Below are 56586 nucleotides of genomic sequence, written 5' to 3'. Positions count from 1 at the left end.
GGGATGTCTTTGGAAGGAGGAGCACAGGCATGAGCTGGCCAAGAACTGCAAGTAACATGGCCACATAGAAATCTGCCGGGGGTACCAACCAGCAAGAGTATCGCCATCACCGGGCATGGTGGCACACACCTGTAATCTCAGTATTTGGGAGGCTGAGACAGGAAGATCGCAGGTTTGTGGCCAGCCTCAGCAACTTAGTGAAGCCCACTTAGTGAGACCCTGTTTCATAAAATAGAGCTGGGGGTATAGCTCAGAGGCAGAATTTTCCTTGGTTCAATCCCTAGTACCACAAAAAGGGGTGATAAGCTTGCCATGACACAAGATGCCAGACTTCTCCTGAAAACTGACATCACTAATGTTTTTTTTCCTTTCTTGTAAACAAAAGATAAGTTATTTCTTCTTTTCTTTTTTTTACTGAGGAATGAACTCAGGAGCATTCTACCTCTGAGCTATACTTCTACTCTTTTTCTTTTTTTCTTTTTCTTTTTTTTTTCTTTTTTTGTGGGTCTAGGGATGGAACCCAGGGGCATTCTACTTCCGAGCTACACCTCCTGCCCTATTTTTTATTCTTTATTTTGAAACCAGGTCTCACTGAGTTGCAGAGGACCTCACTAAGTAGCTGAGGCTGTCCGCGAACCACGATCCTCCAGGTCTCAGCCTCCTGAATGCTGGGATTACAAGCGTGCGCCACCATGCCCGGCTTCTTTTTATTTTTGAAACAGGTCCTTGCTAAGTTTCTGAGGCTGGCCTTAAATCTGCTATCCAGTCTCAGCCTTCTAAGTACTGGGATTACTAGTGACTTAATACAGACTATTTTCAAACATTAAAAGGATCTTGTTTTAAGACTTCTAAGTCCTTGAGTATTATACCATATGCTACAACTTAGGTTACAGATAATTTGTATATTAATCAAAAATTTTAACTTGATATATACTCTACAGAAGACTTCTTAGGTCACAAGATTTCTTAAAATATAAAAAAATCAATTCATGTAACTGTCAGTTATATTTTCATTATAGTGATAGAAAATGACACAATGATCGATATTATGATCATTTAATTCTAGAAAAGAACTCATATATAATTACATAATTACAGTAGACCTCAAATTTTCAGTGAAAAAAAAATTGCTTGTCTAGTAATTGTCAAAATGTCTACTGGAAAAATTAAGAAGTAACTTTGGGTAAGTTTAGGCCAGTGGTTGTCAAACACTAGACTCACATGGAGGTTTGAAAACATACTTGGGTTTGGGCTCCAACCCAGACCAACTCAACATGAATGTCTGAGGGTAGGAGCCAGGTAAGAATCTCTCCAGGGGCTTCATGTGCAGCCAAGTCTTGTAAGCCAATGATTTTAGACAAAGATATAACAATCATTAAATTTATCAGTTGATCCAAATTAATCAAGAAAATATTTTTACTTTTAAACGATTTAAGACTGGTTAGCAAAATAATTTTGATTCATCAAAGCAGCAAGATGTGCAATGTGGACAGACTCCCAAGTTGTCACTTAACAACTGAGCTCTAGGACAAGATTTGTTTTGTATACCTGTGCATGGTAGTGCACATTTGTAATCCCAGTTTTTGGAAGGCTGAGAGAGGAGGATTGGAAGTTCATGGCCAGTCTCAGCACCTTAGTGAAACCCAGTTTCCAAATAAAAAATAAAATAGGTCTGGAGGTGTGGCCTAGAGGAAGAAGGCCCCTGGGTTCCATTCCTAATAACAGAGAGAGAGAGAGAGAGAGAGAGAGAGAGAGAGAGAGAGAGAGAGAGAGAGAGAGAGAGAGACAGACAGACAGACAGACAGACAGACAGACAGACAGACTGACTTAGGAAATTGCTGGGATTCCTAAAGGTCCTGAAATTCTGATGTATCACCCCACCCCCCAACTAGGGTGATGGGAAGACCCCAGAAACTAAGAGCCACTAGTGCATATTCTGTACAAAGGAGGAAGAAGAGGGAAATATCCCCAGTGGTTCAAGGGAAACCATGTGGTCAGCAAGACCATGACCCATCCTGCCAGATGGGTCCCTAAGAACAACCCTGACGAGTTTCAACTTACTTTAATAGCAAAATAATTTTATAAAAATTTATATTTGCCCAATATAGGGTTACCTACTTGGCCTTGAATATCCATTAGGAGATTATAATAAAAAAAAACAAGTGGGCTATTCTGGGGTACAAGGAGAGAGCCATACTCATGGGGTCCTTATAAGATGCTATGAAACTAAAAAGGCCTAGGATCACTGGACACCTAAAGGAAAAAATCAAAATGCTTTACAGATAGCCCTGCCAAATATGTGAAGAGACAGATGGCTATGGGAACCCTTATAATAAGCCAATTATTAGTGCCGATGAACATGGTGATAGCAGTAAAGCTAAATTGTATGCTATGCTTGTGCTTTTGGTTTTTGTTTTGTAAATTATATTACAGAGATTTGTCAAGTATACCTGAGATGCCAACAAGGAAATAGCTAAACGACTAGATGCCACCAGTAGGATGCTTTAGGAAAATCATTTAGCTCTAGATATGAATTAGCTGAGGACGCTGCAGCTGATGACACCTTTGAGAGCAAAAGTTACCACAGGCTAACAGAATTTGAAGAAAAGAGCAATGTATTAAATAAAAGAATTGTGAGAATATAATTAGATCTTTTCTACAAAGGAATAGCTTGACTCAGGTGCCATTTTGTAACCTTGTGTGAACTTGTGTTTTTTTGTAAGATAACATTTCCTGAATTGTGGAGCGCCAACCCCTCTTCCAGCATCCCAGAAGTCTCTTAATGAAAATAAAATACCCAGCAACATTCTTTTTTTAATTTTTAATTGGTGCATTTTATTCACACATCTTAATGGATGCAAGATGGTGGAGGCATACATGCACACATCACCCAATTAGCCCTTACCCAGTTCCTGCCCCATTCCCTCCCCCTCCCTCTTTCTCATGTTTGGCTTAGTGATTGACTCTGGTGTATTTGTTAAAGTACATCATATTCATTAGAGAAATCCCCTCTTCCCACTCCCATCCCCTCAGGTCGCCTTATTTGCTCATTCCAGCAATGTCCTGCCACATTGTTCTTGCCTAACTACCTTTACTGGTGGCAGAATCCTTTTGCAAAAAGCAAAATCTGCCTTGCTGAACCACTTTCAAGTGTGTTTATTTATTTATTTTTTACAACGCCATGGAAACATATTTCTCACACTAAGAACCGTAAGTCTTGTTTTTATTAAAGCAATTTTTTGTCCCTGGTAGTTGAACCCAGGGACTTCCTACCTCTGAACTACAACCCCAGCCCTATTTTTAAATTCTTTATTTTGAAACAGGGTCTCACTAAGTAGCTGAGGCTGGCTGAGAACCTGTGATCCTCCTGTCTTTGGGGAATTCTGAATTTTAATGAAAACAAATAGAATTTAAAACATGTATTTTTATTCCTACAGAAAAGAAGAAGCAGCGTACCAAAAGAATCCATTTCCCAGCAGCTACATGCACTAGAAAAACCCCATTAATGAGGAATAAGTAACCAAATTATTGAAGGATACAAATGATATGAATTCAAAGGGCAGAAACAAAACCACAGGAAAAGTAAGTGCACTTACTTTCATATTTTACAACTATTAATATGTGTTCAAAGTTGGAGATTTAACTAACTTTATCCTACCCCGCCAAGTAGCAGAATCAGTGAAAACCTTCTGAACAATTCAAATGGGTAAGTGTTCGATCATTAGGCTAAGTACTAAAAACTTTATTTTGCTTCCATGGCCGAGACCTCAAGTCTCTTTAGAGCCTCAGAGCATAAACATTTCAGCCTACCTTTCAAAAACCAACCACAGGAAAACTGTTTCTATATTCTATATTTAATTAAATCTGAGAAGTTAGTTGTAAGATGCATCCATATTCAGAATGTCACAGTGTGAAAAAAATGAGTCTCAAGATCAATAAAATACAGCACGTGTGTGGTATATGAACAAAGGAGATAGGTATAAGAGGATGGGAGTATGTGAGTATACACAGTCACTTATTTGGTAAAAAATTTTAATACTTAAAGTTATTAATTACTTTCATAGTGTGGCAAAAAACAAATGTTCAAAACATAAGAATTTTTTGTAGTTAAGCTTTTTATTATTGTTTTCTTTACAGGAATAATCTGAACATGTCTTCGACCATATTATCTATAAACAGAAAACCTATTATATAAATTATGCTCTATTTTTGTAATATTATCAAAATACTGTATTGGTGAAAATAAATAGATAACAAAAAACAATACTTTATTTTCATGTTTGTTATCAGACCCAAGCATGTTTGTCTTTGCAATTCATTATAGGCGAAAAACAATTGAAACCTAACAGGCATGCACAATTCTGCTATGGCTAAGGATTTCAGATTATACTTTTTAAAGTTTTTCTTAATAAAAGGGAAGAGCCCATTGCTAGGCACAAAAACATTGTGCTCTAAAGAACAGCTGAATCTCCCTTAGGAGTTTAGTTTGGGTTTCTAGTGTAAGAGATATATTATATGATATAACAGTATTGTGGTGTTTTGTATTTTCCAAGTCTAACCATAAGGTCATTAAACCAAATAACAAAAAACAAACATTAAGATACAATGACAATCTTGTTCCCATGTTATGACAGAATAGTACTAATACACTTTATCAAATGCCTTTACTTTTTTATTAAGAATGTTCCTTAGGATTTTTGGCATTTTACATTCAGTGTCCATTGGCTCCTTCTGAAAGTATCCGTGAAGGTTCTGTAAATTTTGCAGTGAACAAGTAAAAAAGGGCCGGGGTAGGTACCAAAGCCAAAAGGGGTAGATCTTGCTCAAGTTTATCCACTCTGGAGATGGAGATGATTCCGTAGGCATGAAGTAACCAGTGGCTGAAGAGAACAATAAGTCTTTTCTTTCTGACCAGAAGATCATAGCAATTCTATATAATTTTATAAAACAAAGAAAAAAAAATACAGATTATCAGGCTGAGTCACCTAAGTAATTTGTTTCACACAAAGTCATAACCCTGGAATCAAAGAATAGTTGAGCGAAACAGGACTTTGGAATCCCTCAGACTGCCCACCACATTGTATAGATGAGGACACTGGCTTCCTTCAGTCATAGAAGCATTGGACAGGAGCACCAAGACCAGAGCCCAGGTCTCTCAAGTCCTAGTCCCTCCCCAGTCACTCCTGGTAACAGCAGTTTCTTCTAAAAGATATGAACTAGGCCGGGCGTGGTGGCGCACACTTGTAATCCCCACGCTTGGAAGGCTGAGACAGGAGGATCGCACAGGTTCGAAGCCAGCCTCAGCTACTTAGTGAGGCTCTCAGCAACTTAGTGAGACCCTGTTTCCAATAAAATTAGAAATAGGTCTGCAGTATAGCCCGGAGGTAGAAAAGCCCCTGGGTTCCACCCCCAGTACAACCAAAAAAAAAAAAAAAAAAAAAAAGTAAAAGATATGAACTAGGAGAGGAATGCCACTTCACGCACTTTCTTCCTGCCTCATCTACTGTAGCTATGGTCTGTAGGTGGGACAAAAGAAGTACAGAAACCCTACTTCTAATTCTAGCACCCCTGGAGTCTACTGCCGGAACAATCGAAGGGAGCAGAAATGACATGTAAACACTCTAATTTTCTTCTAATCTGTAATGCTCTAAAATACGCAGAAATTGGAAGGACCAGATCCATGTAAAATTAATAACCAGCAGTGCTAATAAATACACTAGTATGCAATTTGCACCAGGTGAGTCACCAGACCCATCAGCTCATCTAGAACTCTTGGAAGGGTCTTTCCTGATGCAGGCCCTTACTTCTGATTCAAGTGTAGAGGGCGAAATGAAGTATGGGAACGTTTACATAAGAGATTTACAGCGACAGAGAACCAAATACATTTCAAGCTAGTTTGGAAGTGGAGAGCTAATTCCTAACTACGAAAGGCAAAGATTCAAAAACCTGAATCAAATAACCAAAATATCCCCTTTCAGATTTTTCCCTGTAGTTAATAAAATTGTCAAAACTAACTTCCCATCCTTTTTAATTAATCATAATACAATGATGATTAAGATTACAAGAGAAATCAGGAAAGTCTATCAATGGAAACTCAATAATCACTGTAAAAATATTTTGTCTACTTCCTCCACTATTATTTCACCTAACAGTGACCTAACAGTAACTCACTATGATATCTAGGTGCCCCCTCTACTTTATCTAATATATTGGCAAAAGTAGCTTCAACAGCAACCACTTAAAAAAAATAAAGTTAAAACCTCATTTTTTTCTAGTTGACTTTTGTAGTGAGCAGTTTAAGACAGATTATAGGCACTTAATTAGCAAGCACAGGATAGAAGAATCTAAGAACTTATACTTTTATCCCTTTAGAGTTTAGCCTCAAAATAGTTCTTAAAATAGCAAAAATTTACATGTGATATATAAAATAGATAAAAGTAGTCATATCATCATTTTGGAAAGAAAATTACAAAAGACTAAAACAAATATGCAAAAATGTTTACTGTAAGAAATATCGTTTTCCTAGTTAAAGAGTCAAATACATGATTGCTTCTTTCACTGTTCAAATTTTGGATGATAACAGCTTAGTTCCTTAAAAACAGAAATTAAAAAAATATGTGATTATGAGCCAGACATGGTGGCACACGCCTATAATCTGAGGGGAGGCTGAGACAGGAGGATCGCACAGGTTTGAAGCCAGCCTCAACAGCTTAGTGAAGCTCTCAGCAACTTAGTGAGACCCTGTTTCCAAATAAAAAATATAAAATAGGTCTGGGGGTGTAGCCTGGAGGTAGAAGGCCCCTGGTTTCTATCCCCAGTACCACAAAACAAAGCAAACAAAAAAACGTGATTACATGCTGTTCTATTCTACACCAGTGCCCTGTAAATGAGCAAAATATACTGCTCTGGCCAAAAGTATTCTGGAAAGAAAAAAAAAGAAAAAAAAATATATATATTATATGACAAAAATAGATCTATGACAAAAATAGGTAGACAGATAGATAGAGACTGTTAGTGTTGTCACTGTAAAATAAAGGCTAAAATCAGTGCTATATTTTTATATTTCTTTTATTTTTTTTGTGTGTATGTGGGTCTGGGGATGGAACCCAGGGGCATTCGACCTCCGAGCTGCACTCCTTGCCCTATTTTTTATTCTTTATTTTGAAACAGGGTCTCACTGAGTTGCAGAGGACCTTCCTAAGTAGCTGAGGCTGTCTGCGAACTGCGATCCTCTGGTCTCAGCCTCCCGAATGCTGGGATTACAAGCGTGTACCACCAGGCCCGGCTATGTTTTTACATTTCTTTCAAAATGGTGTTAAGTTTCAACATTCAATAATTATGTTTAAATATGGATAAATTATGGAATGATTTTTCCTTCACCATATTGAAAGAGTAGTTCCTGACTACTTCACTTTCCACTAATCTCTCAAGGAAATATATAGTGCAATACACACAGCCTTCTATATGCTTAATAAACAACCTAAAAGCTACCAAGTGACATCAGCAACAGTACTAAAACAGTTATACCATATTGTCCCATATATTCTATTCTACTTAATTGACAAATTAAGAAAAAGAACTTTAACAAAGAAAAAAAGATTTCCTACCTCTATTTCAGAAGCCGACATGTACACAGCCAGAGTAACCAAAGATAATACTAATACAATATATGGAAAGGCATAATCTGAAAGACAAGCATTGGTACTTAATGTTAGAAATTAAACAAATTTCTGAATAAACCAAGAATAAATTTAAACAGTATAATTCTCCCCAGGGCTGAATCCCTCCTCAACCAGTTCTGAGACGTGAGTCCAAATGACCAGAGGCAGGGCTGAGCAACTTTTTTCTGGAAAGGGCCAGACAGTAAATATTTTTGGCCTTCCAGGCCATGCGTCTCTGTTTCAATTATCCAACTATACAGGTGTAGTGGGAAAGAGGTCATAGGAAATATATAAATGAACTGACATGCCTGTATTCCAATAAAACTTTATTAACAGTAAAATTTTAAATTAATATAATTTGCAAATATTAGTGAATATAAGTCTTGATTATTTTTCCAACCACTTACCTAAAAATGTAAAATTTATCCTTGGCCTACCTTTGAAGATCCCTGTCTATACCATCCACTGAATAAAAAGAATTAACTTCTCTCTTCTGCAACTGAATTGGCAGTAATTATATATCAAACTTGGGAGAGAACTGAGGAAATAGTTACTCAATGTTCTGTGCTTTGTGGTCTGGGAGTGGCTCCTTGGTTGACAAAGGCTATCTTCAGGTAACTCAGCTTTAATCAATTCTTAGAAAGTTCTTATTAATAAGAAAATGATCAAAAGCCATTCCGTGGGAAAAGGCATTTTCAGTACAGACAGCTATAACCTAGGAAGCAATGCTGCCTGGGAGTATCTTTGTGTTCCAAACTTTTCCCTGCCTTTCAGAGCTCTTCCCTTCCCTCCAATTTATAACCAAGGGCTTTTTAAAAAGAACGCTAATGTTCTAAGGCAGTTCTCACCTCTCTCCAACCTGGACAGCCTCCTAAGCACCAGGACTAATATAAATTACTACCTGTAACCTTTTGGATATTCCATGAATACTGGAAAATATATTCACCTCTCCCAAACTATTTATTTCCTCTAATAGTCAGTGTTTATCTACCAGTTTCTAAGTTAGAAAGATACTTTATCATATTCATGTCACAATCCTTCAAACTCTATATTTAACTTGTTACCTACTTAAATTAACCTGCCATTGAAATAGCTTCCAGCATTTCTCTGCCTTAAGTGGGACAGTCAAAAGCTTGCCTTACTAAAATAATCTCTTAACTGATCTCCCAGGTTCTTTCCCACTGGGCTACTGTTTATCTTTCTAAAATGCAAATCTGATCTTCTTTTCTACCCAAATCTTAAGTTGGTCCCCTATTTGCTACAGCCAAGAATAGCAATCTTAAATGCATTGATGCTAACCAGGCAGGTAAATAATGGAAGCAGGCCAAACTTAAAGGGAATGGCAGGAACTGGGAACAACCACAGCTTTTCAAATACCATACAGCCAAATAAAATAGCTCATCTGTAAGCTGAAATGGGAAGAATAACAATCCCCTGAGTCATGTCAATTTCTTCTTCCCCTGGCCTAACTTTCAGCTCCACCGTGACCTTGAAGCAAATTCCATTCCCTGCCAGTTCCTTTAGGCCAGAAGCCTTACTCTCTAACCAGGCAGGCTCATAGAAGGACATCAAGTACACAACACCCTTGGAACATCTAATGTCACCAATTCTAAAGTACCATACTATGTTTCCTCAGTTATTCATAGCTTCCCTGCTTTATCTTCTAGTACTAAGTGAGTCTTATAACAATGACTTGTTCTTTTGAAGCATAGTTCAATCTAAATAGTTGCTGAAAAATAAATGGTAATCTTAAAGAATAGATTAAGAATGTCTTGGTGTATCTAAAAATATTTCATAAAAGTTTTCATAAAGAACCTTAAAAATCTAATACCTAATAGTAGTAAACAGTATATTATCAAGATTAATTTCTATCTAATATATATATATATATATATATATATATATATAGCAGTTTTTATTTGTGTGTGTGTGTGTGTGTGTGTGTGTGTGTGTGTGTGTGTGTAATTTTTTTTGGTGGTACTGGAGGTGGAACCCAGGGGCTTTTCTACCTCCAGGCTATACTCCCAGACCTATTTTATACTTTATTTGGAAACACGGTCTCATTAAGTTGCTGAGAGCCTCACTCTGTAGCTGAGGCTGGCTTTGAACCTATGTGATCCTCCTGTCTCAGTCTCCCAAGTGCTGGGATTACAAGCATGCACTACCACGCCCGGCCTTTATTTTTGTTTTATACCCTGGTTTTAAAGAGCTTCTCATTTTGTTATGAGCTATACAAATGCAAAGTATTTTAGAAAACAGTTTAGAATTGCTTTTGATTGGCTGCCATCATTTTCTTGAGAATTTGTATTCCATTTTGTTTCTTTAAGTCTGACTTTTAGTAAAAATATGCACCAAGGCTTATTTTTAAAAATTAAAGAATGATCTTAGTCAAATGTGGTGGTATACACTTGTAGTCCAGTAATTAGGAGGCTGACACAGGATTGCAGGTTCATGGCCAGCCTCAGCAACTCAGTGAGACTCTGTTAACAAATAAAATATAAAATAGGGCCAGGGGTCTCATTCAGAGGTAGAAAACCCTTGGGTTCAATTCTTAGTACAGTACCACAAAAATAAATGAATAAATAAATGAGTGAATGATTTTGAAAACCTGCAAAACTAAGTTCAAAGAAAATATAGTTCATTACACATAATAAATATATTTCCTTGACTTTAGTCATTGAACTTACATAAAAGGCCTCCACCGACTGCCTGCAGCACGGTTAGAATTGGGAAGAAGTAAAGTGCAGCATAAATACTTTTAAATCGGTCAGATTTCCCTAACCCGCATGCAATCTTCTTCACCAGAAGAGGCCGGAGCAGCATCATTAATACCAAGCAGAACGCATAATAGATAAACACAATAGTGTACCTGTAAAGTAAAATCAAGAATTTGTAACATCAAATATGCTTAAACGCATTTTGTCCTTGATACTTCTAAATCAAAGATTCTAAAACAGGTTTAAAAAGTGTATTAAGTCTACCCACTGGATATTCAGATTGGTGGAAAGTTGACCAGATAGACTGTTACACACTGCAGCAAGTGTGCCCTGGTGCCTTTACTGGCACTTTGGAAATGTTTCAAAGACCATAAAAATATTTATACCCTTTGACCTAGCAATTTTACTCACAAAAATTTATCAAAGAGAAACAATCAGGGATACACAAAAGACTTTATATACAATAATTTTTATTGAAAAAATTTTAATAAAACAGGAAAAAAAAGAAGCACTCAATAATAGGAAACTGGTTTAATATGTCCCTGCAATAATTATTCACTGCACAATGTACACATGTATAGAAACATCCCAGCGTATCTCAGTAAAATGTATATGTGTTAATTTTAAAATTGATATTAAAGTCCAATGAAAACAAAAACAGACATATTCTTAATCATAATTTAGATAAGTAGTTTGAAGAATATGAATTTAATTTGGCTTGAATTGTACATATTTTTGAAAAGTTATTTATTGCCCTCCCCTTTATTTAGGACTATAAATATGACTAGGAGTAAATGAATCTAATTTTACTTTAAACAAGGTAACTATGTCTTATTTAAACATGATAACAAGTTCAGTTCTTCTAAATAAGTTAAATTCTGCAAGTCCTTAGGGACAGTACTTGACAAGAGAATAACTTGGTTATAGCTTTATGAATCAAAGAGGACATCATCAGTCTGTTATGTATACAGTTACATATTTGTATATGAGATAAACTGAAAGACTCAGAGCTTAGCAGTGGAAAGAGTTTTATATTTTTTCTTCTGTGTCTTGTTTTATAAAAATCACCCTTTACATTATATGCATGTATATGTTTTATACTTTACTATTAAAAACTTGATCAAAAAGACTAGTTTCATTGAGCATATTATGTAATGGAAATTTGCTAAAATTATGAGGATAAAGTTAACAAACATACTTTTCTATTAAACATTTACCAGGCAAAATACATCAAAATGAATACTAACAATTTATATAAATTCTAAAACTGTAATAGTATATCATAGTATATTGAATCTTAAGAATTCGGTGTTTTAAAAATAAAATATTCTGCCAGGCGTGGTGGCGCACGCTTGTATTCCCCAGGCTTGGGAGGTGGAGACAGGAGGATCACGCAGGTTCCAAGCCAGCATTGCTGGCTTAGGAGACCCTGTTTCCAAATAAAAAATATAAAATAGGTCTGGGAGTGTAGCCCGGAGGTAGAAGGGTTTCCAGGAACCCTAGTACCACCAAAAATAAATAAATAAATAAATAAAATATTCTGATAAAAATTACATTGTTTGGAAAAGCACTCTAATAATAATGCCAGCTACTGTTAAGTACATCCTATTTATAAGGCACTGTATCTGGTGTTTAATATGTGTGGACTCATTTTATATAGCAATTTATGAAGTACCATTATTCCCATTTTACCAACAGGAAAATTAAGGTCACTAAAGATGGTTAACATGCTTGTGTTAATCTAAGAGCTGGCAGACACAGAACTCTTTCTGAAAAATCAGGTATTGCATCTCTGTTGCATTTCAAAAACTCTTTAAAAAAAAAAACTTTATGGCTGGGCATAGTGGCATTTGCTTGTAATCCCAGCATTCGGGAGGCTGAGAGAGAAGGATCACGGTTCGCCGACATCCTCAGCTACTTAGTGAGGCCCTTTGCAACTCAGTGAGACCCTGTCTCAAAATAAAGAATAAAAAAATAGGGCTAGGGGTGTACCTTGGAGGTAGAATGCCCCTGGGTTCCATCCCAGTACCACATAAAAAAACTTTATGAAACATATAAAACTTATTTTAGAAGTATTTATATACACCTCACCCCAAACACAAAAATGCTTTCCCTTTTAACTGTAATAAGATATATTTATGCCTTGTGAAAAGAAAACAATTTCCCTGTATTTATATTCAGTGCTTAGAGACTATTTCACAATGCTTAATCTGTTGAAAGGAATGAATCTATAATGATCCTACGTCTAAATAAATACTTACAGTGGGTAGACAGCTTCATGAGTACAGTGCACTGTGGTAACGTAATCTGGACTTGGGTTGTAAAGCATCGTGTACCAATCAGAAAGCATCAACACTCGACATGAACGGATATAAAGAACGCCAACGGGATCACTCACAAGCAAGGTGATAATAGCTGCCATACTGCATTCAAATAAGGCAGTGATATGCTGGAAAAGTGCACTGGAGCTGGAGAAACAGAAACAGGCATGATTACCAGAAAATGCCAATACTTCAGTGACTCTAGAAAAACAGGTGCATTTTTTTCAAGATATGGATTCTAAAAAAAAAAAAATTAACTGAAAAATCCTGAAACTAAAACATATAAATAGATCTGGCCAAACACATATGCATGGTACTTGAGAAGACAGTAACCTTATTCTCTAAGAAGAGATACTCATCACAGAGAACACTGTTCTAGAATTACTTGAAGGTATAATAGAAGAGCAGAAATTATAGCTCTACCATATATCTTATGTACACTTCCAAACTCATTCTAAATTACTTCAAGCTCCCTTGCACCTCCACACATCTGGACCAGCTTCACCCTGCACCTCAAAACACATCTCATCCATCAGGAAAAGTGTGCATCCCTCAAGCGCAGCTCTGAGGTTACCCCCAGGTTTTAGAACAGTTCCTAAGACTCCTCCAGCCCCAACTCTCTGTGCTGGCCTTTCAGTCCCTCTTTCTCATGACATCCTAAGTTCTCATTTCTTGATCACACCACGTTCCTTTCTGCTCCATACTTCAGGCAGTGGAAAGAGTTTGGGGAAGGAAAATGACATGAAGCAAGAAAGATTCTAAGATAAAGGAAAGAAAAGCAATATGGCCAATATACTAAGGAAGGATTGGGCTCCCCATTCCCAGGAGAGCAAGTTCATTTCATCAAGAACCTGCATATTCTACCTCAGCCTGCCTTCCCACTCGCCTTTATGTTACCCATCATTTGCACCCACTTTGAGCTCCTCACATCGCACTTTTCTAACTCAATGCCACTGTTCATGGCTGTCTTTTCTGCCTTAAAAGCTCTTTTAAATCAGATCTCATCAAACATAATTTACTCCTCTATTCTTTGTGACTCTAGAACATTTGTTTATAATCCTTTTATTGCATTCCTAAGAATTTATCAATATTATGGGTACATTTTTCTTCTCTATAAGATTACGATGTATTTCATGTCAAACATGAAATACATTCCAAACATGAAATACAAGGTTCAATAAATGTTTTCACTTAATGTGTCAGTATGAGTTTTCATAATTAGGTTATAACTGTATCATTTTAACTACTTGACATTAATTAGTATTAGATTAAACTATAGATAATTGTTCTAGAATAATAAACAGCTTACATTCATCACCAATTTTCTGTAGAAACTCAGAAATTACCACTGAGAAATCAAAAAATATTCCTTCAAGATCATTAGAATAAAATAAAGGCTGGTTTCCTTAATTAATAAGGTGTACTCTATTAAAGTTTTTCTGCCACAGTAAAAAGTAATCAGAATATAGAGAAAAGCAGATTTACCACTTTTTAAAACAACAAAAAAAGCATAATTACTCTTTTAAATAATAATTGGGGTTGGGGTATAGCTTATTGGAAGAGCAGGTATTTAGCATGTGCAAGGCCCTGGGTTTAATCTCCAGCACAAAAATAAATAAATGGTAATTATTCCAACATCAGTATGTACAGATACATTCATAGATATACTAACCTCTTTTTCCCTGAATACCATTCAATGAAGAACCAATGTAAAACAAGAGGAAGCATAGCCATAAACCCAAGATAGAGCCAATCATAAAGCTCTGGGGACTCCGTGCACGGCTGACAATATTTCTGTGCATTTGTTCTCTGTCCTCTTGGACACACCTACAATATACAAAAGCAGTATTTTATGTAGACATTATTTAGAATATTAATATCCACAAACTCATTCTATAATACATCCCATTTTAGTTTAAATATTTGTTTATATGTGGAGCTATTATAAAATTAAAAAGAAAGCATAAGTACAATAAAAAAATTTACATCGTACAGCCTACATCTTTAAAATGTTCATAAAACATTTGGGAGGTTGAGACAGTAGGATCCAGGTTGGCGGCCAGCCTCAGCTACTTAGGGAGACCCTTTGCAACTCAGTGAGACCCTGTTTCAAAATAAAGAATAAAAAAAAAATAGGGCTGGGGGTGTAGCTCAGAGGAAGAATGCCCCCGGGGTTCCATTCCCAGTACCACCAAAAAAAAAAAAAAAAAAAAAAAGCTCATAAAAGATTTAGTTACTAAAATTGTTAATGAACATGCAATGAAAAACCTAGTTGCTAACATCATATAAAAATAAGCACAGAGAAATGCTCTGGAGTTGTATTAACTTATTGTACAAGTCACTGTACTACATAACTTAAAAGTATTAGAAATGACCATAGAATATTTTATATTTTAAAATGTTTTTAAAATACCTGACGGTTGAGAACTATGTATCATAGATATAAATATAACAATCTGAACAAGGATTTTATTGCTGTCTCTATACTCTTTTATAAGTTGATTTTATATATAAGAAAAAAAGATACAAGATATGAAAGTATTTCAAATGCAAATAGATCTTACAAATGAAATAAAATGCAAGCAGTTAAGACTTACCCCACATTCTCCATAGATTTCAGTTGAACCATTTTTAAATAAAAGGGTCTTCCCACAGTAAAGTCCAAGGCATGCTGGTTGAATATCGACAGCTTTTTAAAAACAAATGCCAGTATAGTAACATCTTTTGTGATTACTTAAAAAGAAGTAATAACAGCTACAACACTTGGCAGATATAGCTCAACAGTTTTGATTTTTAAAACATGCATTAGGCAAAATTCTTGATGAATCTATTTTTAAATTTTACTGTGATACTGCAGAAATTTATACTATTCCAACCTTGCTGTTACTACTGTGTCTTAAGATTAAGAGCCTCAATCGGCAATGTAGGTTTTATTCCCAGAATTCAAAGTCTCCAATGACTCCAGAAAGACACTCCCTTCATTAGAATAGACATCTGAATTTTATTGATTATAAAGTTCATAAAATTTTATTAAAATCACAGTATCAATAGAGTATCTTTTTATTTTGCCCAGTCAAGACACGAAGCACATACAATCTATTGTCACCATTGTTCATAACACATTTTAACAAAAGATAAGCAAAAGTAAGGACATAATTTCAAAATACAGGGTAGGCCTTCTGAGTAAACAAATTCTTCTGTATAAAAAACTTCCTACTTTCTCCTATCTTTTATCATTGTTGTTGAGGCTAGGCGAAAATTTCATCAAGGTTGTTGATAGGCCCTTGACCAACATTTAGGTACCTCAGAATCACAGCCCTGACTTCAGTGATGGGGGAAGGGGGATAGCTCTTCTTTACACACAAAATAAAACAAACAAAAACAAACTCAAGACCTACATATCATCTTGAGATCATCCATAAGGAGAAACTATTGGAGGAATGTTTCTCATCAGTGACATCCAATTCCCTTCATTCATTGATTCCTTTGTTCAATGAACACGGATGGTTCAATGAACTGGATAAGGCCACTAAAGGTCTACAGAGAAACATGACAGGATACCTGCTAAGAACCTGCAGCCTAATGCAGAATCCTAATGCAGCCTAATCCAAAACAACTAGGGTCTAAATTTGAGTTACTTGTAAAAACTGCATTTTATGGCTGTACTTAAGTTAATCATGTCCCAAATCTTCATGAATTCACAATCAAGATGGCCTGTTCTACAAGGCCCTTTCTCCTTTCAAATTCCAGTAGATTTTTTTTTTCTTTTTCCTCCTGCTACTGAAAAAAAAAAAAAAGAAAAAGCACTGACTACAATGTTTTGTTTAATATTTTTCGCTTTTATCAAATATCTAGTTTTGGAAGGCTTGTCTACTTTAACATTTATTTTTTTAAACAACTGTAACCAACTATACGGCAAATGTTTCAGAATTGGAAGCTTTTTCTCTAAGGCTTTGTATCTAGTAGATGCTCAATAAACCCATTTGAACGAACATAATCTGAAGTTTCTCAAAATCCAAGGCCTGAAACCTAATGCAACAGCTCATCATTTACCAAACAAAACCCTCGCTCCAAGCATCTGTTCAGTGTCTCCTTTAACTTCCTTTAGTGAACGATGGGTAAAATTTTAAGCACCTTTCTTTCTTTTTCTTTCTTTCTTTTTTTTTTTTTTTTTTTTTTTTTTTTGCAATTGTCGTCGTGACGGGCCCTACAAACTTAGGTGCTATGATGAAGCAGGAGACTTAACCTAAGCAGCTTCTGCTTCCTGGACTATTTTTCTGTCCTAACATCCGCGCTTTGAATTTGCAGTCAACCATCACGAAGGCGTTTCCTCCTCTTTAAATTAAGGGTCCGCAGTGACACTGACCAGGCCAGCCCGGGCCCGCCGCCCGCCGGGTCCGCAGGGCGGGAGCAGAGGCTCCGCGGAGGAGACCAGGCGGCCGGGGCGGGAGGCAGGAGCGCGGGAAGACGCCGCTCCCGACGGCGGTCCCGGGCCGGGCGGCAGAGCCGGAGCCGGCCGGGGAGGGAAGGAGCCGGGACCGAGACGCACGCTTCCCGGGGCGGGCGACCACTCACCCATCGACCGCTCGCTCGCAGGCTGGCCTCGAGTAGCTCGGCGATCAGCGGACCCGACCGCGGCGCCCGGACATCCGGGCCACAGCGGCCTCCGCGGCTCCGCCCCCGGTAACCCGGGCAACCGCGCGATACCCCGCCCACTTCCCGGTCGCGGCGCCGAGGCCCCGCCCCCGGGGCTGCCGCGCGTCCTCTGCGTCTGGCGTGGGCTTCGCGGTGGATCCCTGCTGGAGCGAGCGCGGCGGGGCAGTGGGGCATCCCGGGGCCTGAGCGGACCATGGAGAGCGCGCTGGCCGTGCCCCGGCTGCCCCCGCACGACCCCGGGACGCCGGCGCTGTCGGTGGTGGACATGCACACGGGCGGCGAGCCCCTGCGCATCGTGCTGGCCGGGTGTCCGGAGGTGGCCGGGCCCACGCTGCTGGCCAAGCGGCGCTACATGCGCCAGCACCTGGACCACGTGCGGCGACGGCTCATGTTCGAGCCCCGGGGCCACCGGGACATGTACGGGGCTGTCCTGGTGCAGAGCGAGCTGCCGGACGCGCACCTGGGCGTCCTGTTCCTGCACAACGAGGGCTACAGCTCCATGTGCGGCCACGCCGTGCTGGCGCTGGGCCGCTTCGCCCTCGACTTCGGGCTGGTGCCGGCTCCGCCAGCCGGCACCCGCGAGGTCCAGGTCAACATCCACTGCCCTTGCGGGCTGGTGGCCGCCTTCGTGGCGTGTGAGGGCGGCCACAGCAGCGGCCCGGTGCGCTTCCACAGCGTCCCCGCCTTCGTGCTGGCCTCAGGTAACGGGCGGGAACGCGACCCCGCACACAGCTAACTACATGAATCCTCTCTTCGGGTTGGAACCCACGCAATGCAACTAACCCACCCGCTTGCCCTCGCAATTAATAAAAAGGTAATTCTAGATCACTGCACATATGTGTTAGCGTTCAAAGCCTTGCAGATTTGATGTGTGGAATTCAGTTATCCGGATCTGCTCGAGGCCTTAGGACCGAGCCTGGAGTGGTAAAGAACTTTTTGTTTCCCTTACTCAGCGCCTCCTGCTGCCCTGGTCAAGCATGGAACACTAGGGTAAAGGACAGAACAAAGAAAAACCAGTGTACCAGATTTCAAGCTGGCTCAGAATATGCTTAGTCAACACATTTTTACACCTAACAAGTTACTAAACATGTTCTTTTCATGTTAAAAGCGCCTTCCTCACTTATGCATTTGCTTTTTCATTTATCTCTGAGTTTTGAGTTTTCAAATATATAAAATATGTTCCTCGTAATGGAAAGACTGCAAGATATATAATTTCGTTAAGAGTTCCCTGGGCATATAGCTTTATTAACAGCTTTTGCTGGGTTCTCTAGTACAGATCCTCCATAAGTAAAGGAAGACATCTATATAACCCTTAAAAAGAGGGAGCTTCCTCCTGGGAACAACCTGGCAGCTTGTATCTAGTCTCTTCTGAGTTCTCCCTCGAGTTTATTCTGTCAGTTAGGATGCTTTCTTTTGGTAATCCATTCAGGAATAGGGCTATCACTCCTTTCTTCAAAGGCTTCAGCCATGCAAACCATTCTGTCAGACAGTTTGATCTTGATCCTTCCTGAGGAACTGGGATCCAGATTAGCATGATTACGAATGCTACCCCACAAAGACAGGCATCTGTCAGCCGTAAAGCAAACTGAGGCGTCTTATTCACACAAATTAATGTAGAATGCCTCTGGGGAAACTGATGCCACTTTTCCCTTTAGAAAGGAAATAATGTCTTATCCAGATTGGCACTTGAGGGAGACAAGAAATTCTATTGAGGATTACACCTAAGACACCTCATGGTTACCCAGTTTTCCCCTAAGCAGCCCAACAGCAGATTAGAAGCTCTAGATTTTGTGGGAATTGACAGCTGGCAGCAGGGTCACCAGCTACATCATAGTTCTGGGTTGGTTAGACTAGAGGTAGCTAACCTCCCCAGAGACCATAGTTCTGAGAGCATTGCTGTGTGACAGCACATAATTGATGGGCATTAATGGTCACTTCAAGTTAAAAAAATGAAATCCTATATTCCCTACTTTGAAAAGTGCATGAAGGGCAGATGACAGTGTTCACTCTCACCCCTGCCCCTGGTCATCTCAGGGACCTTGTGCAAGAAAGTCCATGCCTCTATGTCACAGTCCATAAAATGAGGATGGCACCAGGACCCACCTCCGAGAGTTGCTGAGTTCCTCTCCACTCCGGTGTGGTAAAACACATACTCCTTTGTTTTGTGCACTGTATTAGGGGTGCCTAGAACAGCAGGTAATCAATGAGTATTTGTCAAATCAGGAACCACTTAAAGGAAATTTGGAAGAATATTCTGATTAGCAAATGTAGATATCTGGTCCTCTCGAGAACCCTATTCTCATTTTGGATTTTGGAAATTAAACATTCGGCTGTATAGTAACATTTATTGTGTCCCTAGTCTGTTCCAGGTACTGTCCACACATTATCACATGGATAAGGAAAACAATTCTTGCCGGGCGTGGTGGCGCACACTTGTAATCCCCGCGCTTGGGAGGCAGAGACAGGAGGATCGCGCAGGGTCGAAGCCAGCCATGCGCGCTGGCTTAGGAGACCCTGTTTCCAAATAAAAATGTAAAAATAGGTCTGGGAGTGTAGCCCAGAGGTAGAAGGGCTTCCAGGAACCCCAGTACCACCAAAAAAAGAAAGAAAGAAAGAAAGAAAGAAAGAAAGAAAGAAAGAAAGAAAGAAAGAAAGAAAGAAAGAGGAAACAATTCTTAAGGGAAATAGCAGTTGCCTGTTACACACAAGACACCAAAGCCATAATAAGTGGCAGAATCAGAATCTGAATTCCAGACTATCAAATTGCTTCCCTCTCATCCTTAAAGTTTTGTAGTTTAAAGAGATAGATTTCAATTTTCTGGCAAACTAATATAAGATACATCATTCACACATGACATATTTTTAAATTTGTCTTTTTTGTCCAACTGTACTCCAAGAAAGGCAAATAGGACTTTTTTTTTTATCCTGTACATCTTATATCTTCCACAGTAATTGGCACACACCAAGTATTCACTCTGAGGTAATTCAAATTAAAATCTCATTGATAAATTCGTGTAGAAGAAAAGATAAAACTTTAGATTTTGGAATGAGCACTCAGTAGAAATTGCACATATTCGTGGAAAAGGCTTGAGTCTTTGTATTCACCTGGTCCTGAGTTTGACTTCAGCTCTGCCGCTTATTTGGTGGACAGCTGAGAAAAATATGGGGTAGTAAATAGTACAGTGCCTGTTTCTCATGGCTATAGTAATTTAAGAGCGCATATAATGAATCGAAGGGCTGGTGTAGATAACGTATCTGGCATTTAGGGTGTACTCATATGAGAAGTATTTTTTAATTTCTTTTTTATTTTTTGGTACTGGGGATATTCTATCTCTGAGCTACACTGTCAGTTCTTTTATTTTTTTTTAATTTTGAAACAGAATTTTACTAAGTTGCTGAGGCTTAGGCTGTCCTCAAACCTGAGATCCTCCTGTTTGAGCCTTCCAAGTCCTGGGATTATAGGCACGTACCACCACACCCAGAAAGAAGCAAATATCTTAGTTATTTTTTTTTTACCCATTAAAACATCCTTTATGTTTAATTTCAGTTTTATAATAGAGTACAGGAAGGTGCTTACAAAACAAATAAAACATTTGTTACTATACATGTCATTAAATGATAGACTTATCAGTATGTAAACTATGTAAGAAAAAGTCTTTAAAGGATGCCTGAAACAGATATCTTAATTTATAACACTAGTAATTTAGTGATAAAAATAAAAGTCATAGAATATTAATGAATAGAAGTAACTTCTTAAAAAACAGTTGGTCCATTTTAAAGAGGAAAAAACTGAAACTGAAGTATAACACCCAGATTTTAAAAGGGTGAGCCAGGGAGCAATTATAGGCTGGGTGACCCTCCCTGCCCTGAGAATTGGTGACCAATGCACAGTCGGTCACAGGTGGACCAGACTACAGCCTGTCACTCCATCCTCTGATAGGTGTGAGTCTTCAAGCCACACCCTCAGTTTGGCTGTAGCTTTTCACATGCCAGCAGCCCTTCATTTCCATCTACTTCTCATTCTTCTCACATTAACCTCACTTTTTTTTTTTTTTTTTTTTTTTTTTTTTGGTGGCACTGGTGGTACTGGGATTCCTAGAAGCTCTTCTACCTCCAGGCTACACTCCCAAACCTATTTTTATATTTTTATTTGGAAACAGGGTCTCTTAAAGCCATCACAGCTGGCTTCGAACCTGTGCAATCCTCCTGTCTCCGCCTCCCAAGCATGAGGATTACAAGCGTGTGCCACCACGCCTGACATAACCTTACATTTTATGTTGTGTCCACATCAATCAAGATAGACATTTTTGATTCAGTGCTTCCATTTAAGATCCGTAGCCATGTTTTCCTCTTTTGATCATAAACTTGCTCTATTTCTATATATCATGTGTTAAAGGGGCTTTTGTGGTCTGTAGCATACTAGTATTTTTGTATGACCAGTCTGAAAACTCAGGTATACAAAAAAAATTTTTTTTTACAATTTAATTTCTGAAATTGAGACCCCTCTGTTCTGTTGGGTGACATCCCCTTTCCTAAGAGACATGTGAACAAAGGTTTCTCAACATGCCAAGGCCTCGAAGTGGATAGCCTTCTGGCCTCCCTGTGTCTCCCTCCTGGCTGGCTGACCCTGGCCCACCATGTCACCCTCCTGCACTGTTGTGAGGAGTCAGCACTGGTCTCTCTGGACTCCTTGCCTCCTCTTTCGCTAGTCCAAAGGAAATGTCTCTATCAGCTAGTAGAAAAATCTTTCCCTTTAGGACACTTCTTTGCCAACAAATACCTTTCCCCTAAGAACTTCAGTTTCCATAAAAACAAAAGCAGAAAAAGCATGCTTTCTCCCTTATATCAGCTTCCCCTAAGGCAGGGATCACCAAGCCAGCTTGAATTGGGAAGAAAGAAGAGAGAAAAATTATAAGAAAGGGTAAAAACAGTTTTAATATCCCAAAATATCTTCCAACTCTATTCTTGGGAAATACAGATAAACAAACAACTAGCGTGAAACTTCACATGTGCCAGGAACTTAAAATGCTTAAATTAAAAACCCTGATGCAAAATGATTCTGTAAGAGGTCAGCTAATGAGTATTTTGTCTATAGGATAATTTCACTGGGATGAAAACATGTTGATGATAGTTTATATAGAAAAATTTCTAAAAGTTTTTTGACATTATACCTGAAGAAAATCAACTTATGGATAAGATTCAAATGCTCACAACTTAAAACCATCTCTAGTAGTAAAGTCAAGCACCTACATTTCCTCCATAGTGTCCAATTTGATGTTTTACCTCTCTTAGCCTCTATGATGTTTCCCAGAAAAGAACCTTAGATGGCTAAGAAATACATACATATGACTGGGGGAAACAGCATTAGATGTTTTATAACTTATCTCAACACCATTAAAAATAGAAAGATGCTGTCTCAGGCAGCATTTTCACTGCTGTGATCCTAAACAACTAACCACACAGCTTCGAGGAAGAAAGATTTGCTCAGTGTTTGGAGAAGTCAGAGTTTCAGTCCATGTCAGGCCGGGGTTGCAGAGCTTAGGACATGGCAACAGGAAGCAGAGAGAGGGAGAGAGTAAAGCTCTTCTCTCACATCCCAGAGACCAGAAGAAAGAGAAAGGGAAAGGAAGGACCTTATATAATCTCCAAGGCCACACCCCAGGAACCCCTCCTTAACAACCAAGCCCCACTTCCCATATTACTGCCTTGTTTCTGTGAGAGCTAGGGAGACATTTTAAATCCAAACACTACAGATGCCCTGGCTATCGTTTATTGATGCTTAGTCATGAAAATGGATTTCTGCTTCATTAGTTTTTGTGATAAGAAAAAGGTCCCCTACCAGCATAAGCATATTAAAAATGCTATGATTTTTTTTTTTTTGTCAGAATACTAAAAAACATACTTCTTTCCAAACATCTTTTTTTAGATCTCATGGTGGACGTTGCTGGGTATGGAAAAGTGGTGGTGGACATTGCATATGGTGGTGCATTTTATGCACTGGTTAGCGCAGAAAAGTTAGGACTTGATGTGTGCTCTGCAAAGACGAGAGAACTTGTGGATGCAGCAAGCGCCGTGACAGAAGCCGTAAAAGCTCAGGTCAGTCCATGTGCTGCTTAAACAACACATGCCTCCCGATATATGGAGAGATAGAAATCATCATGTTTATGAAGGAAATTAAATACCTATTTCTGTAAAATTTTAGTAGTATTAAGGATAGGGTAGTGGTTAACATTTTAGGCTGTAGAACAATACTATTGGTGAGTTCTAGCTTTTTCATTTATAATATTTGTAACCATGGACGGGGTGCATAACCATATCTCAGAGCTTTCCTACCTACAACATGGAAAATATGCTTTTGGGGTTATTGGAGGAGTTAAATAAGTTAGTATATGCAAAGGAATCAGAATATTGCCTGACCCATAATAAATCTTCAATAAATTATACTGTTAATAATTCATACATGATATAGTTGGTGGTTATGCAAACATATACTAAATGTATTATATGGTATTCTATTAATTTGAAGTACATGTATTTTGTAGTATGTAGTTATTCTTTCTGAAAAACTTGAAAATAATGAGTGTAAATATAGTTAACAAATAGGTTTCACAGTTCTAGTAAGATTTTCATTTTTTAGAGAACATTAATTTCTAATTAGTGAATTTTTCTTAAGTTGCTTAGAAGTTACTTAGTAACTACTCAATTATTTTGAGCTGGGATAAAACTACTCTGATAAAAATCAGTTTAGATAATGAGTCTAGAAATTCTTTGATTTCTAGCACAAGTCTGCTTGAAGTCAGGACCTATGGATAAAACAAAGACTTTGAGTGTTTGTCACATGAGAATTTAATTATAAGTACAAAAAAATTAACTTGTGAAAGATAGTATCTAACATACTAGCAGTAGTAATTATTATGGACTCAGTGTTCTTGAGACTTTAACAATTTATAACTTAAAATGAAAATGTGTACTAAATTGCTATTCTAAATTATTTTTCTGGGACTGTCAATACCAGTATGTGGAATTATTTTATCATAGTAATTTCTAAAATTCTAAATTTATATCAGTTTTCTGTTCCATCAAGCAGATAACTAATAGTTTTAAAATTTGCCACAAAATAAATCCATCTTGTTTTTTTATGAAATCAAGATTTTCAGAATGGCACAGTCTTCTTAATAAAAGGATTATTTTTGAAATTTTCATTAAAACTTGAACTTTTCACCAGGTGGCAATGGCAAGGAGTAAACTCTGAGGGCAAAGGGATTTTGAGAAAAATATAAAGACAAGTTCTATTTTTTATTTATTTGACAGAAGGACTACTTTGTCAATTGCTGGCCATTAATATTGCTGGTGCCAATTTAGGAAAAGACCATTTGTAGGGGGATGGGTTAAAGTTAATACAATATAAGTTCACTTTCATTCATTCTTTTAACAAACATTTACCAAGGTCTTACTGGAGGCCCAAAGAAAGAACAAACCCTACCTCCCAGCAGCTTGCTCTAGCGGAGCAAGTGAGCACACCTGTGAACAGCCTTGGGCTAGAGTGGTGCTGTCATGGAGGTGGGCACCAAGATCCAATATGCAGGCCTGGTTAACTTAGGTTTAGATGGACTCTTTGGATTGTAAGGACCCAAATCTCTTCAATTTTTAAATGACAGTTAAGTGGAAATGGAATGGAATGAGTCTAAGAATATATGGAGAAAATGATAGTTAATCTCAGTCTTGCCATAAGATGTTCTAGAAATCTAGGACAAGCTAAACAACTAGACCTCTCAGGAAGAACTGGGAGCATCACACCTTTGGACTTGGATGTGCTTTACCACCCACAGCAGAGATATCTTGCTGGTGCCTACTTCTGTCAGTGCGTATCTGCTGCTTTTCATGGAACCAACCAACTTCATCTTTTTTTTAATCCAATTGCGTCTCTTAACTAAGAGCTTCTGGATTCTTTTAACTCTTGCTTGCTCCTGGCTTCTCAGCCCTTGTCTCTGTCATTAGCTTCTGCTCTAGATTATTAGGGTATTAACTTCAGCTCTGTATTCTCCTTGCCTGATTTCTCCACATTTTCTCCTCAGGCTCCCCAGAATAACAATATGGAGACCTTAGCTGGCCTGGACTGGCCATCCTGGGGTCAGTGCTGTGAAGTGTGTCAGTGCTTCAAGGAGTTTGTTTTGGGGTATGTGTATAAAACAGGACTGTTACTTTCATTGAAGCCATATGGATGGCAATTTCCCTAGAAGAGACTCAAAAAATATGATAGCAATCATAAGCTCAATAAACTATGTTTACTGAGAGAATGACATAATGCCTAGCATTTAGTGCCTTGCCCCAAAAGGTATTTCAAAAATGGTAAATATTGAAAAGTTATGTGTACAAGTGCCACATCTACATTATTTGATTTAAAATTTGACTCAAAATTTGAGTCATAATTTTTATTTTACATGTGGTTATTTTGTTGTTGTTGTTTTCAGGTTAAACTTAATCATCCTGATAGTGAAGATCTTGCCTTTCTATATGGAACTATATTAACAGATGGAAAAGACACTTATAGCAAAGAGCCAACCACCAATATCTGTGTGTTTGCAGATGAACAGGTATTAAAACTGTTGTTGTTAGGCACAAATGCCAGGTGCTGTGGAACCAGAACCCTGAACCTTCTTATCTTCATTGATTGTGAACAGGTTGACAGAAGCCCCACCGGTTCAGGAGTGACAGCCCGAATTGCTTTGCAGTATAATAAAGGCCTTCTAGAACTGAACCAGACGAGAGCCTTTAAAAGCAGTGCAACCGGCTCCGTGTTCACTGGGAGCGCTGTGAGGGTGAGCCTTTCCTGTGCTGCTTAGTGTTAAAGTATGACACTGAAGAGACCTGAGTTGGGTGTTAGAGAAGTTTCTTCACTCATTTTTCGGGGGTGGGGGGAGGAGAGAAAGAGGGGTGTGTGTGTGTATCTGTCTGTTTTACTGGAGACTGAGCCAGGGTTGCTCTACCACTGAACTCTGGCCTGTTGTTTGGTTTGGTTTGGTTTTTGAGAAGAGATTTGCTAAATTGGCTACATCAGCTTTGATCATGACAGCTTCCTGCCTCAGCCTCCCAAGTAGCTGGGATTACAGGTGAATGCCACCATGTTTGGTTCAGAAGGGAAGAGAATCATAGCGGGCTTGTAAAAACTTCTTTTCAACTAGGATACAAGTTCTCAAAGGGTGGTCTTAGAACCTGTCAGGGTTTCCAAGGTGTTTCCCTGGAAAGGGTTAAAAGGTTATAAGGTTAAAACGGTGTTAGTATTAAAACAATTTATTTTCCACTCTCATTCTCTCAAGAATGTTCAGTGGTGTTCTCCAGAAGCTAAAGATGGGTGAAATCCCCACCATCTGAAAGCAGGAGCAGATATGAGAATCTAATTGTCTTCTGTTAAGCCAAAGAAAGAGATATGCAAACATAGAACAATGAACAATGCCACTTTGATCATTAAATATTTTTGGCAAATTTATTTGCACTAAAGTTTACCTATACATTCATGTGTAATAGGTAAGTTGCTTTTTAAGTGGAATAATGAAAAATATCCTTAATTCCTAACACAGTAAATACAGATATAACTTGCATAAACAAAAACTCATCAAGGTTCTCAAATCTTAAGTGAGGATTTGGAGGTTTTGTTTTGTTCTATAGTAGTGTTTCATTTTATATAAGAGGATGAGAGCCATAAGTTATGGAAAGTAGAATTTTTATAATGGAATCAAGTTTTAAATGTGCTAATGGAGCAAATTAATCAATCTACTCATATTGGTAAATGAAATCTACTACAGAATTATATTTAGGAATGAATCTCATTTAACATAGCAATCTAAGTATATCTGTTATTAAGGTTTGGTTTTTCTGGATATTGAATTTTCTTTTAAGTTAGGTATTCTACATCACACAATAATATGATATTCCAGACAATTTATACTGTAGGCAAAAATTTGGAGCAGGCCAGGAGTGGTGGCACATGTCTATAATCCCAGTACTTGAGAGGCTGAGACTGGAGAATTGCACGTTCAGGCCAGCCTTAGCATTTTAGCAAGAATTTGTTTCAAAGTTGATAATAATAGTAATAATATTTTTTAAAAGCCTGGGGGTGTAGCTTAGGGTAGAATGTCCCTGGATTCAGTCTCCAGTACCAAAAAAAATAAAAGAAAGAAAAATTGGAACACATTGTCTTCAGAATCTGAGATTGACAAAAAAAAAAAAATAGTAGTAATCTAGAGTATCTACTAGGTACTTCACTGTGTGTCAGTCTCCAAGCCAAGTTAACCTTTATACGTACTCTATCATTTAAACTTTACAAGAATCCTGGGAGATTGGTATTGCTATCACCCATTTTTAACAGATGGAAAAAAACAACAACCAGAATTAGAGAGATCGTAGCTTGCCAGCACTCTGTGAGTAGCAGATCGGGGCTGTGAACACAGGTCTCTCTCTCAATGGACCGTGTGCTGTCAAGCACTATGTTATATTGCTGTCAGACAAAGCCAAAGTTCAGTGAAGCTTGATATTACAGCAGCTTTAAAGTATAAAATTACCCTACTTTATTCCTTGACATTTTACCTTTACCTTCAGTTCTTATTTTGAAAATTTGAAAAGTAAAAAAAAAAATACCCATATCAGTTAAATTTCCAGTTATTTATTTTACATTTGTTAACCATGCTTCACAGAACCTCTTCGCTTGCACCATGCTCCTTTCCTCCCTGTCTGGCCTCTTCCAGGCTCTCAAGGGACCTGCTGTCTCTTTCCCTGCCTCAGCTTCTGTTCTGTCTTTCCAGTTAGGTGTCCCTGGCATTTCATTCTGTGCTTCCTTCTCATCTCAACTATAATTTAATGCCACTGGACACCTTCTTCTGCTTCCTAGACTTCAGTTTTCAACCATCTGCTGATATAAACTCCCAAACCTTCCTCCTTACTGTGCCTGACCTGTGTGTCTTTCTGAATCTAACACTCTTATTCCTAGGTGTTCACTATCCTCATTCGTAGTCAGGATCCCCAAAGTATCTCAGACCCTACCTGTTAAAAGCCTGCTCTTCCTCCATTTCCCTCCTTCCCTCTCTTTCTTCCTTCCATGTGTTCTTTTCTTAGCCCAGCTTGGCTAATTATATTGCTCATGATACTTCCAAGCTAGAGCCTATGGTCATATTTGCCATACTCTCAATTCTTAACTTCCCACATCATCATTGATCAGTAGGCCAGTCAGTTCTACCTGTAAAGTGTGTCTATACTACATTCTTCCTCTCTGCTTTCACTAGAAACTGTCTAGTGACTCTAAATTCAATCACTGAGTCAAAGTTACCTCTTAACAGGTTTCTGGACTTCCAGTCTCCCTCCTCTCCAATTTGTCCTACTTCCCACAACTAAAGAAATCTAAAACACGCACCTGTCCATGTTACTTTCCTTAGCAAGTCTCCGTTGCCCACAGGTTAACACTTGGGCTTGCTCTAACATGATAAGAACCAAGAATAAACTTTTAGACCAGATACAATATGGGTGAAATATTTTGGTAATGTGTTCCCTTCATCTTCTCTTCCCAGGTTGCCAAATGTGGTGATTTCCAAGCTGTTATAGTGGAAGTATCGGGACAAGCCCATTATACGGGCACAGGGATCCTCACAGTAGAAGATGGTGACCCCCTGCGGGATGGGTTTCTTCTCAAGTGACCTTGCCCATGACTTTCAAGGGCTTTCCTTCTACAGTAATTATCTAGAACTAACATTTCTTCTAAATCATGTATTAACCATGATCCAATTTTAAATGTAAGCTAATTTCCTTTTTTTCCCCTGAAATAGCATACTATGGCTACCAGTCTTCATTCTCCATAGTTGCAACTGTATTTTGCTATAAATGTCACTTATGTATAGCATACAGCATGCCCAGTATTCAAAAACTATTTCTAACTATTAACCTCTCTGGTAAAACTTTAATTATTTTAAAAATATTACTAGCCAAGTGTGGTGGCACCCACTTTTAATCCCAGTACTTGGGAGGCTGAGGCAGGAGGAGTGCAAGTTTGTGGCCAGCCTCAACTATTTAGTGAGGACCTCTGCTACTTAGACCTTGTTTCAAAATAAAGAATAAAAAGATAACTAGGGGTATAGCTTGGAGGATAGAATCTGCAGTACAAAACACACACACACACACACACACTCACACACACACACACACTCTCTCTCTCTCTCTCTCTCTCTCTCTATATATATATATATATATATATATATATATAACTCTGTAGTAATTACTACAGTATTATATTTAAAGGTTCTTCAAATATCTGAAATTGTAGCCTTCTCAACATTGAACTTCACAAGCTCATTATTTTAGTAAACTAAAGCCCTCTTTATAAGTGCCATGTAAAGGAGAGAGATTATTATGAAGTGCTCAACACTTGGCATCAGAAGCCTGGGAAGGCTCAGATGGTCAGCTTCTTTGGCAAGGCATGGTTCCAGCTGCTGTCCTCTGAGCAGCAGAATGAGCTTCTCCCCCCACAGCCACTGGGATGTCATAAATTGATGCTGAGGAGGCCAACTAGTAATGAGGCTTTTGCCATCTCTTTAAGGGTGTGTGTGTGTGTGTGTGTGTGTGTGTGTGTGTGCCTGTCTGTCTGTCTGTCTGTGTCTGTGTGTATGCATGCACATATGCTAAAGACTGAACCCAGGGCCCTCATTCATGCTAAGCATGTGCCCTGCCACTGAGTTACACCCCAGCCTTGTTAAAGCTTTTTAAAAGCCTTAACATTATTGAAGTACAGATGCATAGTAGAAACTATTTAAAATATTGTTAGAATGGAATGAATCTCCTATTCTTCAGGTGTCATCTTTGTGCTCTGGTAGATCTAGAGCATGAAAGAAGTGTTGCTATTGGCACTCTTCCTGGTTAATACTTGTCTGTGAGCCTATTAAAAATATTTGATCATTATTAATTATAAATTGAAGCACTAAAATATTCTCTTTTAACATGTGATTCCCTCAGATAATTCAATAGAGTGTCTTGTGAGGTAGGTAATAGTATTTTATTTCTGAGCACACAAAAGCTATGAGTTAGTTCACTTTAACTGTATTTACTGCCTGAAAGACAGTATTAATCCAGTTATGAGATTGTGGCTTAATTACCTGACCAAAAGAAAGGTATAAAGTTAATCTGTTTTATTTCCATATTACACAATAGTTAAGATATTTTTCACTCATTCCTTGCAAAATTCTATTGCAAAGAAATCACTTACTCAAAAAAGTGACACCATAACTAACCCAAAGTTATATGTGACAAAGAATTTTTTAAATATTAGATTTGCTGTGCTTTAGAAATGAAATAAATGAAAATAGAACCACTATTTTCTGTCCAAATTTCACAAGTCGTCTTCATTTGAAAAAATATATTGTTTAAAAGTTACACTTTATGGCATTTTACAATGTGCCACATCCTCTACTTTAATGAAATACAGTATGAAATAAAAATTAGTATCCCATGGCTACCAAGGTTGTGATTTTATCCTTGACACTGTTTAGAATTGTCAGTTCTTTATGATAATAAACTAGCAATGACTTCTAGTTGGTTTTATTATTGTTTTAAAATTCTCTGCAGACAGTGCACCTCTTAATCAGCAGTACTAAAGCAGACTCTGTCACCTGTGGTACACCGGTGTTTATCCCATGTATACACATGAGGGAGACCCAGGCATGTTGAATATATCCTAAGGTCATCCTTGAGGCATGAATCAAGGACCTCTGACTCCAACTCCACTATTTTGTACTATGCTCCCTCTGCCTCCAAGATAGGACAGTCAGGACTTATTTAAGATATAGCACTTTGATAGGAAATGGTGGCTTACACTTGTAATCCCAGCATTTGGGAGGCTGAGACAGAAGGATCCCAGTTCTCAGAGAGCCTCAGCTACTTAGTGATGCCCTCTGCAACTAAAAAAAAAAAAAAAAAAAAAAAAAAAAAGATATAGTACTTTTTTGTGTGGTACTGAGAATGGAACCCAGGAGTCTTCTACCTCTTGGATTCACCCCAGACCTATTTTTATATATATATATTTTATTTGGAAGCAGGGTCTCACTAAGTTGCGGAGGGCCTCACTAAGCTGCCGAGGCTGGCTTCAAACCAGTGATTCTATCTCAGCCTCCCAAGTACTGGGATTACAAGCATGCACCACCATGCCCAGCTGGTGTTATATTTCTTGAACATTAGAAAGTATTACCTGTTTCTACGTTTTAAGATAAACTAGAGACAGCCCCTTGCAATATAACAAATACTCTTCCGAACTTTTCCCTGTCTCCCTTGGAGTCAAAAACACTGGAGATCAACTACTCTCACCGCCACATGTCTAGTCTGCCACAAACCCTGCCGATCCTAAATACTGCTCACCTCTACCCTAACCGAGGGCATAACCTTACCAAATGACTCTTTTAAGTACCTCCAACCTCCTTACCTGTGTGGGTTCTCCCCCCAAGTATTTAAACATGCTTGTCACAGCAGAATGAAACAAACATGCTTTGCTGCCACCCTTAACCCCTTGCCTTGGTATTCAAGTGTCTAGATTGCTTACTCTGTCCATTGGGCACATTTCTCATCTTACACTGCTACTCAACTGCTATTGGGTATCTCTTCATTGCTCATTGGAAACGGCTTGGTATGTCACATCTGACGGTCACCACAGGGTTTATGCAATCCATGGCAGATGCTGTTTGCTCCTCACAATTGAGTGTGATATATCTTAGCACTGAGCTCACCTAACAGCCACTCAGTGCAGTTCCCAAGGCCGTGGCCCCATTGGCACCCACCAGGAGCTGCAATTGTAGTGGGCCAGGTCCATCTCTCCTTCACCATGAACTTGTGTTGCTTGTTGCTCCAAGACCTCCAGACACTATAAAAGTTAGATCACCCTTCTCTTCAACCTTCAAAAGCCACATGCTAGCCTTCTTAGGAGATGTTCTTCATACTTCAATGTATATATGAATCACCTGGAATTTTTAAAATACAGAGCTCAGTCATTAAGCCTGGGGCGGGACACTTCCACCAAGCTTCCAGGTGATGCTAAAGCTGCTAGTATAGGAACTGCACTTTGAGTAGCAAAACTTACTAACAAATCCATTTTAATTGCCTGTTTGGGCCCAGGTTTACAGGTGGCCCTCCTGACCTAGAGACTTCTTTTTACCTCTGAAATACACGTTAAGCCAGTATTTCAGGTAAAGGACAGAGCTGACTTCAAGAGCACCGACAGCCTTCCTGGGAATAGACTGAAAACATGTTACCCTTTTCTCCGAAAAAAAAATGAAAATCAAAAACGCAAGACAGCCAGCTTCTCAGAAGACCAGTGTGCCTCTTTAACTCTCACCTAACACTGTGCCCTTTGACTGTGTCTTAGTTTTTACTCTTTCTAGAAATCTGCTTATGGTTTCACTCAATATCCTCTTCCTAAGCTGTCCCACTCATGCCCATGAGTTTTCTTTTTTGCAGAAAGGTTTACAACTCCCAATTTTATAAATACGGAGGTCCAGATCTATAGTGCAGATTCATTATAAACCAAACTCATCTTTCCTGCGAGAGTGTGCCTCTCTTCCACATCCCCCAGCCTGATACTTGCTGCCACCATCCACCAAGTTAGGAACTTGGGGTTTACTCCTTGGTCCCCATAACACACCCTTTGTCCTCTCTGCTGGTGCTCGTGGAGCTCTGAGCAACATCATTCCTTTCAACAACACTCTCCTTTGGAAAACTATCCATCCTCTGTATGTGGTCCTGCTGGGAATGCCAGGAAGCTGGCACAACAATCAGACCCTCTCCCCAGGGCTGATGATGGGTTGAAGCTGAAAGGTGAGGGTGCCCAGATGAGAGAACCCTCTGTCACTTCGGCTCTCTACCCACAGACTTCTCTTGTTCTGGGGCTTAGCTGTTTCCTCTGTCTCTTCCAGGATTTTCTTCGTTTGCTTACATGACCCAGTGTTCTCACTGCTCGTGTGGCATATATCCAAGAACCTTAATCCATACATTATCTCCTTAAAGTCTCTTCTTCATTGCAAGTGCTTGCTGTGGCTTCATTTCTTACCTGGGCTATTGCAATGCCTTTTCTTAACTGGTCTCCCAGCTTCCAGATTTTCCTCCTATAGCTGCTAAGGACATCTTGTTTATGTATCTAGCAGTCTAGCAGTCTACTGGAACACTGGTACTGGGGCCATAATAAAAAGCCACATGGGGAAAGACAGGTAATACTTAATCACAAAAACAATTATAGAGAGTGATTCTATGCTACAAGTACAAAATAGAGTTCAGTGAACCATGGAAACATGATCCAACAGTGGTGAGGGGAGGATGTCAGACAAGGAAGACTTTCCCCAGGACCTAAGGATACTAGGAAATTGGGAGGGGGGATACTAGGCAGAGGGGATAGCAAATGCAGTAAGATAGGAAGTTGAGTGACTAGAGGGGGGCAAAAAAAAGGAGGACAGTGGTACCTAATGAGACTAGAGAGGAAGCAGATAGCAAATTGTGCAGTGCCTTGCAGGAAATATTAGTGACCAGGGTCCTAAATTAATTGGAGAATGCACGGGTGTTAAATAAGTGAATGGCACGACCAAATGTGTGTGTGTGTGTGTGTGTGTGTGTGTGTGTGTTACTGGGGGTGGAACCCAGAGGCTTTCTACCTCCAGGCTATACTTCCAGACCTATTTTATATTTTATTTGAAACAGGGTCTCACCAAGTTGCTGAGAGCCTCATTAAGTAGCTGAGGCTGGCTTTGAACCTGTGCGATCCTCCTGTCTCAGCCTCCCAAGCGCTGGGATTACAAGTGTATGCCACCACGCCCGGCTCGTTTTGTTTTTAAAGAGCATTTTGCCTATAGTTTGGAATAGGGACTGGATTTAGAGACCTGTTGGTGGGGACAGCAGGAGTCCAAAGGGGAGAGAATGAGAGTGAAGGTTCAGGTGTAGGGCAAAGTGACAGAGGAAGTAAATGGACACAAAGACACAGCAAGTAAAATCCCAAGTCTCAGTGGTGAGTTGGACATGGGCTGGTGGTGAGGAGGGGGGATTTATCAAGAAAGAATTCTAAGGTTTTGGATGGAAACATTTTAGATGGATGATGGTACCATTTTCTCAGAATATTAAGGACCAAGGTTTTCAAGGGAAGCAGGAGGATCATGAATTTCATTTTGGTCTTGTTGAGTCTGAGTCTTCGAAGCCTTGGATATGAGACAGGGAAGTGTAAAGGAACTGACTGTCGGGTCTTGATAGACTCCAGCACGTAAAGGCAGGTGGCAAAGGATGAACTAGCAGAAGAGAAGACGCTGAGACAAACAAGAAAGGAGGCGGTCACTCCTGTCTTTGTGAACTATACTTCTCCTCTTGGCCCTCCTTTGCTAAACTCTCTGAATGGTTAGTGCCATTAACCCCTTCCTCTTCCCAGTGAAGTTCAGTCTCGATGGCATGCAAGGCTTTTCATGAAAGGGCCCCCGTACATTTTAGTCATTTATTTCCCTCTTCACTCCCATCCCCACATAATGTGGGATTCAGCCCCTGCTCACTTAAAACTGACCTCTAGACATCACAACACACATCAAATATCCTTCCCCTTTCTTCTTGTTTTGATTTTGAGGAGAGGTCAATGTAACCTCTTGTACAAAATCTTCAGTTATCCTAGGAAGAGTTAGGGTACAATTTCACTCATTTTTTTTTAACAACTATCACCGTATAATGTATTTGTGCTTGCCTAATACAATAAAAGCCTTTTTGGCTAGGATCCTTACTATTCCCTAAAACAAGCATATCTTAGAAGATTGTGTTTGCAAATAAATGAATTTATAATAATTATATTTTTGTCTTCAGAGATTCTCAGCTAGACTTGATTTTTCCCTGAAGGAGAGTTTGGCAATTGTTTTTTTAAGTTGTCACAACTGGAAGAGGTGCTATTGGCATCTCATGGGCAGACTAAGGATGGTGTTAAAACACCCTAATGCATAGGACAGCCACCCATTACAATGAATTCTCTGGCCAAAAAATGCCAATAATTCTGAGGCTGAGAAACCCAGTCCTTAGTTCAGCACCTTAAATGTACTTCTATTTTTAATTTTCCAGTTCGTTATTTCATTTCACTGAAATAATCATTCAAAGCATTGCCTAATATTATTGATCCTAAGACCTACAAAAATGGTAGCCGTTCTCTAGATCAGTGTTTCTCAAACTTGACTGTGCATCAGCATTTCCTGGAGGGCCTGTTAAAACAAGGGGGTGTGTGCCTCCCCCACAGCATCAGATTCAGTAGGTCTAGGTGGGGCATGAGAATTTGCATTTCTGAATCATTCCAAGTGATCCGGATGCTGCTGGTCTACAGCCTGACAAGAGCCCCAGGGTTAACCAGAAGGTTTAATCACGTTTCCTCACTGAGATCACTCCCAAAACCTTGAGCTGCATCTCCCCATGGCAGCCACACCTCTCCTGTGCCTGCACAGATCTCTGCAGCCCATCTGTGATGACTGCCTGGCTAGCAACACCTTAGGCTCAAATTAGACCACATCTAGAGAGCAGAGGAAGGGTGCCAGCAGAGCCAGGAACCAACGTCTCTCTCCATCCCTTCTCCCCATGCATTAGCCAGGCATGATCCTGAGGTCCAGGCCCTGGAAAGTGAGGTGACAACTCACCTCCAAAGTCCGTATCTTAGCTCCTCAGAGTTTTAGAATGCAAGGCAGGTTTAGATTCAGGAGCCCATGTTCAGGAATGCTGGGAGTCAGCCAGGAAATCGTACTTTACCAAGAGTTCATTACATCAGTGGCCCTTGGACCAGCACCATCCTCACCACCCCTGCAAATTCCTGGGCACTTCCCCAGGCCTGCATCATCGGATACTCCGGGACAAGGTCCACCCACCCACTAGAGTTTTAACCCGCCCTCTAGGTGATTCTGTTGCATGCTCAAGTGTGAGAACTGCTGGTTTAAATTAGCTACTCCCAAGGTTAAGATTTCCAAATGTAGATTATTTTTCACTTCAGATTCTAGATTCTCTACCTACCTGCAAAAAAAAAAAAAAAAGAAAAGAAAAGAAAAGAAAAAAGAAAAAGAAAAAAAGAAAGAGAAAGAAAGGAAGAAAGAAGCCACCCTGAAACCCGAAATAGACAACAACAGCAACAAAACACTCGGGGAAGCAAAGCCTCCTTGTGGGACATCATTGCCCCACTGGGATAGGAACCTTCCTTCCCTCTGGCCAATCCTTGGCCGCCGGGTCTGGCTTTCTCTGGCCCAACACTGGCCAGACCCCTGGCTGGAGCGCCTCGGGGGAGGGGGGCGGCGTGGTGGGCCGGCTTTCCCGGGGTACCGGGCTGGCGTCCCGCCCCGCGCTCCTGCGTAAACACGCGGTTCCCTCGGCAACGCCTGGCGCCCACGTCAAAGGCTCGGCGGGGGCCCGGGCGACCGCCACCCCTCTGGCCGAGGCGCCCTCGGGCCCCGCAGCCGCCGGCCCGCGGCGGGATGCGCAGACCCGCGGCCGCCGCGGGCGCCCATGGAGCAGCAGCCGCGGCCGTGGGCGGCCCGCGCGCCGGCGAGCACGGCCTGGCCCGGCAGCCCGCAGCCCGGCGGGGGCCCCTCGGCGGCGGCGGCGGCGGCGGCGCTGTCCTTCAGCACCGTGGCGACCGCGGCGCCCGGGAACCTGAGCGGCGGCGGCGGCGGCGCGGGCGGGCCGGGGGCGAGGCCGGCGCCGGGCCCCCAGGCGGCGCCGCTGCTGCCGCACGGGGCGGCGGTGGCGGCGCAGGCGCTCGTGCTGCTGCTCATCTTCCTGCTGTCTAGCCTGGGCAACTGCGCCGTGCTGGGCGTGATCGCGAAGCACCGGCAGCTGCGCACCGTCACCAACGCCTTCGTCCTGTCGCTGTCGCTGTCCGACCTGCTCACGGCGCTGCTCTGCCTGCCCGCCGCCTTCCTGGACCTCTTCACGCCGCCCGGCCGCGCCGCGGGGCCCTGGCGCGGCTTCTGCGCCGCCAGCCGCTTCTTCAGCTCGTGCTTCGGCATCGTCTCCACCCTCAGCGTGGCGCTCATCTCGCTGGACCGCTACTGCGCCATCGTGCGGCCGCCGCGGGACAAGATCGGCCGGCGCCGCGCGCGGCAGCTGCTGGCGGGCGCCTGGCTGGCGGCGCTGGGCTTCTCGCTGCCCTGGGAGCTGCTCGGGGCGCCGCGCGAGCCGCCCGCCGCGCAGAGCTTCCACGGCTGCCTGTACCGCACGTCCCCCGACCCCGCGCAGCTGGGCGCCGCCTACAGCGTGGGGCTGGTGGTGGCCTGCTACCTGCTGCCCTTCCTGCTCATGTGCTTCTGCCACTACCACATCGGCAAGGCCGTGCGCCTGTCGGACGTGCGGGTGCGGCCCGTGACCACCTACGCGCGGGTGCTGCGCTTCTTCAGCGAGGTGCGCACCGCCACCACCGTGCTCATCATGATCGTCTTCGTCATCTGCTGCTGGGGCCCCTACTGCTCGCTGGTGCTGCTGGCCGCGGCGCGCCGGGCCCCGGCGGCGCAGGCCCCCTCGCTGCTGAACGTGGTGGCCGTGTGGCTGACCTGGGCCAACGGGGCCATCAACCCCATCATCTACGCCGTCCGCAACCCTAACATCTCCATGCTGCTCGGCCGCAGCCGCGAAGAGGGCTACCGGACTAGGAACGTGGACGCTCTCCTGCCCAGCCAGGGCCCGGGTCTGCCGGCCCGGAGCCGCCATCCCCTCCGAAACCGCTGTGCCAACCGGCTGGGGGTCTGCAGCAGGCTGTCCTCGTCCAACCCGACCGGCGGGGCGGGAGGCGACGTGGCCATGTGGGCCCGCAAAAACCCAGTTGTGCTTTTCTGCAAGGAGGGACCACCCCAACCCATGACGGCACTGACCAAACAGCCCAAGGCCGAAGCTGGGGATACCAGCCTCTAAGAAGGGTTGGGATGGACAGCTGGAGAGGGCAAATCTCCATCCCCTGCATTTAATGTTACGGTATTCCGGGGAGAACCGTGAATTTCATAAAGCCAATCGTTTAAAACTAAAGAGACAGAAGGGGAGGGTTACCACTCCCTCCCCCAAACCACATAAAAGACAGTCCCCCTCCCCTTCCTTCAAAAGTGCCAACAAGAATGTAAAATGCAAAAATTAAAAGAATTTTAAGCCACATAACCAAGCATTGTGAACCGTAAGTGCAAAAAAAGCGATAAAAATAAAATTCACGATTACTGATAAGCTCATATTACAGGAAACCCACTGTGAAACAAAAATCACCGAATGCAACTAGTATTTCTTCAAATATGTGGAGTTTTGGGGGAAGAATGGAGCCCCTCGGAGCTGCTCAAAGGCCCTTCTAAATCACCAGCATTAAAAAAAAAAAAAAAGTTAAATTCTAGAACTTGTGCCTCTGACACATGCTTTGGGGGCTTAGGTTTGGGAGCAGAAAATTCTTATCCTCACACAGATCGGTGCACGTTTCCCCCACCCTTAGGATATTTGTGCGAAATTTTAAATTCGGACCCTATTTAAAAATATCTAGGATTTTGAGAATGTGGTTTCTAACTACATAAAATCCAACCAATCTGAAGGGCAGATGGAAATATAAACATAAATATGGCTCCTTAAGAAGTATTCCAAGATGACACATAAAAATTAATGTCCCTTCCATTCCCATTTTACCCCAAAAATGATCTGCCTTGGGAAATTTGGCTTACTGTTACTCTAACCTACTACTCTTGCTTATGCTAACTTTTGGGAGTCTACTCTCAGAAGGCTTTTACATTAAAAAAAAAAAAACTTTCACAGGATAAAAATCATTGTCTTTTAATGTACATTTGATTTTTTATACAGCCAAAACTGTGATTTGAAATCAAATTGATTGAATAAGGTGAGTGATGCTATGAAGTAACAAGTTTGGTTTTCAACTATCTGAAGGTGATTCCAAAAAAGAATTCTGTGAATCGCTGGAGAAGTAGCCACATTCTTGGAATAGCCATAACGCTTACACTTGGCGCTTTGGGTATGTTGTTGTTGTTGTTGTTGTTGTTGTTGTTGTTGTCGTCGTCGTCGTCTTAATAGCTGATTGCTACTTTAGAGACAAGACTTGTCTAAGATACTGTAAGCTTTATTAGGGAAGAATTGGTGTGAGATTATGATACAGAAAGGGGTATTAACACATAGGCCTAAGGTTGGAGAGGCACCTTGAGCAAACTTAAAACATCTTCAGCAACATGAGAAAACCAAGATGCTTTCACACTAATTCAAAAGCACAATTCTGGATTTGTGTGTGTGAACTTGTTCACATTGATTGCCACCATACACAGAATCATTTACTCAGAACTGTAAAAGATCCCGTTCTCTTTTCTTCCCTCCTTTCTGTTCCTCTGCAGTATCTCAGATCCTTAACTGAGTAAGTACTTTAAACTAGGTATGAAAAGACATCAGCTATCCTATGAAGATTTCGATGTGAAATAGCTAGTATCATTTTCTTGTATTTAAAGATGTTTATTAAGTGTTTAACTCTGTGTGTGACAGGTAGGTGTATGTCATTATTTTGTAAACAAAGATGGAAATAAATGATTCCTATCAGAGCAAAAGAGGTTTTCATTTTTCCCCCCTGCTTCTCCCGGTATCATGGCAATCAGAAGTTTATAAAGTATCTGTATATATTTTGCAGCCCTCAACATAGTGTGAAGCAGATGAGATAATCACTTCTCTCTAGCATTTATTTTCATAAAATATATGCAGACAATGCCACAGGACTAACACAACATATATCTACAGTAGTGCTTATTAAAGGCAAAAAAAAATGTAGTTTTTGGCATTGTGAGAAAATGGAAGTCACCTCCAGGATTTAGGAAGAAATAATAAAGTCTTCCAATTATGAAACATATCAGAATAGGAATTCAGTGACTGCAAACAAAGGGTAGGAAGAGAGTGAGAGATGGTCCAGGAAGGGGTGACATGTTGCAAAGTAGGTTGTATCCTGAGAAGAACTGCAGAAAGGTGTCTAAAGAAAGAGATGATGTGGAATAATACCGCCTGGTGAGCAAAGAGGATGCCAGTATTGGAAGTCAGAGGGTGATGGCCCGATGCACTCACAGAAATGAGTCCCCTAGCTCTCCAGTAAAAAGGAAGTTTAAGGAAAGGAATGGCTGGTGAGAGAGACCATCTATTAGTGGCTCTAAGAGTCATGGTTTGCAATAGTAGGAGGGGAAATAGAAAGTTGCTCATAAGTTTCTGAAGGGTTTACAGTGTGTGTGTGTGTGTGTGTGTGTGTGTGTGTGTGTGTGTGTGTGTGTGTGTGGCTATTAACTATTCAGTGATAGAAGTAGGATTTGTACTGCAGTCTGGCCTTAGAGAACCATGTTTTCTCCTCTACCTTCTGGGTCCCCTTCAAAAGTCCATGGGTGGGAAGAACAAGGATGAGAAGCTATGTACCGCCGTCATCATTAATTACCGTTTTTCATTTTCTATTCTACATAAGGCAGTGTTTCTGCTGCTAGCGCTACTAAAAGGTAGAAGTCACAGTCCATGACTATAGAGGGCTAATAGCCTAAGAACCTTGTGATTTATAAGAATCATCCATAACCAGGATTCTAGTTTATTTGAAAAAAAGAAAAGGTGCAGCCTTTGCAGAAGAGGTTATCAAAAGGTGAATTATCAAAAGATATGCAAATAGCACTGGGAGGTGGCGCAGGCTTGTAATCCCTGTGCTTGGGAGGCAGAGACAGGAGGATGGCATAGGTTCGAAGCCAGCCGCGCTGGCTTGAGACCCTGTTTCCAAATAAAAAAACATTAAAAAAACAGGTCTGGGAGTGTAGTCTGGAGGTAGAAGGGCTTCCAGGAACCCCAGTACCATAAAAAAAAAGGATATGCAAATAAAGGTCAACAAGCAATCTGGTCCTGTGTAAAATACTTAGAAATCAATGTCTTGAGTAAAAGATGGGGAAAGAATGGCTCTCGAAGATTTAGATACTGCTCCAAGCTTACCACGAGTGTGCAATTATATGAAGAGGAAGAGAAGCTATGAAATGTTCACATGCACTAAACACTGCATAATATGTTAAGACAAGAATAGAATCCTTCGTGTTTTGTGTCCTACTCCCAGGCCCAAGTATTATGTTTGGGTTGCGAGGAAAACAGCAGGGAGTAACACTCAGTGTAGTATGTGCTGTAACTAGACCACTTAACCTTCAGAGTAACTTTAGGAAGTGGGTACTATTATTATCCTCCCCTATTTTACAGAGGAGAAAACTAAGGCAACACAGGTGTTATGTGTTATCTATTAAGTGCTACTGTAAGATTTGTACCTGGTAGACAGTTGCCAGAGTCTTCCTTAACCATTAAACTCCATGGCCTTCTCATCTGTAAAATACAGTGAGGAACCTGGAAAAGAGCCCAGAAAACTAAAGATAGCTGTCAGAAGGATGGGGAAATAGATACCATAAGATTTAAAAGAAGCCAGGCATGGTACATACCTGAAACCTCAGTACTTGGGAGGTTGAGACAATAGGATCACAGGTTCAAGGCTAACCCCAGCAACTTAGAAAGGCCTTCCACAACTTAGTGAGACCCAGTTTACATTAAAAAAAAAAATAGTGCTAGTGATGTATCTCAGAGGTAGAAAGTCCCTGATATCAATTCTCGGTACCAAAGGAATAAAAGTTTAAAAGAAAAGATTTAATTTGGAGAATATAAGATGTGTGGTTTTTAAATTTATGAAGAGATGTTTGAGCAGTTATTTTCTGGAATAAGCCTCACCATTGGGATGATGGCCTCCATCATCATCCATCTTTTTTATCTATCTTTTTCCAGAGCAGATGAACACAGAGAAAAAAAATTATAGAGTCACATCCATGAGCACCTCCTGCACCCAGAACCCATAGATAGCTTCAGGTGGCCTTTGCAACCAGCCCAGCACCTGCTGCCCAGAAATTCAAACCTTTTCACTTGTAAACTCACTCTTTTTGCCCAATTTTGTGACCCTTGGAACATTCTCCATCTAAATATAGGTTTAATCAACCTATAAGATTTAAAAGAAGCCAGGCATGGTACACAGGCCTGGGAAGATGACCTTTGATCCTAGGTTGCCAAGCAAATAGAAGTCAGCAGGTGTACCTGTATCTTCATATTTTAGCTGCCAAACCTCACAAACTATCCTCAGCCATCTGGCGGAACCCAATCCCTCTTGTGAGCATTTAAACATGCTTTAATTTCTCACTTAGGAGGAAAAATCCTCATCCATTCCTGCCCCAATCTTCTTTCCCTTCTATTCAAACTCATCACAAGAATTACCTGTACTTTTACAGTTGATCTAAGTCTTTATCCACAGGGATAAGGATATCCCTTTGAAGAGCACCAAAAAAGTCATGATTTTTTTTTTTTTTACAACACAGTTTCTTCCCCAATCTCCTATTCTTCCAGGTGGAAAAAATTTAAGATAGCAATGTCTGGGGTCCAAGGGCTTATTTAGTGCCAAGCTATTGGTGAACACCAGTCCTCAGAGGCCATGTACTCCACGCTAGCATCTGTGGAGACATCCGTCAATACATCTCCAGTCTTACATCCATAGTTTGTGGTGTCATTATCCCCCACTTCAGACCAAAAGGGTGCAGTCCTAACGGTCACTCAAGAGCTCCTCTCTGGACACAGAAAGATCATCCTTCCACCTCAAATATAAAGGGCTGTGGCCACACCCATGAGGCTATCTTGGGATGCTTTAAGAAAATATTTCAAAGTTTTTACTATTTGATACAATTTTATCCTGTTAGACCAATAAATCAGAATGATACATAAAAAATCCACTGGGGGCTCCCCTTCTGGGATAGCAGTGAGGAGCTCAGTGGACCTGATCCACAGAAAAATGAGGATAGTTGATGGAATATATATATATATATACATATACATACATATATACATATACATATACATATATACATATATATACATATATACATGTGGTACTAGGGTTCCTGGAAACGCTTCTATCTCCAGACTACACTCCCAGACCTATTTTTTTTATTATTATTTTTATTTGGAGACAGGGTCTCTTAAGCCAGCGAGGCTGGCTTCGAACCTGTGCAATCCTCCTGTCTCCACCTCCCAAGTGCGGGGATTACAATCGTGCACCACCATGCCCAGCCTGATGGAAAATATTTTTAAAACAACCAAATGTGATCTCCTGAAATTGAACTAATGGCGAATAGAGAATGAGGAAATGTGTATTCAAGACAATCTACTGAAACTCAGAATAGTGAATTTGTGGCATTTGAATGATATTCCCTCCCTCCCTCCATCCATCCCTCCCTCTCTCTCTCTCTCTCTTCCCAGCATGAAAGAAATTTTATCCCAAGTGGGTATAGCTAAGAGCACTGGGCTCCCCCTTGCCTCAGCTCCCAGTAAAGGATTGAGGTATTTTCCAGGGAAGTATAGAAGCTCAATTCCAAGTGAGTGTGTCCAAGAAGTTAGGACTTCTCTTCTTCCACTTACCCCACTCCCAGGACAGATGGTTTACCAAGTTGTGCTTTGCTGAAAATGCAGGGGCCACGGCTGTCCTCAACCCACTTTGTTAGTAGAACTGGGGCTCTATGCCAGGATAGGGGAGCTGGGAAGACAAAAACTACTGCTCCTGTACCAGTATGAGAGTCCTGAGGAGGTCCCCCAAAAGGAAGGTGGACGTCTCAGGCTAGGAGAGTCTCTGATGTCATCACAGAACAGAACTTAAGGACAGGTCACAGCCGAGTACAGACTGATTTTATAGAGAGAAGAAAAGAAGTACACACTCTGAGACACAGGGTAGAAAGTGAGTTCTGGAGATAAACATGCTAGCTGGTTATTATCTTAGGCAGGTAAAATCTCTTATTATAGGGACATGATCTAGTAGGGCATTGTTGGATATATTATTACTTACTAAAGGCTATTTTCTTTTTTGTTCTCAAAAAAATCTCTAAGGATTGATTTCTCCATCATGGGGTTCTGTCTTTCTACTCTGTGAATTTAGACAATATGCATTGGCATAACAATGAAAGTTTGATGGAAGGTATGAGGTAATCCGATGACCTATGGACAAGGTCTAATAATTGATTTAATAGTGTTGTTTGTGACCAAAGTATATGGTACTATAAGTTTGGACTTTCAGTGTCTGTGAAAGTAGATTGTGAATCTGGGCTTTTAATCATGGCCACTCTTGTTTTATCACGCCTCCTTTCTACCTATCTTTACTTATGTCTTCTGTCCTACCTCACTCCCACCTAGTGTCCTGATCCTAAAACCAAGGTGTCACTCCTAAAGAAGCAGCCATTGTCCCCGCTCCTAGCTTCAGCTCTGGCTCAGAGAGTTTGCCTAGCTCTAGATATCGGCCTTTCACAGAGACCCTCGAAGTTTTCCCAAAGGAACTAACTCCATTTGAAATAGAGTAGGGGGAAGTTCAAGTCTAAAGGAATTCTCAGAAACAATGGGATCTTTAGTGGTAAGGAATGAAAAGGAGGCTGGTAGCTTTCTAAGATTTAAAAAAAGTAAATCACAGACCGGCTAGATTATCTGGAGAAGCAGGAGAAAAGAAAGCTAGGGAGAGCCCTCCTGAGGGCTAACGCTAACCCCCAAAACTACCCATGCAATTGGATTAGACTGTGAAATCATTTATACCCTATAGATTGTCAATAACAATAGAGAAATTAGCTAGAAATTAGTGACACCCATCTACTAAGTGTGATCAGGAAAAGAGACAGAGATTCCTACTAAAATCACTTCTACCTGAGGGTGACTGAGGTCAGACTCAAGGTCAGACTCAAGACTGTTCTGAAAAGAAACACCTGTGGCTTTACACTAAATTAGTCCAGCCAGTTACTAAACAGAAAATAGGCAAACAACAATAACAAGTCTCAGAAAAGAAGAAGGAAACTGTCTTCAGAATTTCTATATCTCCAAGAATAATTTCCCCCATCTCTCTCCTTCCCTGATTCTCTCAATCTAAAACGTCCAACCTGAACCAACAATGACAACAGTAACAACAGCAAAAATGTATGAGACAGGAACAGAAACAAGAAAGCATAAACCATGCCCAGGAAAAAAAAGCAGACAACAGAAACTGCCTGTGAGAGGAACCAGATGTCACATTTTACAAAGTATTTAAAGGAGCCATTATGCATATGTTCAAGGAATTTTTAAAAACCCATGCTTAAAAATTTAAAAGAAGGCATATATCAATCAGGAATTTTAATAGTGACAAATTGAGGTGGACAGAAGTGGACACCAGAGTGACCATGATTAAAAGTCCAGATTCAATTCAAAGTCCACTTTCACCCAGATTGAAAGTTCAGATTTAAAGTTCATGCTCACAAAGTTTGATCACAAACACTATTTTTTTTTTTTTTTGCAGGTCTGGGGATGGAACCCAGGGGCATTCGACCCCCTGCCCAATTTTTTATTCTTTATTTTGAAACAGGATCTCACTGAGTTACAGAGGGCCTCACTAAATAGCTGAGGCTGGCCATGAACCACAATCCTCCGGTCTCAGCCTCTGGAATGCTGGGATTACAAGCGTGCGCCACCACGCCCAGCTACAAACACTATTAAATCAATTATTAGACTTTGTCTGTAGGTCACCTAAGTACCTTACCTCTGTATAATACTTTCCACCAAACCCTCAATGTTACACCAATATAGTATTAAGTTCACAAAGTGGAGTGACAGAACTGCCTGATGGAGAAATCATTAGAGATTTTTTCATCAAGAACAAAATGAAAAATAGCCCTTAGTAGGCAATAATTAATAAATCCAACAATACTTTTAGATCATGTCCCTGCTATACATATATACGTATAATTCATATTTATATATACATTATACGTGTATGAGACTTGTTATTGTTGTTTGCCTATTTTTGTTTAGTAACTGGCTGGACTAATTTAGCATGAACATGCATATACCTATATCTAAGTGTGTATGTATATGTATATGTATGTGTATGTGTATGTGTATATGTATGTGTATATGTTTATGAAGTATATGTACATTATGTAGCCAAGATGTCGCTCCTCTCCAGCATCTGCACTCTGTCTCTCTGAGTGTGTACTTCTGTCCTCTCAATAACATCAGTCTGTGCATCAGGGTGACCTGTTCTTAAATTCCTTTCTGTGATGACATCTAAGGCCCTCATAGCCTGAATTGAGGTTTATTTCTCTTTTGGAATCTTCTCAGAGTCCTTGTCCTGCTCGACAGAAATCATAAAAGGATTTTTGGAGTTAAATTAAGGATTAAGAATTCACTAGATAAGCACAACTATTAGTAAGTTTGAACTGACAGAAGCAAAGAATAGTGAACTTGAATATAATTCCAAAGAGATTTAACAAGTCTGAAGTACAGAGAAAAACAAAATAAAGAAAAATAGAGCTTCCAAGACCCGTGGGACACTAGTAAGTACACCAGCGGATGTCCAGTGTGACTGTCAGATGAAAACAAAAGAGACAAGAGGTCAGAAAAAGGACTTGAAGATATAAGGACTGAAAGCTTCCCCAATTTGATTTTTAAAATAATTTTTACATTCAATAAACTCTAAGAACTCCAAGTAAGATAAACACAGAAACACACACACAGGTACATCACAGTAAAAATGCTGAAAGCCAAAAAAACAAAAAATGGGGAGGAGGATCCTGAAAGTAGTAAGAGAACAGTTAACACGCACAGACAGGGAACCTCAGTAAGATAAATAGCTACCTCTTATCAGATACAGTACTGAAAGAAAAGAGAACACTGTCAGCCAAGCATCCTGTGCTCAACCACACTGCCCTTCAACAGATGAAGCCTCTCTCCACATCTGTCCCATGTTCTCATCTCTTCCAGGTAACCACTATTATTAATTTTTCCTTCTTTATGTTAATACAAGCAAAGGCATATTTTCTTCTTTTGTACATTGTTCTGCATATTGCTCTTTTTTTGTGGTACTGGGGTTCCTGGAAGCCCTTCTGCCTCCGGGATACACTCCCAGACCTATTTTATACTTTTTTATTTTTGGAAACAGGGTCTCTTAAGCCAGGGCGTCTAGCTTCGAACCTGCGCCATCCTCCTGTCTCCGCCTCCCAAGCGCGGGGATTACAAGCGTGCTCCACCACGCCCGGCTTGCATATTGCTCTTTTCATTTAATGATATATTCTGAAAATTCTTCATATGCTCATGTTGAAAACTTTCTTTTTATTTTTTTTAAATGGCTACATGGAGCCAGACATCATGGCTTATGCCTGTAATCCTGGTACTTGGGAGCCTGAGACAGGAGGGTCGCAGGTTTTATATATACTTTATATATTTTATAAATTTATATGTTTATAAATGTATATATAAATATTATACACATCGTACACATATATAATAGATGTATATAATATATAAATTTATATAAACAAATCTATATAAAATGTATATATAAATATTTTATATCATTATAAAATTTATGTTTATATAAATAAGATATATAAATATATATTTTAAGATATGCCACATATCCTCTCACTGTGAAGGATGAAAAAATTGACTTAGCATTTCACTTGTAATTTGAAAGCCTGAAATACTGTTAATTCTCCACAAGGAGGCTCTATGATCAAGGGCAACAATTTTTAAAGCAGGGAAACATGACAACCACTTTTATTTATTTATTTATTTATTTATTTATTTATTTATTTATTCATTGTGGTACTGGGGATGAAATTCAGGGGCATTCTACCTGTGAGGTACAACCCAGCCCTATTTTTTATTCTTTATTTTTGAAATAGGGTCTCACTGAGTTACAAAGGGCCTAAGTAGCTGAGGCTGGCCCAGAAACATGATCCTCCTGTCTCAGCTTCCCAAATGCTGGGATTACAAGTGTGTGCCACTACGCCTGGCTGGCAACCGCTTTTAAAATTAAGGCTTTGAAGTGCGTTAAACTTTCATATTCTTCAAGTGCTCTTTCTTTCTTTCTTTCTCTCTTTCTTTCTTTCTTGGTACTGGGGCTAGAACTTAGGAGCATTCTATCTCCAAGCAATACCTTCAGATCTTTTTAAAATTTTTTTTTGAAATGGGGTTGTTAAGTTCCTGAGGGTCTCTAAACTGGACTCCTATGAACCTCCTGTCTCAGGCTCCCAAGTACTGGGATTGCAGGTGTGTGCCACCAGGTCCTGTTTTTGACATTCTTATTGATAACAGTTTATCTCTCATTATCATATAAAAAGCAATGTGTCATTTTAGTGCTATTCAAAGCTAAGACAATCTATAATTTAAATTAAACTGAACGTACATACCAAGGCAGTTTCTTTTTGTGGGGTAAGAAAGATGGAAGGCAGGTAATTAGAAGAAAAAAATTTCTTTACGCTTCAACTATTACATTTGATTCAAGAATTATAAAGTATGAAAGGCTTTGGCTTTCCAAGATAAATGAGAAAGATTAGCCCTGGCTAAAATTCTTTACATGTAAGGCAAAAGATGATTAGCTATTTAGTAACTCTTTGCCTAATTCATAATCCATAAAGTCATGGCATTATTTTAATAAAATTTTTAAAAATAAAAGTGGTGAATGTTTCTTACTGGATGGTGGAAAATCTTAAAATACTGATAATAACATTTCTGAATAGCTATAAATATATTTGAAGTATTTAAATAGGAAATAATACTAAATATATTCATAAAATTTTGTTACAATTAAGATCACTTCCAATATATAATTTTAAAGCTAGATTTTTTTCCTTTTCCTCTTTAATCTTTGAAAAAGAACTGAAAGTAGATATAGCTTTTGAACTATAAATATTCAATCAATTTGCACTCAAATCACTTATTTTATAACAGATGATGTGTGAATAGAACATATCAAGGCAATTGAAAAATAAGGCAAACTTCTTACATTTTAAAAATAGATTTGGGTATTAACTAGGAGAGTTTTAGTATTACAAACTCTATTCTTCTTTAGAGAGTAGAATTTTAAGTGTAGCCACCATCTAATGAGTGCTCCCATTGGGCCTCTACTTGAATTGGGTTGCTCCCTTTATTTCCTATCTGTGAGCTGAACACTACTATTCCCAACCCAGAGATGATGAGACTGAGACTCAACAAAATAACTTGTTTAAGATTCCTTGTCAGAGGGGCATGGTGCCATACACCTATAATCCTAGTGCTTGGGAGGCTGAGAGAAGAGGATTACAGAGTCGAGACTAGCATCAGCAATGTAGCAAGACTCGGCAACCTAGTGAGACCCTGTTTCAAGAACAAAAAAATTAAAAAGGGCTGGAGGTGTCCTCAGAGGTAGAATGTCTCTGGTAGAATAACCCTGATATCTCTTCTCTTCTTTCTTTCTCTCTCTCTTTCTCTCTCTCTCTCTCTCTCTCTCTCTCTCTCTCTCTCTGTCACACACACACCCCTTGTCCAATTAATCAACCACAGAACAGGGCTAAGCCCCCACAGCAGTTTTGGATGGGGAAAGAGGCAGGTGGGGATGGAGGTCTGGGAGTCTGAGGGTGAGGAGGAGGCAGGATGAGATGAGTAGAATGTGGTCCTGTCTGGGAGTTCCCCATAGAGTAATTTGTATCTCTTAGCATGCTCTCTTGTCCTATCAACCGCTGTGTTGCTGGATGATTCTCTGTTTTTCCAGTCAGCATGAATTTAACCATCAATATTATATTTGAAATGTAGAAATGAAATGGGCCTCCTGTAATGTATTTTCTAATGATTTCTGGGAACCTAGGCAACCAGTTCCTGAATGTCTGGTTATACTTAATACAGGTCAGGACTGTACCTGCTGGCCCAGTGAGAGGGTAGACCTAGTGGCCATCTCTCCTGACAGCCTAGGGAAAGCAGCCTTGATCACGCTGAGACTCATTGATCCCCCCTGAGCAGCTTGCCTCAATAACCCCACCCCTTCCTCTCTGCCCTGTCCACAGTGGTGAAAACCGGCAATCTCTTCTTACTGGGGAGCCCCTCTTCTCTTCCCCATGGGAAGGACAGGAGATTGCATTAAAGTTTGTTTCCATTGCCTTTAACTTGTATGCAAATTTAGCCCTTTAGTGGAAAGAGAAAAGTCTCCCAGTTCTATCTCTGAAAATGGGAAGTTAGTTTTATAGTCTTAATCAACACTAATGTAGACAGATCATCCACCACAGAGATTGTATGGAACTGGAAACATTCAGATTCTCTTAGAAATCGTGCACAGCAAGACAAAGGTAGTATGACAATTATTTCAGTTGTAGATTCCTTGCCTCGATTACATGAGATACCTTGCAACAGCTTAACATCATTTTTAAATATTACTAAAGTCTTCTAAGTGGAGGGTTTCTGAATTTGGTGAAAAGGTACAAAAAGGAGATATAAAAAACATAATCATGTACAAACTTCCTCTCTTCTTGCTAGTGTCTTCTAAACTACTCTGGTGACCTGCCTAAAAGGAAGAAGAGAAAAGAAAAAAACAGAGGAAACTAAAGACAGATTAAGAGACACACAAAAGGAGAGGAGAAACAGGTGAAAGGAGAGAAAATAACAGAAAGAAAGAAAGGAGAGAGAAGTTGGTTGTAGTATGGAGTATCAGATGAGCATTAAAATCTTTGCACATTCACGAGTTTTACTTGTGTTATTTATTGAACATCTATGTGCCCAGCTCTCAAGTTGCTGGCCTAAATTGCTGAGGGTCTGGCTAAATTGCTGCGGCTGGCCTTGAACTTGTGATCCTCCTGTCTCAGCTTCCCAGGGCCTGGGATTACAGGCATGCACCACTATGCTCCCAGCTTCTCCTTTTTAATTTTCACAATAAGTTAACAATGCAGCACCTTGGTCCCGAGAAGCCACAAAGCAGAACTTACAGGGAAACAGCAAATCAGATGTTTTGTTTTATGAAGTATATACTTTAGAGAAAAATACAACATAAATATAGTAAATTGGGTTGCAAGTGAATTCTTATTTTATTCTCTTGTCACACCATTCCTCTCATACATCGTAAGTTTTATCCAGAAGCCTAAGTATAAATAAATTACTCTAGACTATTAAAATATACCATTGTTAAAAAATATTTTCCAGCTTAACTTTGTTCTTTTGCTTTCATGAAAGAGGTGATGTTTTTGCATTACTGCATGTCTACATATTTTGAAGAGCTGATAATAAGGTATGTGTTCATTTCTATATAGTCTACTTGATCGGCCCATTTGTCAAAATTTTCATGAAAACTGTATAGAGGACAAAAGTCAAAGTCAAAAGTGCATTTTGTTTCAAATCAATGACTTGGATAGATGCAAGATGAAAATAAGCTGAAATTAAACATAGGAAGTTGGGTTTAACAAGAAATAGATAACCTGACAACCTGTCTTAAAAAAAAAAAAACACTTTTGTGTACCAAAGCATTTAAGTCAGTAACAGAGGTGAACTTGAGGTCAATGCTGTCAATTTCTAAATAGTTTCCAGATTGTTTCTTTCCTTTTGGTGCCAGAAAAGCTGCCCAACTTTGTGTATCTATAATTTACATTTAAATTATCAAACTGAAGGCATGATAGACAAAATATTAATAGGCAGTACATCATGGACACAGACACTGGCTTTACACCTCAAAATGTATTTTTCTGCTGCATGTTGGCTGAGTAAATATTCACCCTAATCATGAGAAAACTGGTATATAGTTAACATGGAATGTAGTTTCCCTCCGGATCCATTAAAAATTAAGCTATCCCTTTGGAGGAAATAACATGACCAACTGGCTTCCCCAGATGTGAAGACCAAGCTATGCTTTGGATTGCATTCTAACAAGCACAGGTTCTTCTGGTTGAGGGACAGCTGTTATATAACAAGAAACGGAAAGAATAGGCTGGCTCCAGATCACCTGCTGGGGCGTCTCTGAGCATTATCCTCTACTTTTTTCTTTTTTCCTTTTTCTTTTCTTTTTTCTTTTCTTCTTCTTTTTTTTTTTTTTTTTTTTGGTACTGGTGATTGAACTCTGGGGTATTTTATCTGTGAGCCACAACCCCAGCCACTTTTTAAAAATTTAAAACAAGTTCTGAGTTGCTGAGGGTATAGCTAAATTGTTGAGGCTGGCCTTGAAGTTGTGATCCTCCTGTCTTAGCTTCCCAAGGACTGGGATTACTGGCGTGCACCACCACGCCCACTGCTTCTCCTGTTTAATTTTTATGTGTGTGTGTGGTACTGGGGTTCCTGGAAACTCTTCTACCTCTGGGCTACACTCCCAGACACCTATTTTTTATATTTTTTAAATTTGGAAACAGGGTCTCTTAAGCCAGCAAGGCTGGCTTCGAACCTGCGCGATCCTCCTGCCTCTGCCACCCAAGCGCGGGGATTACAAGCGTGCGCCACCACGCCCGGCTCTCCTGCTTAATTTTGACAGTAAATTAACAATGGAACACATTGGCCCCCAGAAGCCGCAAAGCAGGGGCTCAGATTGCACAGCTTTTTGAGATACGGTCACCCCTCTAGGTAAGACACCTAGAGCAGCAGAGGTTCCAGCCAAGAGTGAGCAGAAATCAAAATGGGTGATAGTGAAGGGAGATGATGACTGTTCATTACAGCCCTGCCATCAGCTGCAGTCGTGGTGACGATACTTCATCTCACTCATCGTCCTCTTTTCAGTTTCTGTAGGAAAAGAGAGTAACAGGAAGGAACTAGGTGCAGCTGATGTGAATGTTCTGTATAAAGCAAGTAGATCCGGACACTGCGAGGTGGACTGTGCTGGACGCCGTGATATCCTGTGCAGAGTCCCCTTTCAGGACTAAGGTGCCCATTTCCCCAACTGTTAGAATTATTATTGATGACTCAGAGCAAATCCCTCCCCAAGAATTGTTCACAGAGGAAAAAGATTTCTTCACTCAAATTTGTGCCTACTCCCCAGGGGACGTCACATCCAAGGACCATGAGCAGTCAGCATGGGAGTGCAAAAACAGGCCCTCTGGACATCATTTGGAAAATGCAGAAAGGTCATCCCATCTCCCTGTGGGATTCACCCAGGTTTTGTTTGTTTGATGCAATTTCATCACAGTCAAATTCTCTTTTGGGCCAATCTTGCATTTTTATTTCTAAAGTCATTCCACAATAAACCCCCTATATACAAATTTCTAGATACATGAGAGTCCTATATACATTAGTATCCCTATTAACTATGTTTAAGATACATGGAATATACATACATGTGACTTAAGTTGCAAAGACAGGATAGAAATATGCATTAGCTTATGTTAACTAATATAGAAAACCTCAGTAAAACAAATATAAAGGTTGAGCAACAGAATAATATTTGGCAATTAGTTCTAAGTCACTGGCCAGGTATTCTAACCATGCTATTTTTATGATTGCTTTATTTTAAGTAATTAATATATATTCAGCCAAATCAAACAAACTGCTTTAGTTCTTTTTATAACATTTGAAGTTAATAAAATAAACACCAATGATGACAAGCTTTCACTTTTCCATGTTTTTAATTTATCAAAATATTTAAAGCTAAACTTTGAGGTTATGAAACACATTTTTAAACCTAAGGTTACTTTTTAACTTCATACTTGCAGTGGTTTGGCTTAATTTGTTTAATATTACAAGTCTCAAAGTTCATTAAAATTATTTTGTTGAAATTTCGTTTCTTTAAATGGAAGGTTATATATTAGATGCCTTGTTTTTGGATTGAACCGAGGAGCATTCTACCTCTGAGTCACACTCCTCATACCCCCAGCCCTACTTTTTTAAAAAATTTCAAATAGGTCTCACTAAGTTGCTGAGTCTGTCCTTGAACCTGTGATCCTACTGTCTCAGCCTTCCCGGTACTGGGGTTACAGGCATGCACCACCACGACTGACTTATTAGATGCCTTTAAAAGTTCCTTTCACAACCACATGGATGTTGATGAGGCCTGAGAGATAGTAAATGATAAAGAAAATTGTTAAAGCTCTTCACTATCTCATTTTCTGTGATAGCTTCAGGATATCATTCACATACTATACAGTTTATCCTTTAAAGTCTATGAAAGTTCAGTGGTCTTATTACATTTACAGACTTGTTTAACCGTCACTACTACCTACAGTCTGAAAAAAAAAAAAAAAAAAGCCCTCACTACTCACTTGCAGAGCGTCCCCATTCCCATTTCCTCCTAGCCCCTGACAGACACCAGTCTGTTTTCTGTTGCTTTGAACTGGCCTATTTTGGATATTTCATATAAAGGGAAGAATATAATAGGTGGTCTTTTGCATTTGACTTCTTTCACTCAGCATGATTTTTTTTTTTTTTGTACTGGGGATTGAAACCAGGGGCATATGACCTCTGCACTACACCCCTGCCCTACTTTTTTTTTTAATTTTTAATTTTGAAACAGGGTCTCACTAAGTTGCAGAGGACCTCATTAAGTAGCTGAGGCAGGCCACGAACTGTAATCTTCCTGTCTCAGCCTCCCAACTACTGGGACTCCAAGCGTGTGCCCCCATGCCATGGTTCCTGATGTTTTTGAGGCTCATTCATCTTATAGAATGTGTCCTTCATTCTTTCCTTGCTGAATATTTTCCATTGTATCGATACATTCCTCAGCTAATGGACGTTTGAGTAGTTTCCACTTTTAGCTATTAGGAACATTATGAAGCTGGGCAAGCACACGACCACTGAGCTCTATATCCCCCATCCCTGTAAGTAAGTTTTGTGTGGACATTTGTTTTCATTTCTCTTGGGTGTATACCTAGGAGAGAAAGTTCTGAGTCATATGGTAACTATATGTTTAGCATTCTGAAGAACTGCCAAATAGTTTTCTAAAGAAGCTGTACCGTTTGGCATTTCCAACAGCAATGTATAAGGCATCCTGCATCTTTACCAGTATTTGTTATGCTTATCATTTGTTTCTATTTTTTTATTTTTATTTTTATTTTGGTGGTACTGGGGGTGGAACCCAGAGGCTTTCTACTTCCGGGCTATACTCCCAGACCTATTTTTTATATTTTATTTGGAAACAGGGTCTCACTAAGTTGCTGAGAGCCTAAGTAGCCGAGGCTGGCTTCGAACCTGTGCGATCCTCCTGTCTCTGCCTCCCAAGTGCGGGAATTACAAGAGTACGCCACCACACCCGGCTCATTTGTTTTTAATATTAGCCACTGTTGCCGGGCGTGGTGGCGCACGCTTGTAATCCCCACACTTGGGAGGCCAAAACAGGAGTATCGCACAGGTTCGAAGCCAGCCGCTCTGGCTTAAGAGACCCTGTTTCCAAATAAAAAGTATAAAATAGGTCTGGGAGTGCAGCTCGGAGGTAGAAGGGTTTCCAGGTACCCCAGTACCACCAAAAATAAAAATAAAAAAAATATTAACCACTGTAATATGGGGAAAATAATGTCTCATTGTGGTTTTGACTTGCACGGCCCTAATAATCAGTGATGTTGAATATCTTTTTATGTGAATGTTGCCCATTTATATATCTTTAGAGAAATATCCATTTCAAACCTTTTCCCATTTTTAAACTGGATTCTGTCACTTTATTGATTTGCAAGAATTCTTTATATTTTTGGATACAAGATCTTATCAGATATCTATATTGTAACTATTTTCTTCCATTTAGGAGGTTGTCTCTTTCTGTGTCCCTTTCTCTTTCTTCTCTTTCTTTTCTTTCTCCTTCCTTCCTTCCTTCCTTCCTTCCTTCCTTCCTTCCTTCCTTCCTTCCTTCCTTCGGGCTCTTATTGCTGTAGTCCCAGTGCCTAGAATGGGACCAGTGCTGTAATGGGTATTAAGAGAGAACTTGAACTTCCTTCAGCAGTTTGGAGTTCATGTCTCCTGGAGATGGGTTCTCTCTTTTTCTTCATCTGAATAGAAGCAGGAGTGGACATTCTTGTCTTATCCCTAATTTTAGGAGGAAACTATACAATCTTTCCTCAGTAAGTATTAGTTCTGGAGTTTTAGTATATGCCTTTCTTCACGTTGTGGTAGTTCTCTTCTTTTCCTAGTTAGTCACATGTTTTTATCATGAAATGTTCTAGATATTTTCAACTATATTGAGGCAAAATATACAATTTTTGCCCTATCATCTAGTTATATGGTTGATTTTCATGTCAATCTAACTTTTCATTCCTGGGACAAATGGTAGATAATAGTGGTGATAGTATATAATCTTTTATTATCAAATTTTAGATTTCTCCCTTCAATTTTGTCAATTTCTCCTTCATGTATTTTCAGGCTCTGTTGTTAGTTACACATTTGTTTATATTTATTATATCTTCCTAATGGATTGACCCTCTTATCATTGTTTAGCATCTTTTAAATGCCTGAGAGATGAGTCAACAGATAACAGAT

At 40.1% G+C, this 56586-nt stretch overlaps 3 protein-coding genes across 3 annotated transcripts; 2 read left to right on the top strand and 1 right to left on the bottom strand.

The window, feature by feature from the left end:
- Window positions 1-4711: 4711 nt before the first annotated feature.
- On the bottom strand, window positions 4712-15383 carry JKAMP (JNK1/MAPK8 associated membrane protein; the record flags this gene model as incomplete). Its single annotated transcript, XM_080708180.1, has 6 exons — window positions 15297-15383; window positions 14372-14526; window positions 12640-12846; window positions 10349-10530; window positions 7608-7684; window positions 4712-4930 (listed from the first exon to the last, which is right to left on the bottom strand). Exons 2-6 carry the CDS (start codon window positions 14431-14433, stop codon window positions 4712-4714), a joined length of 747 nt encoding a protein of 248 aa, XP_080564306.1. The 5' UTR covers window positions 14434-14526; window positions 15297-15383.
- Window positions 15384-17548: 2165 nt separating this feature from the next.
- On the top strand, window positions 17549-29039 carry L3HYPDH (trans-L-3-hydroxyproline dehydratase; the record flags this gene model as incomplete). The annotated part of the gene is made up of 5 exons (XM_080707902.1): window positions 17549-18056; window positions 23282-23451; window positions 25827-25949; window positions 26037-26174; window positions 28914-29039. 5 exons carry the CDS (start codon window positions 17549-17551, stop codon window positions 29037-29039), a joined length of 1065 nt encoding a protein of 354 aa, XP_080564028.1.
- A 4528-nt stretch (window positions 29040-33567) lies between these two features.
- Window positions 33568-38265, top strand: GPR135 (G protein-coupled receptor 135; the record flags this gene model as incomplete). The annotated part of the gene is made up of 2 exons (XM_080707157.1): window positions 33568-33581; window positions 36756-38265. 2 exons carry the CDS (start codon window positions 33568-33570, stop codon window positions 38263-38265), a joined length of 1524 nt encoding a protein of 507 aa, XP_080563283.1.
- Between the last annotated feature and the right edge of the window lie 18321 nt (window positions 38266-56586).

This window comes from Muscardinus avellanarius, assembly GCF_963383645.1.
Source record: "Muscardinus avellanarius genome assembly, chromosome: 12".
NCBI classification, from domain to species: domain Eukaryota; kingdom Metazoa; phylum Chordata; class Mammalia; order Rodentia; family Gliridae; genus Muscardinus; species Muscardinus avellanarius.
This window is presented reverse-complemented; position numbering and strand designations above follow the sequence as displayed.